Source organism: Lepidochelys kempii, chromosome 14 (genome assembly GCF_965140265.1).
Source record: "Lepidochelys kempii isolate rLepKem1 chromosome 14, rLepKem1.hap2, whole genome shotgun sequence".
In the NCBI taxonomy this organism is placed as follows: Eukaryota; Metazoa; Chordata; order Testudines; family Cheloniidae; genus Lepidochelys; species Lepidochelys kempii.
In genome coordinates this window covers 41,293,878-41,360,371 of record NC_133269.1, presented here as the reverse complement: position 1 = coordinate 41,360,371, position 66,494 = coordinate 41,293,878, and the positions used below count along the sequence as shown (strand labels likewise).

General features: G+C 57.3%; 5 protein-coding genes and 1 long non-coding RNA gene across 10 annotated transcripts in view; 3 read left to right on the top strand and 3 right to left on the bottom strand.

Moving 5' to 3' along the window:
- The window catches only part of LOC140897911 (uncharacterized), a 4,913-nt gene extending 82 nt beyond the window's left edge, over positions 1-4,831 (bottom strand). The window contains exons 1-2 of the mRNA XM_073311187.1: positions 4,715-4,831; positions 1-1,968 (exon numbers count right to left, since the gene is read on the bottom strand). The exon at positions 1-1,968 is cut by the window's left edge and continues 82 nt beyond it. Of these exons, the coding sequence (XP_073167288.1) occupies positions 764-1,968; positions 4,715-4,793 (1,284 nt within the window). The 5' untranslated portion in view covers positions 4,794-4,831 and the 3' untranslated portion in view covers positions 1-763. The remainder of the gene's footprint in view (positions 1,969-4,714) is intronic.
- A 1,557-nt stretch (positions 4,832-6,388) lies between these two features.
- LOC140897938 (uncharacterized) lies at positions 6,389-12,117 on the bottom strand. The gene is made up of 3 exons (XR_012154885.1): positions 11,624-12,117; positions 8,425-8,506; positions 6,389-7,841 (listed from the first exon to the last, which is right to left on the bottom strand). It is a non-coding gene; the product is annotated as an uncharacterized lncRNA (long non-coding RNA).
- A 1,744-nt stretch (positions 12,118-13,861) lies between these two features.
- On the top strand, positions 13,862-17,666 carry NRM (nurim). Its single transcript, XM_073311203.1, has 4 exons — positions 13,862-14,260; positions 15,229-15,431; positions 15,611-15,787; positions 16,034-17,666. The coding sequence occupies exons 1-4, from the start codon at positions 14,137-14,139 to the stop codon at positions 16,352-16,354; spliced, it is 825 nt and encodes a 274-aa protein (XP_073167304.1). The 5' UTR covers positions 13,862-14,136; the 3' UTR covers positions 16,355-17,666.
- A 3,484-nt stretch (positions 17,667-21,150) lies between these two features.
- On the top strand, positions 21,151-43,271 carry PPP1R18 (protein phosphatase 1 regulatory subunit 18). The gene is made up of 4 exons (XM_073311131.1): positions 21,151-21,816; positions 22,475-25,117; positions 41,514-41,721; positions 42,437-43,271. Exons 2-4 carry the CDS (start codon positions 23,063-23,065, stop codon positions 42,454-42,456), a joined length of 2,283 nt encoding a protein of 760 aa, XP_073167232.1. The 5' UTR covers positions 21,151-21,816; positions 22,475-23,062; the 3' UTR covers positions 42,457-43,271.
- Positions 43,272-46,562: 3,291 nt separating this feature from the next.
- Positions 46,563-60,596, top strand: DHX16 (DEAH-box helicase 16). 4 transcript variants are annotated; one of them, XM_073311116.1, is made up of 20 exons: positions 46,563-46,838; positions 47,509-47,750; positions 47,871-48,027; positions 48,620-48,676; positions 49,048-49,302; positions 50,192-50,416; positions 50,972-51,160; positions 51,584-51,694; positions 52,245-52,360; positions 52,513-52,723; positions 53,322-53,420; positions 53,512-53,664; positions 54,332-54,472; positions 54,841-55,003; positions 56,553-56,671; positions 56,967-57,034; positions 57,256-57,418; positions 57,852-58,013; positions 58,092-58,265; positions 58,810-60,596. In XM_073311116.1, exons 1-20 carry the CDS (start codon positions 46,638-46,640, stop codon positions 58,936-58,938), a joined length of 3,135 nt encoding a protein of 1,044 aa, XP_073167217.1. In that variant the 5' UTR covers positions 46,563-46,637; the 3' UTR covers positions 58,939-60,596. The 4 variants fall into 4 exon arrangements, 3 of the variants coding, with proteins under 3 accessions (XP_073167217.1, XP_073167218.1, XP_073167219.1); XR_012154856.1 differs by lacking the exons at positions 56,967-57,034; positions 58,092-58,265; positions 58,810-60,596 and having other exon boundaries at positions 57,852-57,939; XM_073311117.1 differs by lacking the exons at positions 56,967-57,034; positions 57,852-58,013; positions 58,092-58,265; positions 58,810-60,596 and having other exon boundaries at positions 57,256-57,424.
- On the bottom strand, positions 56,079-65,408 carry C14H6orf136 (chromosome 14 C6orf136 homolog). Of its 2 annotated transcripts, XM_073311154.1 has the most exons (6): positions 64,592-65,402; positions 62,968-63,477; positions 61,976-62,064; positions 61,349-61,549; positions 60,274-60,343; positions 56,079-60,141 (listed from the first exon to the last, which is right to left on the bottom strand). In XM_073311154.1, exons 1-6 carry the CDS (start codon positions 65,156-65,158, stop codon positions 59,941-59,943), a joined length of 1,638 nt encoding a protein of 545 aa, XP_073167255.1. In that variant the 5' UTR covers positions 65,159-65,402; the 3' UTR covers positions 56,079-59,940. The 2 variants fall into 2 exon arrangements, with proteins under 2 accessions (XP_073167255.1, XP_073167254.1); XM_073311153.1 differs by having other exon boundaries at positions 56,079-60,343; positions 64,592-65,408.
- Between the last annotated feature and the right edge of the window lie 1,086 nt (positions 65,409-66,494).

The window sequence follows — 66,494 nt, the reverse complement described above, 5'->3', positions numbered from 1 at the left end:
CCAGCAATACAAAGGCCTTGAGATCACTGACCATATGGGAAGGAGACGTGGTTGGGGGGTGGAGGGGTGAAGTGATCCAGGTTGGGTGGGGAGAGATCAGGGAAATGGTGGATGAGGGGATGGGGGTGGGGAATTTACACAGGGAGGGCAATAAGCGCTTACTCCCGTCCACAACTAAGCATTGAGCAAAAGGTCTTGGAACACAATGGGAGAAACTGAAGCACACAACAATGGAGTGGCCCAGTCAGGGGCATGACAGGAGAGTGGGGGATAGACCCCATGAGTACAGACTCCCAGCCACCCCCCACCCCAAACCACTAGACTCCACTCCCTTCACAGAGCTCGGCTAGTACCCAGGAGGCCTGGCCCGCATTCCCCCTCCCACTCTAACCACTAGACCCTACTCACAGAGCTGGGACAGAACCCAGGAGTCATCATCCCCATTCCCACCCTGCTCTAACCACTAGACCCCATTCCCCCCAGAGCTGGGATAAAAGCCCCCATTCTCTTGCTCTAATGGCTAGACCCCACTCCCCACCAAGAGCTGGGGATAGAACCCAGGAGTCCTGGCCCGCCCCAACTCTAACCCCTACACCCCACTCTTCTCCTACAGCTGGAGATAGAACCCAGGTGTCCTGAGTCCCATTCCCTTGCTCTCACTCCTAAACCATACCCCCCACAGCTGGGGACAGAACCCAGGCGTCCTGCCCTCCTCCTGCCTTAGCTGCTAAACCTCACCAGCTCGCTCCTCACGCCCTGTGGATTAAGGGCCGTTGGGCAGCATGGGATTGGAAGAGCTCGGCATTGACACATCTCCTGTTCCTGCTCCCCCTCCAACACCATTGTCAGCAGAGACCCTGGGCATGGACGACATCACGCGTCCTGCATGGTTGGGCAGCTCCGAGAGGCTCGGCACATAGGGGATGCTGGGGTCCTTATAGACTGGCCGGAAGTGCCCAGATGGCCTGCCTGAGCCAACCGCATAGCGAGCACCCGGCATCCCATGCTGTGTTGGGGAGCACCCCACTGATATAGCCGGCCTGGCTCCTTCATAGGTTCCGGGGCCATTTATTCCATATGATCCGGGCCCAGGTTGTTCCTGTGACCCAGTTCCGGCTGCTTCGTACGGTGCACATCCGGTTCCTCCATAGGATCCAGTCCCGGTTCCTCCATAGGCCCCGGGCCCATCTATCCCATACGATCCGGGCCCAGGTCCTTCATGTGATCCAGTCCCGGTTCCTCCGTAGGATCCAGTCCCGGCTCCTCCATAGGCCCCGGGCCCATCTATCCCATACGATCCGGGCCCAGGTCCTTCATGTGATCCAGTCCCGGTTCCTCCGTAGGATCCAGTCCCGGCTCCTCCATAGGCCCCGGGCCCATCTATCCCATACGATCCGGGCCCAGGTCCTTCATGTGATCCAGTCCCGGTTCCTCCGTAGGATCCAGTCCCGGCTCCTCCATAGGCCCCGGGCCCATCTATCCCATACGATCCAGGCCCAGGTCCTTCATGTGATCCAGTCCCGGTTCCTCCGTAGGATCCAGTCCCGGCTCCTCCATAGGCCCCGGGCCCATCTATCCCATACGATCCGGGCCTAGGTCCTTCATGTGATCCAGTCCCAGTTCCTCCGTAGGATCCAGTCCCGGCTCCTCCATAGGCCCCGGGCCCATCTATCCCATACGATCCGGGCCCAGGTCCTTCATGTGATCCAGTCCCGGTTCCTCCGTAGGATCCAGTCCCGGCTCCTCCATAGGCCCCGGGCCCATCTATCCCATACGATCCGGGCCCAGGTCCTCCATACGATCCAGAATCAGTTCCTCCATATACCCCAGGCTCGTTACCAACCCCCTGCCCCTGTGGGCGGACCTGGGGCTGCAGGATCCCCGCTGGCTGCATGTAGGGGTCCACGCCAGCTGGTAGCGGTTCCAGCGCTGGCTCCTCCAGCCGTGGGATGCACTTGGACGCCGAGCCTACAAGAGAGGCGGAGAGGTTATTCACTGGCACAACCCTTGATTAACACAGCACTCAGTCTGCCTGGGTGCCCTTCCACAAAGGCAAGTTCAGCCACACTAACGCTTCTTAAAATCAGGAAATACGGAGTTAAGATAAATACCCCCCACAACCTTAACTCTGCCCCCCCCCCCGGAGGTGGCAAGAGCCTCTGCATTCTGGTTATCGAATGGTGGAGGGATTTGATGGAGCAGATCGGCAGAGTTGTGATTGTGAAACGAGGAGATCGGTGGCGGGGGCTGCCGTGAGCCCCTTTCCCTGACTCTGGTCTGTGAGCAAAGGAAGAGGTGCACCAGCCCCCTTCAAGTCAGCACGGCATTGGGTAGTATTGTGTCAGCAGTAGGTGTGGCCTTAACAAACCCCCAGTGCCACCTGGGTTACACAAATAGCCTGATCTCGACATGTACATTCTGGTCCACCAAAGAACACCACCTGAGATCGTAAGTGACAGCTGGGATCATGCTGGTGATTAATATCGTTGTGAAATGTCTGTACAGCTCCTATGCGAGGAATTACATCTGTGTACTGAAAATCTGTTCCGACCATCTGTATCGAGGCAGGGATGACAAAGAGGTTTTCTGCCGGACAAATATCTCTGGGTCGGCATGTAAACGAAGCATTGTAAGCCAACCCAGTAGAAGCCTCATTTACATATCAACTCAGCTGAGGGGATGTGAAATCAACAGGCACGTAGCACACCGTAGAATAAGCTACAGGGAGGGTGTTCCTGACTCTAGGGACAGATGACAAACTTTAGGGGCTATAAAAGGAAGTGTGAAAGTAGAATGAATTATATTGAAATTATAATTCATTAAAGAAATGCTACTTGAAGGGTTTGTTGAAATATAGTTGTCAGGAAGAGAAACATTAAGGAGTGTGAGACAATGGGTCCTCAAACTGATTAACTTAGAGCTCCTACTGAGCTAGGAGATTGGTAAACGTTAGTATGCAAATGAGATATGCATGTATATTTGTCAGTTTCTGCTTTCTTTTGTCTCTTATGTTAAATTGGCTTTGGCTTAGCTGTACAAATAAGTTATCTTGAGCCTCAGAGAGGGGCTCACGTCTGGGTGCATTAGCGAAGCGCTTTGCTAATAAACAGAGTGGTCTGACAAATTATGTGAGTCCTGAATCTGACTTTGACAGAAGGCAAGGAAGACCCCCCTTTATCTGGCACCTAAGAAATCAGCAGGCAGTGCGGTTACATTCATGAAAACGGGATCGCAGCCAACTTTGGGTGACAGGCTGCGTTGTCTGGGGTGAGATCACTTTCAAAGTTAGCCGGCTAAGTGAAGGCTAGTCTCTAGAAAGCTGGTTATGTTTTATATGCACCCTGTTTTGTTTCCATTGTCTTTCCCCGCTATCACTTGTACCTTCGATAATAAAATTATTGCTGTCATCACTATAAATGTATCTCAGTGCCGTGGTATTATGCCAGGAGTTGAATCACATCAGCTTCCCTTGAGGGCAGAGGACCTGGTATGACAGTGAGTGTTCACCAGAGAAGACCCACCGAATTGCAAGGCAATCCACATAACCCTGCAGGTTTTAGAAGAGTCTGCCTTTAAAGGGAAAGTTGATCTCAACCTTAATTAGAGCAGGGTTGGTGCTCTGCTATAATATTGTCCATCTCCTGTTAATTGGTGCAGGGGATAGGGGACTACCACTAGGGGCAATGTAATAGGTGACTTCCCAGTCCACTGAAGTCAATGAGGAAGAGGATGTCTTTCCATTGACTTCAACAGACCCCATGCCCTTAGTGCAAAGGTAATCCCTATTGTGTGTCCCCACCTGGGCACCCTGTGACAGCACTGCACCTTTCATGGAAGAGGAGTAGGGTCTAGCAGTTAGAGCAGGAGGGCTGGGAGTGAGAACTCCTGGGTTCTAGTCCCAGCTCTGGGAGGGAAGTAAAGTCTAGTGGTTACAGCGGGGGGGGGGGGGGGCGGGGAGCTGGGAGTCAGGATTCCTGGGCTCTATTCCTAGTTTCTGTATCCTTGCTCATTAGGAGAGCCTGGCAGCAAGCGAAATTACCAGGCACGTACTGGGTGTGTGTGTGAGAGAGAGCTTTTGAAGTCACTGGGTGTTGAGGAGTTTCATGATTATTAGGCTGAAGATCAAAACAGTCATAAAAACTAGTCAACCTGGAATTAATAACCCCCAGCCGCCCCACCTGCTTCTTTCTGACTCACTCCCGCACTTTATAAACAAGCTAATGAGGACAGGCTGACTCCACCAGGAATTTCTGCTCAGGTCCAGGGCTGATCTATCCCCTCTGCTTCCAGGATCCTTCCCCGAGTCCCATAAGAGCTCCCCACCCCACGCACCTCCCCCTCTGCTGGGATGCCTCCTGCATCTGCCATCCCGGCCTACTCTCCCCACCCCATCCATCTCCCCCTCTACTGGGATACCTCTTCAAAAAAAACCCCTCTCCAGCCCGCGTTCCCGATACCACCCACCTCTGCTCTTTCTGGGTTCCCTACCCAATTCGCCCCCAGCCTGCACCCCCCACACTGCCCGCCTCTCCCTCTGCATTCTCCGCACCACCCCCATTGCAACCTCCCACCCGGCTTGTTCTCCCCAGCCGACACCACCCCACCACCCCATCGCAGCCGTCACTGACATCACAACCAGTGGCAGCCCCTCCGAGCCATGGAAGCCAAAGGCACAGCGGACGGCCTTTAACCCCCAGGGAGGCCCAGGACCTACCTGGGAGATGGAGACACAGAACCAGGAGAATCATGGGAGTCACGCCAAGGGGCGACTGTCCGCCGCCGCCGGAAACCATCCTGGAGGCCTTTGGGGGCAGCAGTGGCTGACCTCGTCTCTGCTGGCTGGGGTAAAGCGAGCTGCACCGTCCCGGCTCCAAGCTCTGGGATTTATACCGCCTGCTCCCAAACCCCGCCTCTCACCTGGGACTGGGGCTGGGCAGGGTCATCCCAGAGCTCCCAGACAGGATGCTCGCCCAGTGTCGTCACTGCAATTTTGTTAACCCTTGGGAAACCAGCCAGCTATGGGGTGCCCGGAGTTGGGAACCAGGTGTTGTGTGGCAGGGGTCAGGAAGGGATCCGGGCCACTGAGGAGGAGGGTGGCATAGGGAAGGGGAAGCTGGGAGGGGTCTCAGCAGTAGGGGAGGTGGGTGACATGGAGGGGGTTACAGGCTGGGAGGGGGTCAGGGCAGGGGTCCCTGCAGTGGAGGGACAGGCAGGGTGGGGAACACAGGCTGGGAAGGAAGGGATCACGGAGGGAATCTGGTAGGGGGGCAGATGGGTGGCAGGGGCTGTTTGGGGAACGAGGAGTGGAAACGGGTGGGTGCCGTGGAATGGGGGGATCAGAGGATTTTGGTAGTGGGGGTGACATGGGGAGCATGGAGGCAGAACTGAGGAGATCAGGAGCTGGGAGCCATCTGGGGCTTACATGAGGGGACGGGGGAGCTTGGAGGGGGGAGCACTGTGGAGTTAACCCCTTAAAGCCCGTGGAGCCACATTCTGAGTGGAGGATGGGATAGAAACTCCAGGGGAGATGGGGCTGAGGCAGGGTGAAACGTACCAGATCCCCTGGCTGCCCTTTATACCGCAAAGTCCCTTCAGCATCATTGTTTAATAGTGGTGTTGCTCCTTAATAAGTAGCAACGGCAAAATAATATCAGTCCTGTTATATCAGGGCCCCACGGTGCCGGGCACTTCACAGACACACAACGAGAGACAGTCCCTGCCCCAGCTGAGATCAGAGCCCCATTGTGGCAGACACACAGTCCCTGTCACAAAGACCCTTCAGTCTACGTAGACAAGAGAAGGATCATTATTACAGGTAGAAAACTGAGGCTCAGAAAGATGCAGTGACTTGCTCTAGGTCAGACCAGGGGGTCAGTAGCACAGCTGGGAATTGAACCCAGATCTCCTGAGTCCTAGCCCATTGGTTTAAGCTTAGGGACACCCAGTCAGGAATGAGGACCCCACTGTCCTAGGCACTGAACACCTAATGCTGAGCAATGACAGGGCCCCATCTCCAGGAGGGGGAATTCACAGTGTGGTAGATTAGCATGGAGAGGGGACAAACCAGCCCTCCTGGGGGCAGGGGAGGGAACATCAGGGGTGCCCCTCATACTGTGGGGAGGGGTGGTGGGAGGTGTGACCCAAGGACTTCCAGATGCCAACTGGCAGCAGGCATAGAGGTGCATAGGAGTGACCCGTCCATTCCACTTGAGAATATCACGTAATTCTCTAACGAAAGCCTGTGTCACACTGGCCATCCGAACCACCGTGGAGACGTACGTATGGAGAACAGGTGAGGACTTGTGTGTACATGCCGGAAATGACGCTCTCCAGGCCAGCGGCTCTCAACAAAAGTCTCACAGCCACTATTACTGAAAATTGGTGACTTTCTCATTTTTACCATAGGATTATAAAATAAATCGTTGGGAATATAAAGCTCGTACTTCCATTTCCGCGTATGGAGCGGTATAAACAAGCCAGTGTCTGGATGAAATTTTAGTTTGTACTGACCGTACTCATGCTTTTTATGTAGCCTGTTGTAAAATTAGGCAAATATCTAGATGAGTTGATATACCCAATGGAAGACCGCTGCGTACCCCCAGGGGACACGTACCCCTGATTGAGAACCACTCCAGAGACGACCTGTGTCTGCTGATAGTGGAAGGGCACAACCCCAGAACATACAGGATCAGGTCCCAAAAGCCCTTTATACATTTTCTTGACCACATGCAGTCCTTGGGTGAACAACAGTGTCTCTGAAGTACCCTCCTATTTCCTAAACATCATCAGTATTTAGCTCCATGGATTAACATAAGGCAATCGCCTGTCTCCCATCATTTGCAGGCGATTTGCTATATACTTCAAAGAGAAATCAAGACAATGCTATCACTTCATTTTCCACTTTATGCATCTGATGAAGTGAGCTGTAGCTCACGAAAGCTCATGCTCAAATAAATTGGTTAGTCTCTAAGGTGCCACGAGTCCCCCTTTTCTTTTTGCGAATACAACTACCTTCACAGTTCTAAATGTTAACATCCCCTTTTGATCTCTGAATGAACAGAATACAGTGATAGACAGGAACCATCTGGTTACACTGTTAATCCCTAACAATATATATGAAACCACACAAAAACACGAACATTATCTGTTAACGGTCTCTAATGAGGTTGAATCTGTGTCAATTAGCCTGCTAGTTGTTTCAGAGTAGCAGCCGTGTTAGTCTGTATTCGCAAAAAGAAAAGGAGGACTTGTGGCACCTTAGAGACTAACCAATTTATTTGAGCATGAGCTTTCTAGTTGTGTAACCCTTTCTGGCCCTGTGTCACAGTCACAAACAAACAAAAATAAAATACACTTTCTAATGGCTAAGGCGTAACTTAACAAGCTACAGGCTTGGTTCAAGGTAGATTTCTTACGACTCTTTTGTTCCCAGAAACTTCACACACACACCCCTTGGCTGAAGGACCCAACAGTATGCAAGAGCTCTGACCTCCGTCTAGGGATGGATAACTCTGGGGTTCTCTGCCTCTCCCATTGTACTCCTCTATAAAGCATCTCTCTCAAAGTTTATTGCTCCTGTTTCAAGAGGCGGGTGCCAGACTCCATCCCCAGTCGAGATCGTTAAGTGGTCACCTTTCCCCACGCGCTCTCCTGGATGGTTTCGCTGATCTGTTGTCTCTGCCTGGTGACCAGGCTGGTCAGACAAGCAAATACACCATTCCTGGTGATCTGGACAAGGTGAGTCCCCAGCTAGCGCTTGTGAGCTTTGATGCTTGTTTGCCACGTATGTACGTTGCAATTCCATTGTCACGGCTTCATTTGTATTCAAGACCTGGACAGACCTGTTGGTTCAAATGCAGACTTTAAAACATCTGTCACTCCTCACAGAGGGGACGCAGGGATCACATGCCCACCCACCCCCATATTTCTACTAGGGTGGGAGTGAGGTGAGGGGAACGCACCTGGGAAACACTCCCCTTGAGCCCCACTAGGTGACACCTAGAGCAGGGAAGCGAGACCAGGCTGGCAGCACTGGGAAGCCGGCTGAATCCGTCCCTTCCTCCCCGTTACCAGCTCAGGTACGAGTCTGAACTAGCCTGCCTGGGGTGCGCAGAAGGGCACTCAGGGAGTCAGTCGGGACAATGTGGGGGTGGCAGCAGGGCCCCGGGGTGCTGGGGATGGGGTGGGGAGTCCAGGGAGGCAGCAGAAGCCAGGAGCAATGGGTGGGGGAGGCAAGCGGGTGATGCCAATGAGTTGGGGTACACTGACCAAGCCAGCTGAAATCCACTGCTAGATACCAGGAAGCTCCTTGCCCTCCGGCCTTGGGAAATTCTTAGCATCACAGAGGTGTGACCCCCAGAACCCATTCAGGCCAGCTGGCCAGGGGCCTAATAACATCAGCCACACAATCAGAGGCTCGTATACCTGCACATCCACCAATGTGATATATGCCATCATGTGCCAGCAATGACCCTCTGCCATGTACATTGGTCAAACTGGACAGTCTCTACGTAAAAGAATAAATGGACACAAATCAGATGTCAAGAATTACAACATTCATAAGCCAGTCGGAGAACACTTCAATCTCTCTGGTCACGCAATCACAGACATGAAGGTCGCTATCTTAAAACAAAAAAACTTCAAATCCAGACTCCAGCGAGAAACTGCTGAATTGGAATTCATTTGCAAATTGGATACTATTAATTTAGGCTTAAATAGAGACTGGGAGTGGCTAAGTCATTATGCAAGGTAGCCTATTTCCTCTTGTTTTTTCCTACCCCCCCCCCCCAGATGTTCTGGTTTAACTTGGATTTAAACTTGGAGAGTGGTCAGTTTGGATGAGCTATTACCAGCAGGAGAGTGAGTTTGTGTGTGTATGGGGGTGGGGGGGATGTGAGAAAACCTGGATTTGTGCTGGAAATGGCCCACCTTAATTATGCACATTGTAGGGAGAATGGTCACTTTGGATGAGCTATTACCAGCAGGATAGTGAGTTTGTGTGTGTGGTTTTTGGGAGGGGGGTGAGGGGGTGAGAGAACCTGGATTTGTGCAGGAAATGGCCCAACTTTATTATCATGCACATTGTGTAAAGAGTTGTCACTTTGGATGGGCTATCACCAGCAGGAGAGTGAATTTGTGTGGGGGGATGGAGGGTGAGAAAACCTGGATTTGTGCTGGAAATGGCCCACCTGATGATCACTTTAGATAAGCTATTACCAGCAGGACAGTGGGGTGGGAGAAGGTATTGTTTCATATTCTCTGTGTATAAATAAAGTCTGCTGCAGTTTCCACAGTATGCATCTGATGAAGTGAGCTGTAGCTCACGAAAGCTCATGCTCAAATAAATTGGTTAGTCTCTAAGGTGCCACAAGTACTCCTTTTCTTTTTGCGAATACAGACTAACACGGCTGTTACTCTGAAACCAATTCTGATATGTCCATTCTGGATCACCAAAGAGTATCATGTGAGGTCTTCAGTGAAAGCTGGGGTCACCCTTGTCATGGTTATCAGTGGGAAATGCACATACAGGAACCATGAAAGGAGTTAGGTATGAATACACTGAACATATGGTTTTAAACTCTGCATCAACAAAGCAACCTGGCAGGGTTTCGTCTCTGGAAAGCATGGTATGGTATTGTTTGAGAGGCAACCATTTGTTTCCAATGGGCCCACGCATCCTCTCCAGTATCTCTAGACCAGGTCCCCAAACGGTGGGGCATGCCCCCTTAAGGGCGCATGGAGGAACATTGGGGGGGGGGGGGAGGGCGCAGCGGGGCCCGGGCCAGTCCCCATGAAGGGCGAGATGGGAGCACCACCCAGCCCCACTCCATCCCCAGCTCTGCTCTAGCTCAGTTCCACTCCCAACACCACCCCCGGCCTTGCCCCCAGCCTTGGCCTCTGATTGCAGCTTCGTTCCCAGCCCCAGCCTCTGCCCCCTTACCCCTGTCCGTGCCCCCGCCCCCGAACTGTGGCCCTGCTCCCAGGCCCAGCAGGGGAGTCTCATGGGGGAGAGGGGTGGAGGGACGCGGTCCATGATGGGGACCTCCAGCGATGGGGGGGGGTGGAGTGGAGGAGAGGAGAGGAGGGAGGGACTCACCAGGCAGCGGCGGGCGAGGGGACCTCGGGGAAGGGGCACAGCAGGGAGGGGAAGAGGCAGAACGCAGGTGGGGCCAATGGCACCGACTTTCTGATTTCCGCAGGGGTGCTCCACCCCCGCTCTGCCCCAGGCCTCACCCCCCTCCAGCCCTTCCTCCAAGGGCCCACCCTCACTCCACCCCTGCTCTGCCCCTCCCCCGAGCGCACCCCACCTTCACTCCGCCTCTTCAGCTGATCAGTGGCAGGCGGGAGGCGGTGGGGGGGGAGGGGGAGGAGCTGATTGACAGGGCCGCCAGCGGGCAGGAGGCACTGGAGGGAGTGGGGAGGAGATAACTATTTTTTTTCCATGGGTGCTCCAGCCCCGGAACACCCCCAGGGTCAGCACCTATGAGCAGGGCCACCAGGCGTCCAGCAGTGGGAGGTGGTTGCTGCACCAGGGGAGGCTTAGCCTCCCCTGGCCTATTGTACCCACCACCCATGACTGAGGAAATGAGACTTTTTGGTCGTGAAGCACGATAAGGTACAGGCGGACTGGTCCAAAAGGCTGGAGATAGCAGAGAAGGAAAAGGAAATCGAGCCAGAGGTCGGGAAGTGGGCAGCCCTAGAAGCCACACACCAGAGAGCCCTGGAGGCTGGGACGCAAAAGTTGGAAGCTGAGAAGCAGAAACAGGTGGCAGTAAACGCAACGCGTCGGAGAGCCAAGTACTCCGCCTATGCCAGGACTCATAGACTTTAAGGTCAGAAGGGACCATTAGAATCGTCTAGTCTGACCTCCTGCACAACGCAGGCCATGGAATCTCACCCACCCACTCCTGTGACAAACCCCTAACCTATGTCTGAGCTATTGAAGTCCTCAACTCGTGGTTTAAAGACTTCGAGGTGCAGAGAATCCTCCAGCAAGTGACCCATGTCTCACGCTGCAGAGGAAGGCAAAAAACCCCCAGGCCCTCTGCCAATCTGCCCTGGAGGAAATTTCCTTCCCAACCCCAAATATGGCGATCAGCTGAACCCTGAGCACATGGGCAAGACTCACCAGCCAGACACCCAGGAAAGAATTCTCTGTAGAAACTCAGATCCCACCCCATCTAACATCCCATCACAGGTCATTGGGCCTATTTACCGCTAATAATCAAAGATCAATTCATTGCCAAAATTAGGCTATCCCATCATACCATCCCCTCCATAAACTTATCAAGCTTAGTCTTGAAGCCAGATAGGTCTTTTGCCTCCACTGCTGCCCTTGGAAGGCTGTTCCAGAACTTCACTCCTCTCATGGGTAGGACCACATGGAGGGGACAAACCGTGACCTAGTTACAGAGCAAGTGATGGTGCTGACAACAATTTGACCACCTTTGAAAGGATCTGCAGCGTCCAGAACATCCCTGAGGGATGGAGCCTGGCTGTTTTGCTCTCCCAGCTGGTGACTAAAGCATTACAGGGGTGTAATGACATGGCTGTAAGTGAAACTGTGATAGGATGTTTTTAAATTCCCTGTTAAAGAGGTTTCACATTACACTGGGGACTATACCTCCTCAAATCCTTTGATGTCTGCATCGAAGAAGTGTGAGCCGCTGGGAGAAGGCTCCTAAAACAGCTGCAGATTGCTGACTTGTACGTGCAAGCCACGCTATGCAGGGAGTGCAAGCCAGAAAGAGAAGGGCAAAAACCTGGAGTAGGACCGGGTCCCTGGTTTGTGCCTGGAAATAAGGAACAGAGTGGGGGAGAACAGTCCACACCTCCCCAGTAAACCCTAATTATCAGGCCTGTAATGGGGTACCCTCGCCACTGGGGGACCTCCCTGCAGCTAGATCTGGGGAGTAGCTTTTGCCTAGTCTGGCATCCCCATACTGCTCTTTCCCTGGGCTTCGTTCTACTCTGCCTTCCTTCCACAGACTTTCTTGCTGGCAATGCCTCTGGGTGAACCGTTCCCACAGGCTGGGAGCCAAGGACTTTTCCTCCTACCTACCTCTCCGTACCTGGAGAGTGATTGTAGACTGTCCCTGCTGCCCCCTTCTGTTGCAAACTTCCTGGCTTTATACAAGCTCAGTCTGCTTCACCATCCATAAGCTTGTATCAGGCCCTGGCTCTCCCCCCTCCTCCCTCCCCCCCCCCGAATGTGGCCTATATGGTTAATAGGCCCAGTCTGAGCCACCTTAACCCCTTCAGGGCTAATGTGGGGTGAACACCTCATCCCAGGACCCCAGCCCAAGAGTGGGCCCCGGAAAGCATTACTCATGTGGTCCCCTTGATCACATGAAAAAGGCAGAGTATGAGGCTCCCACGTTCAATCCTCAGCCCGCCTAGGTTAATGTAACTACCCTGGATTCAAAGACTTTAGGGGCAGCAGAGGGAGCTGTGGCTAATTTTGCCAGCTCTGACCTCCGGGAGGGAGACAGAGAGTTTAATAAAAATGGGCTAGACATCTGTGCTCTCGGATCTCCCTAGGCAGAAGAGCTGTGATTCAGGAGAGCAGTGCCTCCCTGGAGAAGAGGTGAGCCTGTTAGCTTAAGACCTGGTTAAAATCACGGTGCCATTAGCCCAAATCAAACTGCAATGGGAAGGTTTAAATAGCTTCAAAGTGGGGATTCTTGAGACTTGGCCTGGCATGCGAGGGGTGGAAGGGAGCTTGGGGCCATGGGGAGGGGATGCAGCAGGGCCTGGGGGTGATGAGGGGGAGCCCAGGGATGCAGCGGGGCTGGGACAATATGGGGATGGATGGGAAGGCAGCCCTTCCTTGGACAGGGCTGTGTGGGTTGATCTGGGGGTGCATTGATCTGGGGTATCCCTGATATATCCCCATGGGTCAGGAGACGGTGGGGAATCTTTAAGGGAGTCCCAAGTAGTGGGGGACTTGGGGGTAATGCTCTGGAGGGATGAGCAGGCGGGTGGGCTTGATGGGGAATCTCTGGAGGGGGTCCCCAGTGCAAGGAGATCTCTGGGAAGAGGGGGCCCCATAAGAATCCCAGAGAGGGGCAGTGGGTGGGGCCTGGGGAGAGACGCCTGGCTCCCCCTAAAGGAGAGGGAAGGATGGAGAATGTCATGGGGGAGGGGCTTTTTTGGAGGGATCAAAAGGGAAACCTGCCTACTCGGGGTGGGGGAGCTCAGAAAGAGGCAAATTCCCAAGAGGAGGGAGATTCCCTTTGAGCCTTGGGAAGCCTAGGGAACAGGGATTCCTGGGGGAAGCCCTTCCCTGAGGGCAGGTCACTGACTCACTGGAGGTGGGATGGGGGAAATCCCAGGAAGCCCCTTCCCCCTAGAGGAGGGTCACTGGGGAGGGGATCCCTGGGGAAACTCTTCCCTCGCCCGGGGCGGGTCACTGGGGAGGCGGATCCCTGGGGAAACCCCCCCACCCCGAGCTGGGGCGGGGATCCCAGGGGAAACCCCTCCCCGGCCGGGGCGAGTCACTGGGGAGGGGATCCCAGGGGAAACCCCTCCCCCCGCCGGGGCGGGTCACTGGGGAGGCGGATCCCTGGGGAAACCCCCCACCCCGAGCCGGGGCGGATCACTGGGGAGGGGATCCCAGGGGAAACCCCTCCCCCCGCCGGGGCGGGTCACTGGGGCGGGGATCCCAGGGGAAACCCCCCACCCCGAGCCGGGGCGGGTCACTGGGGCGGGGATCCCAGGGGAAACCCCTCCCCCCGCCGGGGCGGGTCACTGGGGCGGGGATCCCAGGGGAAACCCCTCCCCCCGCCGGGGCGGGTCACTGGGGCGGGGATCCCAGGGGAAACCCCCCACCCCGAGCCGGGGCGGGTCACTGGGGCGGGGATCCCAGGGGAAACCCCCCACCCCGGGCCGGGGCACTGGGGCGGGGATCCCAGGGGAAACCCCTCCCCCCGCCGGGGCGGGTCACTGAGGCGGGGATCCCAGGGGAAACCCCTCCCCCGGCCGGGGCGGGTCATTGGGGAGGGGAATCCCGGGGAAGCCCCTCCGCTGCCTGGCGGGTCACTGGGGAGGTTCCCGGGGGAAGCCCCTCCCCGGGCCGGGGCGGGACTCACCGGGCGGCGGGAGAAGCGGAGGCCCCGCCCCGGCTCCCTGCTTGCCATGGCGGCCTCGCTGCTGCTGCTGGTCCCGGCCCTGGGCAGCTTCCTCTTCACCTTCGGCACCGGCGTGGAGCTGATCCGCTTCGCCTCGCTGCGCGCCGTGCTGCCCGGCGGGGGCCGGCCGGGTGCGTGGGGCCGGGGCCGGGGGGGGACCCGGGGCAGAAGGGAAGGGAAGGGGAGAGGAGGAGGAGGAAGAGGAGGGAGGTGCCGGGGGATGGAGCTGGGGGGAGAGATGGCGGGGGGGGGGTTGAGAGGAGAGACCTAGGGAGAAACTTGGGGGTAGGGGGTTGGGTGGGGGGAGACCAGACCTAGCGGGGACCCCGGAGGTTGGCAGGGGAGGGGGAATCCAGAGGAGACCCAGGGAGGGGGAGCCCTAGAGGAGGCCTTGGGGTGGAGGGGGTTGGTAAGAGAAACCTAGGGGGAGACCGGAGGGGGTTGGGAAGGGAGCGGGAGCCCGAGAGGAGGCCCGGGGGCAGAGGGGGTTGGTAGGAGAGACTGGGGGGAGGCAGATCCCTAGAGAAGACCCAGGGCGGGAGGGGGTTGGAAAGGGAGGGGGAGCCCTAGAGAAGACCCAGGGCAGGAGAGGGTTCAGAAGGGAGGGGGAGCCCTAGAGGAGGCCTTGGGGCAGAAGGGGTTGGTAGGAGAGACCTAGAGGGAGACTGGGGGGTCGGTAGGAGAGACTGGGGGGAGGCGGATCCCTAGAGTCGACCCAGGGCGGGAGAGGGTTAGGAGGGGAGACCCGGGGTGGGAGTGGATAAACAGAGGACACCCCGAGGGAAGCCCCTCAAGGTGGGGTGGATCCTGGGGGAAATCCATCCCAATCAGGGGGTTGGGAGGGGCCCAGTGAGAGGGGGAGTGAGTTTGGGGTGGGTAAGTGGAGAATGGTGACAAGACGGGATTGGGGGGAGCTATGAGGGGAGGGCGGTCAGGGTGGGACATGGGCCCTGCTGGGGATCAGGCCAAGGTTGGGAGCTGGGGAGCAAAGAGGGAACTGGGTGTGGGAGAGGGAGCAGAGCCCTATGCGGGAGCCAAATGGGTGACTCCTCGCTCGGTACGTTCTGCCCCCCATTAATCCCCATCTTCCCCTTTGCAGAGGCCACCCCCAGCGTGGAGTGGGGGGCTGCCCTGCGGGACCCCGGGGTGCTGTGGCCCCTAGCCATGGACCTGGGCCTGGTGGCACTCTTCGTGCTGCAGCATAGCCTCATGGCCACCGCGCTGGTCAAGCGCTGGACCACCAGCTGCTTCGGGGTGCTGCAGAGATCCTTCTACGTCTTCTGCACCGCCCTGGCCCTCCAGGTACCACCAGGGGCTGCGGGTCGGGCGTGAGGGGCACCGGCACAGCTGTGGGGGAGCCCACGGCTGAGATAGCAGGGGGCTGGGGGTAGCCCAGGGCTGGAATAGCAGGGGGCTGCAGGTTGGGGCTGGGGAGGAGAGGGGGCTTTTTCAGAACTATTTCTAATGGGACACCCCCACAGCTGCTGATGCGGTACTGGCAACCCGTCCGGCATGGCCCCCTGCTCTGGAACGCCTGCACGGAGCCCTGGGACACCTGGGTCCCGCTCATCTGCTTCATCCTGCACTTCATCGCCTGGTTGGTTATCTTCAGCGTCACCCTCATCTTCGACTATGCTGAGCTCATGGGAGTCAAACAGGTACCTCGGTCTCCTTGCAACCCGGGCAGGGGGATTGCCTGGCTCGGGGGATGAGGAATGGGACAGGGGCCTTTCCCCTCTAGGGGGCGCCGGCTCTGATCCAGCCCCAGGCTGGGGGACTGGCTGGCTCAGGGGATGGGGAATGGGACACGGGACCTTTTCCCTCTAGGGGGCGCCGGCTCCAATCCAGCCTCAGATCTGGGGGGTGTCTCAACTCTGCCCTTAACCTCTCCTCCTGCCCCCCAGGTTTATTACCACTGCCTGGGCATGGGGGACCCATTGGCGCTGAAGTCCGTGCGGGCCGTGCGGCTCTATTCCCACCTTCGCCACCCTGTCTACCTGGAGTTCTTGCTGGTGCTTTGGGCCGTGCCCTGCCTGTCTCTGGATCGCCTCCTGCTGGCTGGCCTCTTCACCACCTACCTGAGCTGCGGGCACAGCCTAGACCAGCAGGACTACCTCTACCTGCGTGCCCAGCTCGACAAGAAATTCCTGGTCTTCTCTCGCGAGGAGGCGGCCTATGGGGACCTGCTGGCCCACAATGGCCCTGCGACTGGCAAGGAGAGCTGAGGGGCCAGGGCCTGGGTCTCTGCCATGCACTGATGCCCTTAGGTCAAAAACCCTGCATTAGTTACTGTAGGATTATCACTTCTGAGTGCCTAACATGCGCAGCTGCTTGCAAACCAACCCAGTCCCTCCTCTAACCACGAGGCTCCACTCCCTCCCAGAGACAGGGGGTAGAGCCCAGGAGTCCTGGCTCCCTGCTCTAACCATTAGAGCCCAGTCTCCTCTCCTAGGGTCTTAAGTTCTATTCCCAGTTCTGGGATGGGAGTGGGGTCTAGTGGTTACAGCAGGGTGGAAGCTGAGAGTCAGGACTCCTGGGTTCGAGCCCCAGCTCTGGGAGGGGCATGTGATCTAGTGGGTTAGAACAGGGGAAGCTGGGAGTCAGGACTCCTAGGTTCTGTCCCTAGCTCTGAGAGGGAAGGGGAGTCTCATGGTCAGAGGGCTGGGTTGGGGCTTGGAGTCAGGACCCCTGGCTTTTACCCGGCTGCTTTACCCAGTGTGTTTTGTTTCAATCCGCAGTTGTGGCTGCAAAAAGATTCTCTGAAAATGTTTTTTTTTTTTTAAACAAAATGATGATAAATCTGTGCTTAATTTAGTAACACACTGGGACAGATGCTTTATCGGGGAGCGGCCAGTTCAGGGGTGTGGTAAATGGGACATGGGCCCTTTCCCCTCTAGGGGGCGCCAGCTCCAATCCAGCCAGGGCAGGGAAACTGGCTGGCTCAGGGGATTGAGGCATGGGATACCGGGCCTTTCTCCTCTTGGGACACCGGTTCCGGTTCCGTTCGCTAGTAACCAAAAGCCATTCCCATCTACCTGCGCCCTATGAATCAAACTGATGGGGATCCTGGCCCCAACCATTCACTTTAGGCACCTCTGCGCCCCCTTGCGGCGGCCTCAGTAATTATCAGAGGTCTGAATTGAGGCACATTAGGGATGGGGGCTGAGGGAGCGGCTTCTTCTGTCCCCAGAACCCCAGTCTTTGTGTCTCAGCAGGGGGAGATTTTAACTGGACTTAGAGCTGGATCTAAAGCCCATGGGAGTCAATGGGAAGATCTGGCTGGGCTTTGGATCAGACCTGAGACACTTGGTCTCCAAGTCTCGTGTTTTATGGTTTCTCTGTTCTGATGCAGGAGGCTGCGACCGCTCTGGGCTGGGCATGAAACTGGGAGTCAGGACTCCTGGGTTCTATTCCTGGCTCTGGGAGGGGACCCCAGCCTTACACCAATGCCTTAACCAGGAACCTTTATTTTTAAGTGCTGGGTTTTTTTAATGTGTTGATCTTAACCCGAAGCTGATAAAGTATTTTTGTATCTTTGATTTTTGTGCTATCTGAGAAAACAATTTTTTTTTAAATACAAGTTGTTGCTTCTTTTACACACTTGTCTGCCTCCCGGGTTCTCCCCCCAGCTCTGGGAGGGGAATGGGGTCTAGTGGTTAGAGCAAGGAGCGGGCTGGGAGCCGGGGCTCCCGGGTTCTATCCCCAGTTCAGCCACTCTCCACTTGACACGGCGAGTCACTTGTCTTTGCCGCTGTGTCCCTAGCTGTGAAACAGACGGTGCTGTAACAAGTCTGGGGTGCCCTATGCATGCTTCTCGTCTTGGCTGTTGGGAGCTCGGCAGTGCTGGGAAGAGAACTGCTCCGCCCACTCCAGAAACACCATCCTGCAGCTAAGGGAAAATAATCGCTGCTCTGCAGATGGACAAGAGCCCCTGACCGACAAGCAAGCAGTTATGATGCTCCCTGCTAGGGAGTGATGTTGGTACATGCGCCCTTGCCATGGCATTGCATTACATTTCCCCAGCAGGGGGCAGTGTGCTGGGTGCACCCTCGTCATTGCATTATACCACATCTCTCCAGTCGGGAGCCGTGTTGGTACAAGCACGCGGGCCGTAGCATTTCATTCTCTCCCCACTAGGGGGCAGCGTTGGTGCCGGCACACGAGCCATAGCATTTCACTGTCTCACCACCAGGGGGTGGTGTTGGTGCAGGCGCACTGGCCATTGCATTGCATCTCTGCATGAGAGACGCAGAGTTGCTATATAACAGCGGTTTTCAACGGACCCCTGGGGTTCTGCAGACTATGTTTAAGATTTCCGGGGAGGGTCCACACTGCCATTTGAAATTTTTTTGGGGGGGTCGCAAATGGGGGGAAAAAAAAAGTTGAAATCCACTGCTCTATGGCAATGCTTCCGTTCCCCCCCCTCCCAGGAGCGAGGTGGGGTTTGACATCTGCACCCCAAGGTTGCTCTTAGCGAGACAGGCAGGGGGCTGAATGCTGGGCTGGCTGGGGAGAATCCAGGCCCTGTTCCAAGGGCCGATGCAGGGGACTGTGGCTATGACATAGATCTACCGGCATGTGTGCGTCATGCATTCCTGCTGGATTAGACGGAGCAGACAGCTGGGGGCCGCCTCAGCTAAGGCTCTTGTCTGATCTGAAGGGTCAGGCGGGGTTAGCACCGGAACAAGGTGCTGCAGGGAGCCGGGGGGGGGGGTGGTCTTGAAAAGGGGCACTGTCCCCTGGCACTCACCACTGATACCAATGCCCTAGTGCAGCACTAGGGGGTGCTGTGCTGGAGGAAGTTGGTAAACGTCCCTTGATCCCTTTTCCCAAGAGGTGGGGTGGTAACCCCATTGTCCTGGCCTAATTCCCACGTATCTTATTCTAGTCCTTAGGCCTAAACCCCGCTGCGCTTTGCAACTTTAACTGGCCACAGAAGTCCCCTCCTAAAGTGTTGTACAGCTCCGCTGGGTGCTGTTCCCCAGCTGCCCCTCCCCAGAGGTGGCTGCATCTCAAGGCTGGGGGAGTGAGCCCCATGCAATGTCGCTGCGAGGCTGTTCCCCAGCTGCCCCTCCCCAGAGGTGGCTGCATCCCAGCGGAAGGGCTTGGCGCTATTTATTTTACCCTGCAGCTAGGTTTACAGAACTGACTTGCTTTTGGTGGGCTCTCTTGAAAGAGGCACCCTTCGCCTCACCTAGAGAGGTTGGCTCCTGCCTCTTGTCCCAGTTAAGCCGACGAGACCTTGGGGCTGTCTCTGTAGGAACCCAGGGAAGGGAACCAGAAGGTGCAGTCTCTCGAACAGACCACCAGGGGGTGGTGGTGTATTAAAAATCACTCCAGGTGTTGAAAGAACAGGAGGACTTCTGGCACCTTAAAGACTAACAAATTTATTTGAGCATAAGCTTTCGTGAGCTACAGCTCACTCCATCGGAAGCATGCTCAAATAAATTTGTTAGTCTCTAAGGTGCCACAAGTCCTCCTTTTCTTTTTGGGGATACAGACTAACACGGCTGCTACTCTGAAACCTGTCCAGGTGATGAGAGACCCTACCAAAACAAACTAGTGTCCTTCCCAGGGCTACTGGGTGAGCCTAGAATAATGAGCAACCCCCAGTACGCCTGAGAGACCCTACAATAACAAACTGGTCGGCCCAGCAGCACCAGTGTTTGTTAGTTACCCTACAACAACAAATCAGCAAACACCCACAGGAAGCCCTACAATAACCAACCTTCCTGCACTGCCCTTGTGAATGCAAGGGGCTCCACAATCACACACTGCTGTGTGTTGTCCCCGTGCTCGCCAGCTGCCCTGCAATAACAAACTGGCCCACCCAGCCCCAGAGGGGAGGAGACCCTACAATAATAACCGCCTGGGAACTCAGGTTGGGAGAGCCTAGTTCTGGAGGGGGATTGGAGAGGGATTAAGTGGTGCTGGGTGGGTCAGGGCTGGGAGTGTCGGGGGGAGCCCAGACTGGAGCCAGCATCTTGACCTGAACAAGGATGCACCCCCAATCTTCTGCAATCCTGCACCCCCCAAGCCCTGACAACCCAAATTCTGCCCCCCAAAAGCCCCTATCTGGTGGGGAGGGATAGCTCAGTGGTTTGAGCATTGGCCTGCTAAATCCAGGGTTGTGAGTTCAATCCTTGAGGGGGTCATTTAGGGATCTGGGGCAACTATGGGGGATTGGTCCTGCTCTGAGCAGGGGGTTGGACTAGATGACCTCCTGAGGTCCCTTCCAACCCTGATATTCTATGATTCTATTATTCTAATCTGTACCCCTAGATCCACAGAGAAATTGCTTGAAATCCCCTGGGTGCTTAGAGGTTCTGGGGATCAAGCCAAAATCCTCAAATCATTGTGCCCCCCCATAGCCCCATGCAAATAGGGGGACATTCCCAGATCAAAAACTGCCCCCTGTGCCTCTAGAGAACCTAGGAGCTCCTCACAAAGAACACCCCCATCCCAGCCCCACCCCCTGATCCCCCCAATCCACACAACCTCCCCATCCCAGCCCCACCCCCTGATCCCCCCAACCCATACACCCTCCCCACCCCAGACCCACCCCCTGATCCCCCCGCCTCACACACCCTCTCCCATCCCAGCCCCACCCCCGATCCTCCACCCACACACCCTCCCCCAGCCCCACCCCCTGATCCCCCCATCTCACAGACCCTGACCCCTCCATCGCACACACCCTTCCCCATCCCAGACCCACCCCCTGTTCCCCCCACTCCACACACCCTCCCCTCCCCGAAAGCCCCCTCCTCATTGACCCCACCCCTTCCCCCAGACTCCCTCAATGCCCCCCTCTCCTGAGAGCCCGCCCCCAACCCCATAACCTCCCCCTTCCCCCATCTGTCCAGATCCGACCCTCCCCCCAACACACACACTCCAACCCCCCCCAACTCTGCTACCAAAGCCCCTCCCCTCGCATTGTGTCCTCGTCCCCTTCTGTTTATACACAAAGACACCCCCCACAGCTTCCCCCCCTGCCCCTCCTCCACCCCCCCCCACCGCATCTCGCTCCTCTCCCAGGCTTTGGGGGGATGAGCCAGGCGGGGATTACGGCTCTGCGGGCGGCTCAGCGGCTGGGCCAGCAGCGATTTCTCCCTAGGGCCCCGCTGCCTCCTGCCAGCGCTTCCCCCGCCCCGGCCCCCCAAGCGGGGCTGCGGATCGGCCCCCCACCCCCCAAGGGAAGGCTCGGAGGAGGGCGCCACCAGACTGGGGGAGGGGAGCCGCATGGGGCCGTGAGAAGCCGCCGCTGAGAGCCGGGAAATTCCCCCGGACGCCTGGGTCCCTCCGAGGTGTCGATCTCATACACCCCCCCCACACACACACATTGTGATCCTTGCCCGAATGCCGGGGTCCCACTGATCCCCCCCACCCCTCCAATACGCTGACAATAGGAGCCTGCGAGCTCCTTGCCTGGACGCCTGGGTCCTACCGAGATTTCTACCCGCAATCTGACGCTGACAATAGGAGTCTGAGATCTCTTTGCCCGGACGCCTGGGTCCCCACTGCGCTGGATCGTCGCTGACAAAAGGAGGTTTGGAACCTTCCCCTCCCCCGCACGCCTCGCCCGGACGCCTGGGTTCTGAGGAGCCCGCAGAGAATTAGAACCCTCCCGCGCCGAAAGGAGCCGCCTTTTCGCCGCCCGGACGCCTGGGTTCCGCTACTTTCCTCCGGGGTAATTATTCTACCCCTTCTCTCTCTCCCTCTCCATGCTGATTGACAGGCTTCATTCCAGCTCCCTCCCCCATCCGGACGCCTGGGTCCCATTGCCCAGCTTGCCTGAGCCATCGAGGTTTGGAGTCCAGGGTAATTTCCACCCACCCCCACCAAAAAGTTCCCCCCTCCCCCGACACACCCGTCTGTGCCCGGACACCTGGGTTCCTCTGAGCCATCAAGATTTGAGCTCTCTGTGGGGTAATATATATCTCTTCCCTCCAAGATTTACACTCCCTTGCTCGGACCCCTGGGTTCCATTGTCCACCAAACCTAAGCCATCCTCCCGGACTCCTGGGTTTCCCCCCGGACTCCTGGGTTCCACCCTCCACCCGGTTTGAGCCATCCCCCCACCGCCCCCCATCCCCTGGACTCCTGGGTTCCCTCCCCCACACCCGGACGCCTGGGTTCCATTGCCCACCCAGGTTGTCCCTTCCCCCTCCCCGGACTCCTGGGTTCCATGGGGGGCCAGGATTCCCAGCCGCGTGCGGGGCTGTCAGCCCGGCGGGTGGGGCGAGCAGTGCCCGCCCCCTCCGGAAATCGCCAGGCTGACACAGGCGGAACTTTGGGGATTTTTTTCATCTTTTCCTTTTTTTTTTTCTTTCTTTCTCTTCCTCCAGAGCAGGGGCGGGGGAGAGCAGGGAGCCCCTTGATTCCTCTGCCGGCTCCGCTATCCCTCCTTCCCTGCCTCTCTCTCTCTATCCCTCCTTTCTCCCACTTCCTCGTTTCTTCTTTCCTCAGACCCCTCTATCCTTCTTCCATTCTTTCTCTATCCTTGCTTCCCACTAGTCCTCGTTCCCTGACTCTCTATCCCTCCCTTCCTCCGGCCTTACCTTCCTCCTCGTAAACTATTCCTTCATTTCTGCCCCTTTTTCTCTCTCCTCCTCCTCTTAAACTCTCCTTCCTTCCCTGACACTCTCTCTATCCTTCCCTTTCATCCTCTTAAACTCTCCCTCCATTCCCCCTCTTCTTCCATCCCTCCTTCCCTGACCTTCACTCTATCCCTCCCTTTCATCCTCTTAAACTCTCCCTCCATTCCCCCTCTTCTTCCATCCCTCCTTCCCTGACACTTTCTCTATCCCTCCCTTTCATCCTCTCAAACTATCATCTATTCCACCTCTCCCTCCATCTCTCCTTCCCTGCCCCCCTCTCTCTCCCTTCCCCCCATCCCCACTTCCCTCCCTGCCCCCCACAGCCCCGGGGCAAGGATGGCGTCGGCTCAGGCACCAGCCCTGCCGGAGTGGAAGCTGCAGCTGCTGGAGAGGAAGCGGAAGGAAGAGGAAGAGGCGCGACGTAGAGAGCGGGAGCAGCAGGACCGCATGGCCAAGATGCCAGCCTGGAAGCGGGAGATCATCGAACGCCGCCGCGCCAAGCAGGGCTCCGGCGCCTCTTTCTCGGACCCGGAGGGCGGTGGCGGCGGAGCAGGGCCCCCCTCAGCTGTGGTGGGGCTGCCCAGCTCCGGGATGGGCCAGGAGGAGAGCGCCGTGCTGCAGGAGAAGATTGGCCCGGTGCACCAGAATCCCTTCATCCAGCTGGAGAAGCGGCGCAAAGAGACGGCGGCGCCGGAGGCCGAGCCGGCTGGTGCCAAGGCCAAGCAGTTGATGGAGCTGTACAGCCAGCGCCCCGGGGTGAGGACCCTACGGGCCGACAACGTCATCATCATCGAGTCGGTGCCGGGAGCGGCGCCGCCGGGGGCCGAGCGGCGGGCCGAGGCCAAATCCGGCAGCGTGGAGTCCCTGAACGAGCTGCTGGCCCGGCGCGGCGGGAGCGTGACCGAGATCCGGGCCGGCGAAGTCTTCATTGTCAAATCGGCCCTCAGCCGCAGCGTGGAAGACCTCAACTCCTTCGGCCAAAGCCACGGCGAGGCCGATTGCCAGCTGGGGGTCCCGGAGCAACGCCGCGGGCGTGTCAGCAAGTTGCTAAGCCGCTTCGGCCAGGAGGACCCACCCCCTCACCCACTCAGGTCCCTCAGCACCGAGAACCTCGCCGATGGCTCCTACGAACGCCCCCTGGCGGCAAGGAAACCACCCGGCTCGGCCCAGCGCCGTAGTGGCACACCCAGCCCTCCCCGCGACCTGCCAGGCCTGGCCCCCTCGCCACCTCCCTTCACCGTGGCTTCCTACCGCAGCCAATTTGAAGCCAGGTCCGAGGCCTGGCCAGAGAGCCCTCCGAGGCGCTCCCCCACCAGCAAAGCGTGGGGCAGGGAGGCCGCCTCACCAGAGAGGGGAGCCAGGCTTGACGGTGGCAGCCCTGGCCTGGTGGTGCCGGGCCCTCGGAGCAGGGAGGCTAATTCACCGGACAGGGGAGCCTGGCACTGTGGAAACACATTGGCCATGGTGCCAGGGCCTCAAGGCACGGAGGCCGCCTCACCAGAAAGGGGAACTAGGGGTGATGGCAATGTCATGGCACCAGGACCGCGAGGCAGAGAAGCCGCCTCACCGGAGAGGGGAGCCAGGCTTGGCGGCGGTGCGTTGGCCATGGGATCGGGCCTACAAGCCAGAGAAGCCGCCTCACCGGAGAGGGGAGCCAGGCTTGGCAGCGGTGCGTTGGCGGTGGGATCGGGCCTACAAGCCAGAGAAGCCGCCTCACCGGAGAGGCGTGACGGTGCTGGCATTGGCTCGGGTGCGGTGATACCGGGCCCACCGGGCAGAGAGGTCGCCTCTCCAGTCAGTGGGGGTAGAGCAGACAACGGAGACGCCTCATCCTCAGGCCCGCCTGCCGACACCATCTTGGATGCCGAGGCCCAGGCCAAAGCCGTGGCCAGCCTGCGTCTGCACTCGCGCAACTCCTTCGTGGTGGTGCCGCGCCGGGCGGCCGCCTCCCCTCCCCCAGACCCCGGTGAGGCTCGGCAGGAAACCAGCACTTCTCCTCCAAAGGCTGCCGCTGCTCCGGCCTCCACTTCCTCCTCCTCCTCCCCTAGCCGCGAGCAGCTTCCCCTCCCGGCCAGCACCGAGGAGCCGGCCGAGGGGGAGGCTATGAGGCGCGGGGGCCGGGGGCCCCGGGAGCTGGGGGGCCCCTCTGCCCTGCCCCACCCGGCCGTGCAGCGCCGGAGTGGCAACACCATCACCATCAATCCCCGCAAGGCGCCGGCGCCGGCCGTGGAGAACGGCGTGGAGGGCGAGGGGGGCCCCGCGGCGCCCGAGAAGGCGGCTGGCGCGCCACTGAAGAAGCGCTACCCGACGGCGGAGGAGATCCAGGTGATCGGGGGCTACCTGTCCCTGTCGAAATCCTGCCTGGCCAAGAATGACCCCCACCGCAAAAAGGTACCAGCGCACTCCTCACTCCCTCCTTCGCTCGCTCTCTGGCGTTCCTCCTTTCCCCCGCTCTCTTTTGTTTTCTCTGCTTCGTGCTCTCGCTTTTCACTCTCCCGCCTCTCAGCGTTTTTATCCGTTCTTTCGCTCTTTCTTTCCTTCCCTCCCTTTCGTTCGCTCCCGCTCTCGGCTGTTTCATTCTTTCCCGGCCTCAGCGTCTCTCACTCTTTCCCTTTTTACTCTTTCTTTGTTTTGCTCTCCTTCATTCCTCCTCTTTCTTTCTCCCTCCTCTGCTCAGTCCTTCACCCTTGTCCACATTCTCTCTTCCTTTTGCTTCTCTCCCGCTTTTCCCTCCCTCTTTTCATCCCTCCTTCTCTCCTCCCCTCATTCCTTCTCCTCCTCCTTCAGGTGCCTAACACAGGGCTCAACGTGGGGACGCCAACCCCAGCCGTGGGGCTGTTAGCCATGGTTGACCTCTGCCCTCCCGCCCGGGCCCAGCTCCCATTGGGCAGCGTCTCTGGCCCTCGTGGGCCAGGGATATAGGGCACGTGGTGGAGGCCGGGGTTGTCATGGGAGCCACAAGGATGTGGTCCAGGAACATCCCCACCCTGTTCTCATGGTGCTAGAGCAGGAAAGGCGGGGGACGGACTGTGGAAATAGGGTGGTTGATTCCAATTCCTCCAGGTTTGGCTGGGAGCCGGCGCCCCCTAGAGGGGAAAGGCCCCATATCCCATTCCCCACCCCTCTGAGCCAGCCAGTTCCTTTTGGAGTAACCTGGCTTGAGTTTGTAGCTGGTTTATGGGGGGTGGAGGGGCAGGATATGGGACCGTTCCCCTATAGGGGATGCCAGTTTCAATCTGGCCCCAGGGCAGGGGCACTGGCTGGCTTGGGGAGGGAGTGTAATGGGATATGGGGCCCTTCCCATCTCGTGGGGCACTGGCTCTGATCTGGCCTCAGCGGGGGATTGGCTGGCTCAGGGGTATGGGGAATGGCTCACAGGGCCTCTCCCCTCTAGAGACGCCGATCCAGCCCCACTCTGTCACTCCCATTCCACAGCCCCAATGTGAAATGAGTTTGTTCGGCCCCAGGCCACTTCCCTGTTGGCCCAAAGTCTCTGGCAGCCTCAGTAGAGAGGCTGAGGGCTGGATGGGCCTCGAAGCCCCCTCTTTCCCTCTCACCGGGGATCCCTGCCAGTGCCAGGCTAGGGACACAGTGGCAGGGGCCAGGTGGGGAGGGGGCACCGGGAGGGAATGGGGTGATCCACAAAAGCCTTTTCACACATGTGACCCGTGCCGGGGTCTGGGGTTGCCCCTGGCCAGATGCACACAGTGGCTGGTCTGTTCTTTGCCTCATAAGGGGATCATTTAGCAGGGACAGTCGCTAGGCAAGAGGCATCCCTGGCTAAACTTTGTGGCTGAACGTCAACAGCATGCAGCCAGAGTCTCTCTGCCCAGCCTCCTGGCACTAAAAATGCCCCCAGTGATATGAATGTGTGCCTGGGGGGCAGACCCACTAGCACTGGCTACAGAGCCCAAGGAGGCAGCTGGAAAAATCTTTCTACCGTGTAATGTTCATTAAAGAAAAAAACTTGAGGATCCTGGAGTAACTGCTTTGAAATACTAGAGTATTTGAGAGGAACCGATCACAATACCATCTTGAACTGGTATTATATAGTAAATAAATATAGTATGTGAGTAATATGGGGTCTAGTGTAATAGTATCATACAGTAAAAATACTAGAGTAATGGGCCATAATACCATTAGACTGCTCAAAATTACTACAGACTATAGTGTACTTGAGCGTAACAGGGAACTACTTTTAAATTGCTCTAGTATTATATAGTAAATATGGTATCATTTTAGAGTAAGAGGCTATAGCACTGTTGGATTAGCAGCTCAAACATACTGCAGACTATTAGAGTACTCGAGAGTAACGGATCAAAATACGATTACATTACTCTGGTATTCTATAGTGAATACGTTAAATACCAAAGCAAGGGGCTATAATAACGTTAGATGCACCATTGCGCAAAGACACTGCAAACTACTAGACTGCTCGAGAATAATAACATCACACTACTCTTAAATTGCTGCAGCATTGCTCAAAATTACTTCAAAAACACTGGAGTACTTTGGAGTAACAGGTTGCTAAATCACCATATTATATAGTAAATACAATAAAGGGCAAGAGTATTCTACAGTGCTAAGCTGTATGACTCTTCAATGGCTGCAGTATTGCTCAAATTACTACAGAGTGCTAGAGTAACATCACAGTGTTGTTAAATTGCTGTGGAGTTACTCAACATTACTGCAAAGTACTAGCGTATTCCAGAGTAACAGATGACAATACCGCTAAATTATTCATAGATTCATAGATTCATAGATATTTAGGTCAGAAGGGACCATTATGATCATCTAGTCTGACCTCCTGCACAATGCAGGCCACAGAACTTCACCCACCACTCCTAAAAAAGACCTCACACCTATATCTGTGCTATTGAAGTCCTCAAATTGTAGTTTGAAGACCTCAAGGAGCAGAGAATCCTCCAGCAAGTGACCCATGCCCCATGCTACAGAGGAAGGCGAAAAACCTCCAGGGCCTTCCAATCTGCCCTGGAGGAAAATTCCTTCCCGACCCCAAATATGGCGATCAGCTAAACCCTGAGCATATGGGCAAGATTCATCAGCCAGATACTACAGAAAATTCTTTCCCGGGTAACTTGGATCTTACCCCATCTAAAAACCCATCACAGGCCATTGGGCCTATTTACCATGAATATTTAATTACCAAAACCATGTTATCCCATCATACCATCTCCTCCATAAACTTATCGAGTTTAATCTTAAAGCAAGATAGATCTTTTGCCCCCACCACTTCCCTCGGAAGGCTATTCCAAAACTTCACTCCTCTGATGGTTAGAAACCTTCGTCTAATTTCTAATCTAAATTTCCTAGTGGCCAGTTTATATCCATTTGTTCTTGTGTCCACATTGGTACTGAGTTTAAATAATTCCTCTCCCTCTCTGGTATTTATCCCTCTGATATATTTATAGAGAGCAATCATATCTCCCCTCAACCTTCTTTTAGTTAGGCTAAACAAGCCAAGCTCCCTGAGTCTCCTTTCATAAGACAAGTTTTCCATTCCTCGGATCATCCTAGTAGCCCTTCTCTGTACCTGTTCCAGTTTGAATTCATCCTTCTTAAACATGGGAGACCAGAACTGCACACAGTATTCCAGGTGAGGTCTCACCAGTGCCTTATATAACGGTACTAAAACCTCCTTATCCCTACTGGAAATACCTCTCCTGATGCATCCCAAGACGACATTAGCTTTTTTCACAGCCATATCACATTGGCAGCTCATAGTCAACCTATGATCAACCAATACTCCAAGGTCCTTTTCCTCCTCCGTTACTTCTAGTTGATGCGTCCCTAGCTTATAACTAAAATTCTTGTTATTAATCCCTAAATGCATGACCTTACACTTCTCACTATTAAATTTCATCCTATTCCTATTACTCCAGTTTACAAGGTCATCCAGATCCTCCTGTAGGGTATCCCTGTCCTTCTCTAAATTAGCAATACCTCCCAGCTTTGTATCATCTGCAAACTTTATTAGCACACTCCCACTTTTTGTGCCCAGGTCAGTAATAAAAAGATTAAATAAGATTGGTCCCAAAACTGATCCTTGAGGAACTCCACTGGTAACCTCCCTCCAACTTGACAGTTCACCTTTCAGTAGGACCCGTTGTAGTCTCCCCTTTAACCAATTCCCTATCCACCTTTCAATTTTCCTATTGATGCCCATCTTATCCAATTTAACTAATAATTCCCCATGTGGCACAGTATCAAACGCCTTACTAAAATCTAAATAAATTAGATCCACTGCGTTTCCTTTATCTAAAAAATCTGTTACTCTCTCAAAGAAGGAAATCAAGTTGGTTTGGCACGATCTACCTTTTGTAAAACCATGTTGTATTTTGTCCCATTTACCATTGACTTCAATGTCCTTAACTACCTTCTCCTTCAAAATTTTTTCCAAGACCTTGCATACTACAGATGTCAAACTAACAGGCCTATAATTACTTGGATCACTTTTTTTCCCTTTCTTAAAAATAGGAACTATGTTAGCAATTCTCCAATCATATGGTACAACCCCTGAATTTACAGATTCATTAAAAATTCTTGCTAATGGGCTTGCAATTTCTTGTGCCAATTCTTTTAATATTCTTGGATGAAGATTATCTGGGCCCCCCGATTTAGCCCCATTAAGCTGTTTGAGTTTCGCTTCTACCTCAGATATGGTGATGTCTACCTCCATATCCTCATTCCCATTTATCATGCTACCATTATCCCTAAGATCCTCTTTAGTCTTATTAAAGACTGAGGCAAAGTATTTGTTTAGATATTGGGCCATGCCTAGATTATCCTTGACCTCCACTCCATCCTCAGTTTTTAGCGGTCCCACTTCTTCTTTCTTTGTTTTCTTCCTATTTATATGACTATAGAACCTTTTACTATTGGTTTTAATTCCCTTTGCAAGGTCCAACTCTACTTGACTTTTAGCCTGTCTCACTTTATCCCTACATATTCTGACCTCAATAAGGTAGCTTTCCTTACTGATCCCTCCCTTCTTCCACTCCCTATATGCTTTCTGCTTTTTCTTAATTACCTCTCTCAAATTACTTTGATGTTCCATAGTAAATACAGTAAAATACTAGAGTAATAATGGTACTGTTAAATTACTATAGCATTACATTAAATCACTTGTAAAAGCAACAGTGTCATTGTAGCCAGGTCAGTCCCAGGATATTAGAGGGACAAGGTGGATGAGGTAATATCTGGTATTGGACTAATTTGTCTCTCTCACCAACAGAAGTTGGTCCAATAAAATATATTACCTCCCCCACCTTACCTCTGTAAAGCACCAGGGTATTCTAGATTAACAGACGGTTAAATTACTGCAGTAATGTCCCAAATTACTGCAAAGAGCTAGCATATCCTACAGGGCTATGTCAAGATACTGTTAAAATACTGCAGTATTCTATAGTAAGTGATTTCGAATTTTATGGTGTCCCAGTGAATAGATCAAAATACTGTTACATTTTTTCAGTGTTGCATAGCAATTACTTTAAAAAATACTTTGAAGTACTGAAAGGGTGGGAAAGTAATGGATCTCAATACTGTTAAAATACTACAGTGTTGTATGGTAAGTACTCATAAATACTGAGACTAATTTTAGTGTAGTCTACAGTATCAGATCACAGTAGTATTAAACTACTACAGTACTCTCTATGGTAATGCTTGCCAGATAAATACAGCTTTGCTCTAAAGTAGTCAATATACTTTTTAAAAATAGGATCCTATTTTAGCTAGTCAGTCTGTATATCATCCATCTGCCTGTGCTCATGTCTCTCACTTTCTCTGTCTTTCTCTCTCTTGAATCCACATACACAACTGTCTATCCATCTAATCACCATATGCATCTGTCTATCCATCTCTCTAATGCATCCATCCATCCCCTATGGGCATCATCCAATCCCCATAAATCCCCCTCCATCCATCCAGTCCCTATACACCCCCCCCCCCGCCCATCCAGTCCCCATGTCACCCATCTCTCTACCTCATCCCATATGTGTTTGTTTCTTTATCTAACTCCCGATCTTTCCCCTTTTAGGAGCAATGGCAAAGACTCATTGCACAAACCTACATGCTCTAGGGGTAGGTGCCCCCATGGTGACCCAGCCAAGATAACCCCCTCCTACCTGCTCACTCCCATGCCACCATTTGCCTTGGCCCTTTAATGCTCTAGTCTAGCGCCCCCTGATGCTGGTCTGCTCTAGAATCCTGGGCTCCATTTCCTATGCTGACTTCGACAGAGCGACCTCCATTTACAGGGGCTGGGCCTCATTGTTTATGGCTCCAGCATCCTGTCGTGCTGCAGCAGGGACTGTTACTCCAGAATACAAGTGGGGAGTGTTACTCTAGAATGCTGTCGTGGTTTTCACTCCAGACTATTGTGATCAGCCATGACCCTGCAATGGAGCCCAGTGCTGGCACTTGCAGCACCAGGGCCTTATCTGTAGCTCTAGAATACTCTGGCGACAGTTGTTCTAGAACACTCTGGCGCTTAATATTACTCTAGAAGTGTGTGGCGACTGACGCTCCAGAATACCCAGTGGCTAATTACTCGACAAAACAGGGCTGGAACACAGCGATGATCGCTACTCCAGCAGTAACAACTGTTCTTGAACACAGGCTGTGATGTTCCAGAAGACAGCTGCGCGTGCCGCTCTAGAATGCATTGGCGGTAATTGTTGGTCTAGAATGCAGGGCCTGTTGCACTGGAATGCATGGGGGGGCCTGTTGCTCTAAATCAGAGTGGAAGCTCTAGAACATGGGACAAGGCAGCTGAGCACTCGAGAACGCACTATGTGTCAGCCTGGTGTGCAGCGGAGGAGGGGGGTTGCTCTAGAATGCATTGAACAGACAGCAAGTTGCATCTTCAGAGCGTGTGGTGGGGTCAGGCTGCCTCTCTAGAAGATGTGGAGAGGGCTCTATAACGTAGTGGCTGTTGCTCTAGAAAGCTTTGGAGGTGTCTGGTCCTGTACAACACACGGGAAGGATGGCAGCCTGCATGAGAGGGGCGGGCTGTTGCTCTGGAATATAGTGGAGGGCACTATTTCTCTGCCATGCGGTGATTGGGCAGAGAGTTGAAGCTCTGGAACAGGGGGTTGTGGGGGCCTGTTGCTCTAAAATGCAGAGAAGGGAGGTGAGCTGAAGCTCTACAACATGGGGGGGGGGTTGTCTCTCTGGGTTACAGGACCTGGCACACGGGAGTGCAGTGAGAAGGCTTGTTGCTCTGACAGGCAGTGAAAGGGAGGTGTTGAAGCTCTGGAAGATGAGGTTGGGGATGGCACTCTAGAACACGGGCATTAGAACTCGGAGACAGCGGAGAGGCCTGTCACTCTGAAAGGGTGTGGAGGGAGGTGAGCTGAAGATCTAGAACACGGGGCCGGGGGGAGGGGGGGCTGTCGCTCTAGAACGCAGAGGTGGGGGTGTGAGCTGAAGCTCTAAAACATGGGGTTGTGGAGAGGCCTGTGGCTCTAGCATGCAGCAAAGGGGGTTAGTTGCAGCTCCAGAACATGGGGCTGCGGGGGGCCCTGCCACTCTAGAACGCAGCAGGGGCGCCTGTTGCTCTAGGACCTTCCAACATCTGTACCGAGTCGGGTCAGTTCGCCTTCCCCAGGACAAGCACCCTCTGCCCCAGGCCCGGCGCCGTCCTTCTGCGCGGTCCTTTCGTGACCCCCTCGAGGGCAGATTCCTGCTCCGGTTTTTCATCACAAACGGACCTTTCACCACAAACAGCTCTTTATCTTCCAGAGGGTCTGGAGCAGCCGGGTGGCTGGGATCTCCGCCCGGCTTATCCCTCCCACGCAGGCAGCGGCCCTTCTGCCCGGAGAGATGGGGCCAGCTTGCTTGCTTGCTTTGTCCCTCCCTCCTTCACGCTCTACCCTGGGGCTGAGCCCTCACTCCACCCAGCAGAGGAAGCCCTGCTGACCTCAGCTGCTGAGGGCCATGCACTCAGCTTCTGCCTCCCTTTACCCTGACCTGTGGAGACCTGGGGTGGGGGCAGGGTGACCACTAGGGCTAGCAGCTCAGAGACTGGCCATGGGGCTCCCTCGAGCCGCGAGAGAGAAAGACTAAGTCCAACCAGCTTAGCTAGGCTAAGGGGAGATGTGGTGATACATCTCTGATGGGGGAGAGGGCAGGCTTAGAGGGTTGTGATGGGGAGGATTGGGGGGTATCCCCAGCTCTGAGAGGGGCATGGGGTCTAGTGGGTTACAGCAGGGGGGGCTGGGAGCCAGGACTCCTGGGTTCTGTCCCCAGTCCTGAGAAGGGAGGGGTGGGTCTAGTGGATTGAGGTGGGTGGGGCTGGGAGCCAGGACTCCTGGGTTCTGTCTGCAGCTCTGGGAGAGCAATGGGGTCTAGTGGGTTACAGCAGCAGGGGCTGGGAGCCAGGACTCCTGGGTTCTGACCCCAGTTCTGAGAGGGGAGGGGGGGTGTCTAGTGTATTGAGGTGGGGTGGGGCTGGGAGCCAGGACTCCTGGGTTCTGTTTCTGGCTGTGGGAGGGGAGTGGGGTCTAGTGGGTGGAGCTGAACTGAAGGACAGTAAGAGATTTCAATTCATTGTATATAAATCAGACATAAATCTATCTATCTGTTTATCTATCTATCCAACCCCTTCTCTCCCACAATTTTCCTCTCTCCATCCAACTGGGCTTGCTATCTGTGCTCTCTTTCTTCCCTGGACTGCACCTCCCCCATCCCCAATAGCTCATTCAGGACCATAGCTCCTGCCACCCCCTGTTCCCCATTCTCATGGAGGCCCATAGCCCTGGTGGTCCACTGGTCAATGACTGGGCTCAGGCCTGGTGACATGAGCCTTGTTCCTCACCCCACGCTGGGGAGTCTGGGGTGGCTCTTGTCTAGGCCCCAGGGCCTTGCCTGCCTCTCCGAATCCCTTTGTCCTTCCCCGGCGTGCTCCTGCAAACTGCCGAGAGCCGGGAGCAGGGGCATGGGGTGAGTGTGCAGGGGATGCCAGGGCTGGGATCCCTCCCTACTGAGCTCAGAACTGGAGAGTCACTCAGACAGGGCTCCGGGGCACATTCTCATTTGGGCATCATCTCCCTGCCCTCCTACAGCCTCTTCTGCCTGCTGAAATGCAGCTGCCTCTGGTGAGGGAGGGACGCTTCCCGAGCAGTTAAAGCAGGGGGAGGATGGCAAGCAGGACTCCTGGGTTCTATCCCCAGCCCTGGGAGGGGAGCGGGGTCTAGAGGGTTAGAACACTAGGATCTGGGATGTCAGGACCTCCTGGGTTTGATCCCTGGCTCTGGGAGGGGAGTAGGAGTTGAGTGGGTTAGAGCAGGGGGGCTGGGAGTCAGGACTCCTGGGTTTGATCCCTGGCTCTGGGAGGGGAGTAGGAGTTGAGTGGGTTAGAGCAGGGGGGCTGGGAGTCAGGACTCCTGGGTTTGATCCCTGGCTCTGGGAGGGGAGTAGGAGTTGAGTGGGTTAGAGCAGGGGGGCTGGGAGTCAGGACTCCTGGGTTTGATCCCTGGCTCTGGGAGGGGAGTAGGAGTTGAGTGGGTTAGAGCAGGGGGGCTGGGAGTCAGGACTCCTGGGTTCTAGCCCCGGCTCTGGGAGAGGAGCGCAAGACACAAAGAGAGAGAGAAAGAAAAAGCGAGCGGGAGCCTGAGAGGAAGACATAGGCCCCCAGAGGCTGTGCACGTGAGAGAGACAGCCGCAGACAGACTATCTGTGTCTTTGGGGGAAAGGGGAAGCCGCTGTCGGTGCAGAAGGACCCAGGGAGCAGGTCTGTGCTGGGTCTCAGACCAGCCCTACAGCCCTAGGCTCACCCCTGCAGCCTCCAGGACGCTGGATCACGGGTGGCGGGTTAGGGAAAGGAATGGGTGTGGAGGGGTAAAAGTGGGAGAAGGAAGGAGTATGAATGGGCAAGGGATGGCGTGGGGAAGGAAGGGGTGTAATGGGGTGGGGTGAAAGGGGGCAGGCAGGGTGTGGGGGGGAGGGGTGAAAGGGGCAAGCAGGGTGTGATGGGGGAGGGGGCCGGCTCCCATTGGCAGAAGCCACCCGGCAGGTTTTTCCAGAGGAAGTCATTAAAAGCACTGAGGTCAGCGTTGACGAGGTTGCCATGGTCACTGTAGATGTGGGGGGGGGCACTTTAACCCTTCATCTCCCCCAGAGCCGATGCGCCTATAATCCCACCCCAAGGCTTCCCAGGAGCGGGCCGCTGGTGCCCTCACACCCCTAGCCTCAGCTCCTGGCCCAGAGCCACACGCCCTGCATGGATCTTGGCTTCATTTCGCCCTCGTAATCATGGACGTCTGGCTCCAGGGAAAAAGAAAAGGGGGACTTGTGGCCCCTTAGAGACTAACCAATTTATCTGAGCATCAGCTTTCGTGAGCTGCAGCTCACTTCATCGGATGCATCAAATAAATTGGTTAGTCTCCAAGGTGCCACAAGTCCCCCTTTTCTTTTTGCGAATACAGACTAACACGGCTGTTCCTCTGAAATCTGGCTCCAGGGACTGAGGCATGGGGCCTTTCCCCTCTAGGGGGCGCCGGCTCCCATCTGGCCCCAGGGGGCGGGCACTGACCCAGGGGGCCTTTCCCCCCCTCTAGGGGGCGCTGGTTCTGGAGTTGATCATTCCTGTCTGGATGCAGGAAATATTTCGATCTCAGCCCAGCCCCCAGCACGGCATGCGCCCCCCATCCCAACCTGCCCCTCCCCAGTGCTGGCAGCCTCAGCAGGGAAACCGAGGGCTGAACGGGCCCCAGAGCCCCAACTCCCCTCTGCCCCCTAGAGAGGATCCCTGCAGGGGCAGGGCTGCGGCCCATGGGCAGGGAACAAGGTGTGTTTGCATGGTGGGAGCTTAACTGGGCTGCCCCGCACTCGCTGTGGGCATTACCCAGAGGCCCCTGGGGCTGCCAGTCCTGCCCCGTCTTCCCGCAGTGCTGCAGCCTTGTCGAAAACAGGAAGTGGGGAACGTGTGGGAACGTGTGGGACGGAAAAGGGCGGGGAGATTGAGGCCTGTGTCAGCCAAAGCCTCGGGCAGCTTGCACCCGCTCAGGAAGTGGTTAGTGCTGTGCAGAGCGAAAGCAGCAGCTGGTGGGGGCAGGGCTGGGTTGGAGTCAGGACTCCTGGGTCCCATCCCCCGTTTTGGGAGGAGAGTGGGGTCTAGTGGTTAGAGCTCGGTGCGGGGGGCGGGGAGCTGGGAGTCAGGACTCCTGGGTCCCATCCCCAGTTTTGGGAGGAGAGTGGGGTCTAGTGGTTAGAGCTCGGTGCGGGGGGCGGGGAGCTGGGAGTCAGGACTCCTGGGTCCCATCCCCAGCTTTGCCATCAACCCTTTCTTGTGCCTGAGTCGTCCCACCTCCCCACCCACCAAACACATGTGATTAACCCTTTCCCACCCACTTTGACACCTTATGAACCAGGCCAGGACAGGATAAAGGGCACTCGGTGGATATTATGGGATAAGCAAAGAACTGTGGAGCCGCAAATCCAGCCCTTCAGGCCGCCCCACAGTGCCGTGAGCCCGGCCTGCGTTAATGCCATTTGGTATAAGAGCTTTAGAGGCGATTCCCCAAATAGCCCCTCTCTTATCTGAGCTAATTCCGATCTGGCCAGGGCCCAAAGGTCCTGCCTGGGCTATTGAGGGACAGAAACAGCGCCCAGCCTGCCTCTCCAATTGGAACCGGTGCCCCCTAGAGGGGGAAGGCCCCATTGCCTGTTCCCCATGCCCCTGAGCCAGCCAGATGCCCCAAATCAGGGCCAGCTCCCCTTAGCGGGTTGGGAGCTGTCAGCAGAGAAGCGGAGAATGGCTTGAGGACTCCTGGATTTAGGGGACTATCACCAAGGGAGACAAGAGGGACTCCTACACACCCCACCCACTCAATAGAGATTGGGGTGGGGGTGATTGGAACGGATGATGAAGGGGTAAATATGGCTCCCCCACGTGGGAATAACAGGGGGTGGGAATCCAGTCAGGGATCCCTACCCACAATCACTCCAGCGCCACCTAAGGCAGGCTGGGGTTGCTTAGCCCTTCGTTTACTGCAGGTCTCTGAGCGGGACAGGTCTGCAGGCTAGACTGGGGCTCTGGCCGGGGCGGGTTGGGGGGGGAGTTCTGTTTCTAGTGGATAGAGCCCTGAAGTGGGACTTGGGGCCCCTGGTTTCTATTCCTCGCTTGGCCACTGGCCTGGCGGGTTGCACTCAGCTAGTCCTTCGTTTCTCTGTGTCTTGGGTACAGCTGGGGATGGATAGATAGAGAGATCTATAGATAGATCTCGTGATGGGTGGATGGAGCCAAGGATAGGGAAATAGAGAGAGATATGAGAATGGATAGATGAGTGGATGGGTTGAGCTGAGAATAGATAGATAGATAGATCTGAGGATGGATGCAGAGGTAGATCTGGTGATGAAGGGATGGATATGTATATGCAGCTGAGGATGGAGAGATAGAAAGAGCTTGCCATGGATGGATGGATAAAGCCGAAGATGATCTGACAATGGATAGATGGATATCGCTAATGATGGAAGGATGGACAGAACTATGGATGCATAGAGGGACGCTTGGATATAGATAGTGTGGCCAGGCATCTAGCTGGTGTGTTTTGCCATCTATTCTCCCCAGCAGGCCAGACAGTCTCTCTCTGGCAAGGCAGTCCCTGGGCTGTCGTCTGTGCTCCACAGAGACATTGAGGGATCTGGTCAGGGAAAGGATACCGGACCTTCTCCAACACTGCAGTTCACAGAGTCCGGAGCTCAGGAGAGCCCCTGGGATAGTGCCCTGGGCTTCAGGCTACAGCTCCAAGGGGCCACCAAGAGTCCAGCCTATCCATCTATCCTTCCTCAGCTCTCAGGCAGAGAGAAAGGGCTGTGAGGAAAACAACAGGGAGGTCTGGATGGTAGGGGATGGGGGCAGCCAGGGGTGAAGGTTCCTCCAGACAAGTGATCTGGAGAAAGCATTGGAGATGCCACTGGATCTAGAGCGTTGGTGGCCTGGAGGGTCGGTGGGCCATATCTGGATATTCATGGCCATTTCTGGAAGGTTGTTGGCCCAGGCTGGAGATAGATTGCCATTTCTGGAGGGCTGTGTGATCCAGTCTGGAGGGACGTGGGCCAAGTCTAGAGGGTCTTGGGTCATGTCTGGAGATTCATGGCTGTTTCTGGAGGGCCGTGGACCCAGTCTGGAGGATCATGGCTCTTTCTGGAAGGCTGTGGGATCCAGTCAGCAGGGACAGGGGCCATGTCCAAAGGCTCTTGGGTCCTGTCTGGAGATTCATGGCCATTTCTGGAGGGCCGTGGGCCCAGTCTGAAAGGTTGTGAGCCCGGTGTGGAGATTTGAGGCCATTTCTGGAGGGTCATAGCTCAGCCTGGAGGGCCGTGGCCTTGGGTGGGGGTCTGTAGATATGGGGTTCGGTTTCTGCTCCCCCCTTCAGGGCTCTGGGGGCAGGGGGGAGAGCAGGCACGCTGATGGAGGTAGTCCTGGACGCCGGAGCGGAGTTGGGAGGCTCTTGGCACAGCTGTGCAGAGTTGGGACGGCAGCTGGATTCCCGGCCTCCCCTCCCCCTCCTGGCCAAACCAGGCCTGTTCACTCCTTATTTAGGAGCCAGGCAGCGGAGCGAGTGACTCAGGCACATTCCAGAGCTGGGGGGGACGGGGACGGGAGGGGTGGGGCCCGGCAGCTGTGGGGGGTGGGGCAGGGAGAGAGAATGGGGGAGCGTGAGAGAGACTAAGGAGGAGAGATGAAGCCAGAGAGTGGGGAGGGAAAGGGCGGGATGTGAGAGTCACAAGGGAGGAGCCGCAGAAAGATGCAGAGAGACATATTTCATTTCTCCTTTTTCTCACTCCCTTCTTCCTCCTCTCTTTCTCTCGCTGACTGTCTTTTTCATTCCATCGCCCAGTCTCTCCCCTCTCTTTCCCTTCATTTCTCCTCCTCCTCCTCGACCTCTTCCATCTTGTCAGTCTCTGTAGGACTCTGGCATGTTCCCCTCCCTCCTCTATTCTCTCATTCTGTTCTTTCTTGGACCTGTCCCGTTCATCCACTCCTCACCCCTGTTTCCTCTCTCCTTTTTCCTGTTTCATTCCCCTGTTCCTTCCTCTCACAGATTTTCTCCTTCTGTTCTTTTCTTGGATCCTGCCTGTTCTGTCCTTCATTCCTCTTTTCCTCCTGTCTCATTCCCCTCTTCCTTTCTCTACCTCCCTCCCTGACTTCCTCCTTCTCTTTTCTTTGCCCTTCCACCCCCTTTAGTCACACATTCCCTCTCTCCCCCTCCTCTGCTTCTCTCTCTTCCACTCCCCAGTTTTCTCCTTCTGTTCTTCTTCTCTGTCAGGACTTTCCTCTCCTCCCCTCCGCCATGGTCTCACTCCCTCTTTTCCTCCCATGCCACTGTCACTCCCTTCCTGGATTTCCAGGTGCCTGTCTTTCCCATGCAATCTTTCATCTCCCCTCTCACATTGCCTTCTTTTCCATGCTGGTGTTTCCCCTCTCAGCCTGGCCCTGGCCTTCCACTTGCCTCTCTACCTCTCCTCTGGCCCTTCTTCCATCCCTCACTACCTCCAATGAGCATCCATGAAGCTATTATGGCCCTGATCCTCACCCTCAATTTCCCCAGACCGGCCTCGTGACCCCTCTTCCCCCTCCCCCGCAGCTCGTTAATAGACTTCAGTTAATTGCGATTAGCGGGGGATTAATTCCCATGGGAACCAATTCGGGAACAGATAAGATCAAAGATACACCCCCCCCCAAGTCACCAAACGGAGTGGGGGAGGGGCTAAAACTAGAATCATGCTAAGCAGGAGGGGTTGGGGCTGGGCTGGACTGGGACACTACTGGAAGTTGGGATGGGGCTGTCGGTGCTGCCCCCAATACCCCAGTGCGGCCCTAGGGGGCGCTGTCCTGCGGGGAGCAGGATGAGGGCTCGGTAGGTGGCACTGTCCCGTCACAGTCGGTGCTGCCCCCAATACCCCAGTGCAGCCCTAGGGGGCGCTGTCCTGCGGGGAGCAGGATGAGGGCTCAGTAGGTGGCACTGTTGCTGGTGCTCACCCCAATACCCGAGGGCGGCACTAGGGGGCGCTGTGCCACTTCTGGATTGCATAGAACATGGCAGCCCTGATCAGGCCCAGTCATTAAATCTCCCCTGGCACTTTCCTCCCGAGTTGGGGCATGAACCCCAGTGTCCTGGCCAGATCCCCCCACAACCCATGTCCAGTCTGCCTTCCTGAAATCCCCTGCCCCGTGGTTACAACTGGACACAGGATTCCCCTTCGCCTCCCCCTCTATGCCGCTGTGTGGCTGTTCCCCTGCTGCCCCACCCCAGAGGTGGCTGCATCCCACTGTTGTACGCAGGGCTCCCCCTCCCATCTCTGCCTGGCCCCTGCTCCTTCCTCTGCGCTATTTGTGGCCCAGCCTAGCTGCAGGTCAAGGTAGATGCTCTTGCCCTTGGGGAATCATCTTTCTCTGCAGGAGGGATATCTAATCTCATTTCCTGCAGGGTTTATCTCCTGCCAGGGCTTCTGCTTTGTGCCCAGCTGGGGTGCGGGCGGGGGCAGATTCCTGGCTGCCCTCCACCAGAGGCTTAGCCAAAGTGGGACTGCCATGGCCACACTGTCCTCAGAGGGTCCCCAGAGAGCTTCTGCCTGGCAGGACTGTTGTTATTATAGGGTCTCTTGGCATTATTTGGACTGCGTGCTGTGGTATGTTATTGTAGAGCTTCTTGGCATTACCTGCCTGGGCTGCGTGCTGTGGTTTGTTATTGTAGGGTCTCTTGGCATTATTTGGACTGCGTGCTGTGGTTTGTTATTGTAGGGTCTCTTGGCATTATTTGGACTGCGTGCTGTGGTTTGTTATTGTAGGGCTTCTTGGCATTACCTGCCTGGGCTGCATGCTGTGGTTTGTTATTGTAGGGTCTCTTGGCGTTACTTGGACTGCATGCTGTGGTTTGTTATTGTAGGGCTTCTTGGCATTACCTGCCTGGGCTGCGTGCTGTGGTTTGTTATTGTAGGGTCTCTTGGCGTTACTTGGACTGCGTGCTGTGGTTTGTTATTGTAGGGTCTCTTGGCGTTACTTGGACTGCGTGCTGTGGTTTGTTATTGTAGGGTCTCTTGGCAGTGGGGATATGTGCACGTTGGTTTGTTATTTTAGGGCCTCTAGTAAGTAGTGGGGGTGCATGCAGTGGTTTATTATTGTAGAGTCTCTTGTAGTTGCTAAGACTGTGTGTGGAGGTTTATTATTGCAAGGTCTTTTAGCACTGGGGATATGAACACAGATTTGTTATCGTAAGGCATCGAGTCAGCAGTGGGAATCTGCATGCAGTGTTGTTACAGGGTCTCTCGTCAGGGTTCAGGCTATGTGTCGCTGGTTGTTATTATAGGTTCTTTTGGTATGGAAGATGCACATACTGTTTTGTTATTGTAGGGTCTCAGGTCAGCACTGGGGATGCAGACAGTGGTTTGACATTGCAGAGTCTCAGCTGTAGGGCTGAGTGCCACGGTTTCTTATTGTAGGGTCTTTCAGCCCTGGGGATAGGCACAGGGGTTACTGAAGAGTTTTTGAGTGGGCGCTGGGACCCAGCACACTAATCATGATTTTAGGGTCTCTCATGTGCTCTGGGGAGCCATCCACTGGTTTGTTATTGTAGGGTCTCTTTGTGCTGTGGACTCATCCACTGGTGCAGGATCTAAGACCCTGGGCACTGATAAGTTATTGTAGAGTCACGCTTAAATGGGGGGCGGGGATGTAAAGCTAATCCAGTGTGGCAGGGGGCGGAGGCGGGATACAGGGCTAGATGGGCCCATTGGTCTGATCCTTCTGCCCCTTCCCCTGCAGTTGAAGATCTCGTTCAGTGAGAGCCAGCTGGAGCGCACCTTCCAGTACCCATCCGAGGGGTCCCTGCTGGAGGAGTTTGGGCCCCCTGAGGAGTCGGACGTGCTGGCCTCTGCCAGCCCCCACGGGGAGGATGATGAGGAAGAGGAGGAGCTGCTGCTTCTCCATCGCGGCCTGCCGGGTGTGCTCAGGACCAAATCCCTCATCGTGGGTGAGTCTCGGCGAGCAGTAGGGGGCGCTGGGCTTCAGGAAGCGGGGTGTGGGTCTCAGTAGAGGGTGCGCTCCCCTGGCAGTCAGCACTGGCCCCAATACCCCACTGCAGCACTAGAGGGCGCTGTGCTGCAGGGAGCAGGGTTGGAGGTTCAGCAGGGGGTGCTCTCCCCTGGCAGTCAGTGCTGGCCCCAATGCCCCGGTGCAGCACTAGGGGGCGCTGTGCTGCAGGGAGCGGCTTGGGTGGTGATGAAACATTCTGGGAAAGTGATTATGAAACAGCTGCTGCCAGGTCCCCACCCGTGGGAAAACCTCTTGCTTTGCCAGCCATGGGCATTGGGGCTCCATCTAGTGGCCAGATGGGGGAAGCTCAAGGGTGTCGGCCCACTGGCCTCCAGCAAGCCCTGGCGCAGATGCATCCTGCCCTTTCCAATTGAGACGGCTCTTGCCAATTGCTCCCTACCCCGGCCCCCACTGTCCCCCCCGCCCCCCGCAGGAAGGCCAGGCACATGCCCTTCCCCCTCCTCCAACATCCATCAGGCACTGCTGCTATGCTTACAACACCCAGCTCGGGGGGTGGGTGTTGGGGGGGTCTAGTGGGTTAGAGCAGGGGGCCTGGGAGCCAGGACTGCTGGGTTCTGTTCCCCTGTATGTCCCTGCTGGGTTTCCCCCTCTCCCGTTCCCTACTCATTTTCCCCTTCTCTTTCTTCTGGCAGATGAATCCTGCAGGCGGTAACCCCGCAGAACCCCCACTCATGGTGGGGAGACGGGGCGGGTGCAGAAGGTGCCCTGCCATGACTGGGTCCCGACTGGCCCCTTCTGTTTCGTCTTCCAGTAAAATCCCAGCAAGAACAAGGACTGGAGGGAGCTCGGCTGCAGTTTCCCTGGCTGTGCCTAGGCTAGAGCAGCCACCCTCCCATTTGACTGCTCCCCTAAGGTCCAGAGAGCCTTCAGGAACAAACCCACTGCAGCCAGCAGGGGGCGCTCTGCACCACCTGGACTGTGCTGGGAGAGCCCATTCCCACTGCAGCCAGCAGGGGATGCTCTGCACCACCTGGACTGTGCTGGGAGAGCCCATTCCCACTGCAGCCAGCAGGGGATGCTCTGCACCACATGGACTTTGCTGGGAGAGCCCATTTCCACTGGGGGCGCTCTGCACCAGGTGGACTTTGCTGGGAGAGCCCATTCTCACCGCAGCCAGCGGGGGGTCTCTCTGAACCATGTGGACTGTGCTGGGAGAGCCCATTCCCACTGCAGCCAGCGAGGGGCGCTCTAAACCCCATGGACTTTATTGCCACCAAGAGGTCACCTGGTCTACCTTCAGCCAAAGGTTAAAGGTCACATCCCCTCCCGAAGATGGGTATGAATGGGATAATTATGGGTGGGAGGTGGCAAAGAAAACCAACCCCCCACCATACACACATGCATTTTTTGTAACTCTTGAATCCTTTTTCTAGGGGGCATCATCCAGAAGGGAGAACTTTTGTTTTCCAATTTTTACTTCCTAATAATGCTGCCAGGGTGGTCAGAGTTAAGGGGATTGTAGTTTAGGAGGGGGTGGGGGTGGGGTTTATTGGGGAAGAGAGGGGAGGGGTCACTTTGTTACTTGATAGGGTCCAGTCATAATTGCAGAGGAGCGGATCACTATCGGAGGGCGGGGCAATCTGTGACTGGGGTGGAGCCAGTTGAGAATGGGGCAAAGCCAGTCAGTATTTGGAGAGTGGGGCAAATTGCTACTTTGCAGGGGTGGGTGGGCCATTTGCAAGTGTTCTGGAGCTAGTTACAGATGGGACCATTTTTATGTACTTCAGGCAGGACTAGTTGTGTTTGGTGGGGAGTGGGGCAGTAGGCGGTTTGGGGGTGGGAGGTGGGAGGTGGAGCCAATCAGGAATTGGGGAGGGACCAGCTGTGACTGGAGATGGGGGGAGGAGGTGACTGAAGTGGAGGGCGGGTCAACGGTGTGACTTCCTGTTTTAGCCATCCCACTTCCTGTGTAGGTGGAGCAATCTCACCATCTTTTATGGGTGGGGGAGGGGGGTCGTGACATTCAGAGCCTCTGATGGGCAGGCGTGGGAATGGAGGGACAGTGGAATTGGATGTGTGGGGACAAGAATGAGGATGGAGGGAACGAGGAATGGGATGAGTGCGGAGGGTGGGGCACGGATGGATGGATGAGCTCCTCCTCTGTGAGTTTAGTTCGTTCTCGTTATTATTAATTCATTTTCCTTTGCACTGGGAGGAGCAGCCGCATCCTCACCCGGGACCAAGGGTGCGAGTGAATGAACAAGTGCGGCAGGCTCCTCCCCCTGCCCAGGGAGCAGGGGCAGACGTGTGGTCACAGGGGAGTGGGGTTCAATGAGGCATCAGCCCCCCCCCCCACACGCCCATTTAACTCCCACCCTGCTCTGAGCAGGAGGCACTGATGTTGCGTCTGAGCTCTGGCAGGGGGAGGGAGGCTGCATCCGGCCAGTTCCAATAGTGTTTTTTTATATATATATTATAATAATAAAACAGATGTTGCACGTGAAGCCGCCCTCCTGTCGTCTATGGCCCACGCAGTCTGGGAGGGGTGGGTGCTGCCAGGACCTGGCTCCCACGCACCCCCTGGGAATGAGCTGTGGGCACTGCCAGGACCTCCCATGCACCCCTTGGGGATGAGGGTTGGCACTGTCAGGTCCTGTGTGTCCCCTGGTGGTGGCAGCTCTGCCCTGTGGGTGCCCTAACTCCCATTCCCCATCTTGCTCCCCCTAGTGGTGAGGCATTGAGGATGCAGGAGCCCCCGCTCTTGTCTTGCCTGCTCACCCTCAGCGGTCAGAGCTCTGAACTATGGAAGACGATGTATCCCCCACACCCCCAGGGATGTGGGTGTTGCTCTGCCTCCCATTCCATGTCTCCCTGACTCCCAGCTGTCAGAGCTCTGCACTGCAGTGCTGCAGCCCCAGGGCTGAAATCCCTGCTAGTGTTGCAAAGATCAAATCCTCCAAGGCCAGTCAACCCTTCCACCCTCTCTACAGCGACCCATCAAAGAACAGCACCGAGACGGGCCTATGGTGAGAATGAATGTTCGCTGGCCGCCGGGGTTAAGCTGGAGACAATGAAACAACAGGTGGGAAATTAACTCATACGCCTGGAAATACAGATATGAGCCAGGTCTGTAAAAACTGTGAAGATCCTACTTTGGAAGGCAACTCACACACTGTTAAATAGGGTACGGAGCCAGTTAGGGAGACAGGTTGTATGCCTGGAAACATGGTAAAGTGCCTACTAAAGAATGTGACTAACAGAACCCTAGAAATAGGGTTGACTCATGGCCGGAAATAAGGTAAAGAATCAGATAGGAAGCTGATTTGTCTGTATATCTGGTAAAAAGCCTAGTCAGGAAGTTGATTCATATGCTAGTAAATACAGTACAATATCAGCTGAGGAGCCAGCTCATAGGTTTGTAACTGCAGTAACAGTAAGGAGGGAAGCAGGAAACTGACTCATACGCAGTTAATTATGTTAAAGAGCCGAATCATGGATGTGGCGGATACACATCTAGTTATAGTAAGGAACCAAAATAGGGCAGCAGCTCATAATTGTAATAATGTTGGCTTGTGCAAGGGTGGTTGGTTGGGGTAAAGAGCTTAATGAGAGGTGGCACGTCTGTAGGTATAATTACAGTGAGGGCCTGAGTACAGCTGCAGCTCATAAAACAATTAAGAAGGAAAACAGAACCAGGGCTGCTGCTCTTGTACAGGTTATATGGTGCAGACCATAGACTGGAGTTGTGGCTCATAAGCTGGCGGTTATAGTGAAGAGCCAAGGTGAGGGTGCAGCCTACACCAGAATTATGGTACAGGTCCCAATAGGAGCTGAGGCTCATAAACCAGTAATTATGGTAGAGGATTGACTCAAAGCCCTTGGTGCTGTTGCATGGACCCTGGTGCAAACCCCATTCTGGATGTAATCTGTTCTTTGTTAATTATGGTACAGATCCATGCTAGAGCCCATACATTGTTACTTATGGTACAGACCTGAATTGGTGCTGCAGCTTATATTACAGTAATTACAGTGAAGACCAAAATTGCACCTGTGGATCATAGATTGCTAATTATAGTACCTTCCTAGCTTGGGTTTGTGACTCATATACCTGCACTTATGGTAAAGACCTGGATTCTCTGTGCAGTGCCTCCCCACCAAATTACTATGAGGACCCAAATTGGGCTGTGCTCATGGCTGCAGCTGGTATGATGGTAATTACGGTAAAATGCCCAACCCTGGGGTGGGGTGCGTATATCCACAGTGACAGTGCAAGTTGAAAACGGGGGTGGGACACAAGCTCCTGTAATTACTGTCAACAGACAGGTGGCGGGGTGCATCTCACGTGGTGCGATTACTAGGGAGCCCGGTTTCAGAGTAGCAGCCGTGTTAGGCTGTATCCGCACAAAGAACAGGAGGACTTGTGGCACCTTAGAGACTAACCAATTTATTTAAGAATAAGCTTTCGTGAGCTGCAGCTCACTTCATCGGCTCCTATTCATGTAATTACAGTAGCGAAACCAGCTAGAGAATGAGCAATTGGTATTCCTGTAATTACGGTAAGGAGCCCGCCCTAAGAAGGAGAGGCTCATATTTCCGTCATTACGGTAAGGTGTCGGCCGCAAAAGGGGAGGCTCATGTTCCTGTAATTACGACCAGAGCTCTTCCCTTGCGGTTGCTATTCTGTTAATTACGGTAGCCGCCAGGGCTTGGGTATAGCTGTCAACCGTCCGTATATTGGTCATTACGGTAAAGGGCGGAGCGCAGGTGCCTCATTCCGGCTCGGCGCCGGCGCACTGTATCGGCCCCTTCGCCCCGGAAGTGTTTGGTCACGTGGCCCGGAAGCGGCCGGCGGGGGGGGTACGGCGGCCCGGCTGGGTAGGCAGGCGGAGGAGGATGGCGGGGCTGGAGCGCTGGGTGTCGGGGGAGCTGCACGCGCTGCTGGGGCTGAGCGAGCGGCACGTGGTCGGGTTCCTGCTCGGCCTGGCCCGGCGCAGCCGCAGCCCCGACGAGCTGCTGAACCGCCTGGAGGAGACCGAGACCCTGCGCGTGAGCGAGCCGGCCGTGCGCGCCTTCGCCCAGCGCCTGTGGGAACAGGTGGGCGGGGCTGGGGGGGAGGAGGGGGCGGGTCCAACCGGAGTGGGAGGGGCTGGTGGACCGAGGAGGAGGGACAACCATGGAGGGGGCGGGGCTAATGGGGCTGAGGGGGGAGGGGACACACTGATTGGGGAGGGGTTGAGCGACAGGGGCCAAACTGGAGGGCAGGTGCCAGTGGGGCTGAGTGGGGAGGGTCCACAATGGGGGGGGGGAGCCAAACTTGGAGGGGGCGGGGCCAGTGGGGCTGAGGGGGTGGAGCCAAACTGGAGGGGGAAGGGCCGGGAAGGGGGCCTCAGGCGAGGGGCTAAAGGCACTGGGGAGAGGAGGGACACATGGAGGCTGCCTAGGGGAGGGAGTGGGGTTAGTGGGGCTGCAGGCAAAGGGCCTGTGAACAAAGGGAGCAGGAGCAGAGGAGTGAGGCCTCTGCGTGGAGGTGGAGGGAGGAAGAGGAGGATGTAGGGAGGGGTTACTGGAGTGGGGACCATGTGGGAAGGGGAAGGATTAGCAGGGAAGGGGTGAAAGTGGGAAGAGCCTTTGTGAAGGGGGAGGAGCTAGTTGCAGGGGCGGGACCTGTGCTCTAAAGGGAGGAGCTTATGGAGAGGGCTCAGGGCCGTTGAGGGTGCTCTGACTGTGCAGTGTTTCTAATCCCCATCTCTCCTCTCACTCTCAGATCCCACGTTCGGCCCCCCAGGAGCGTCCGGCCCGGGTGGCCGAGCGAGAGGCCCTGGCCATGCAGCAGAAGAACCGCTCGTACCAGCTGCTGGAGGACAGCGAGGAGGAGGAGGGGGATGGGGGGGCTGCCCCGGGCTCCAAGCGCCGGCCCGAGCAGAGGAAGCACAAGAAGCGACGCAAACACCTACGCCGGAAGCAGGAGGAGGCGTCGGAGGAGGAGAACGAAGCAGAGCGGGAGCCGTGAGTGTAGCCTCCACAGGGGATCCCAGGGGGTGGTGCGGGGGGTCAGTCCCCTGCGCTGGGGGGCCCTGGAGCTGGCTAATGCCCTGACTGTGGTGTCTTACCCTTCCCCGGATGCAGGGAGCCATCCCTGGAGGGGAAGGACTCAGAGGATGAATGGGACCGCAGTGAGCGAGAGCGTCTGCAGGACCTGGAGGAGCGCGACGCCTTTGCCGAACGGGTCAAGCGCAAGGACAAGGAGAAGACCAGGAACATCCTGGAGCGTTCGGACAAGAAGGTCAGAGCCTGTCTCTGCGGCCAGCATCTGTCCCCCACCCCTCCCCTGCAGCTGGGTCCCTTCCTGAGCCCACCCCATATGTCCTACAACTGGGATCCCTCTCTAGCCCCCTACCTCCCTCTGCCAGGATGCGTCCCCACCCGCTGCCGGGATTCCTCTCTGCTCTGAAGCTCCCCCTGCATTGCCACAGTCTTAGGATCCCACTTCTGACCCACCCCACCCACTTCCAGGATCCTATCCCAGGATTTCACCCCCCCCCCCCAATTGCTAGGATCCTTTCCTGAGTCCCCGATGCCACCTGCCTCTCCCGTGTTGTGCTCTGACCGCTAGATTTCTTCCCTGAAGGGGTGATGGTGAACCCCACAAGCGCTGGAGGGAGCAGAGCCGGAGGGCAGGGATTTGTGGGGAGGAGGAGAAGATTCCAAGTTTATCAGCAAGCTGGGGAGCCCCTCCTGGAAATTCCTGGGCCCTTTCCGCTAGGGAGTCTGTCTGTAGCCTGGCCTGCTCCAGAGAGGGGCCAGCTGTGGGGGAGGGGAAAGACTGTCCACACAACCTGATCAGTGTCTCTCCCCCCTCCTGATGCTGGGCGCAGGCCTACGAAGAGGCGCAGAAGCGACTGAAGATGGCGGAAGAGGACAAGAAAACCATGGTGAGGGGCTTTGTATTTCTCCTACTGTATCTCTGTCTCGTCTTCTGGCTGATCGGAGCTGTACAGACCCATCTAGCTCAGCATTCCTCTGAGCTTGCCACGCCCGCCAGATCAGATCGGTAGGGCCCATCTGGCCCAGGCCCTTACTCCCTGCTGGGGATAGAACCTGGGAGTCCTGGCTCCCAGCCACCCTGCTCTGACCCACTTGACCCTCATCTTCTCCCAGAGCTGGGGATAGAACCCAGGAGCCCTGGCTCCCAGCCCCCCCCTGCTTTACCCATTAGACCCCAGTCCCTTCCCAGAGCTGGGGCTGGAACCCAGGGGTGCTGGCTTCCCAGCTGGTGCCCTTAGCCCCTCTCCATCCCCCCCAGATCCCAGAGCTGCGGAAGAAGTCGCGCTGGGAGTACCTGGCCAAGCGGGAGCGGGACAAGCTGGAGGACCTGGAGGCGGAGATTGTGGATGAGGAGCACCTGTTCTCGGAGCTGGAGCTGACGGCGGCCGAGCGGCGAGAGCTGGAGTACAAACGCCGGGTGCGCGACCTGGCCAAGGACTACAAGCGGGCGGGCGAGCAGGAGAAGCTGGAGAAGAGCAGCCGTTACTACATGCCTGAGGAAAGCCGCGGCAAGGTACCCACTGCAGGGAGAGAGGAGGAGCTGTGGGAAGGTACCCAACGCGGGGGGCACTCTCTGAGGGAGAGCATGGCAGGGGAGCACTCTGGGGGAGCTGTGGCAAGGTACCTAGTGTGGGGGGGGAGCCAGCACAAGGTGCCCATCTTGGGGTGAGGGGAGCAGCAGCAAAGTACCTGTCCATGGGGCTGGGGAATTGGTGGTTGGGGGTGGTTGGCCATGCTACCAGAGAGGGGTCTTCCTGGTAGTACCCTGCATAGGGGCCAGTGAGGCATGTGATCTGCAGGGGGTAGCCCCGTAGAAAGATGGCGGCGGAGGGAGGGAGAGGGGCAGGTGTCCTTGCCCAGAGGCTGGGGAGATGGAAGGAGGGGGATAGCGGGCGCATGGCAGCCCCTGCAGCAGGACATGGGAGCACGACCCACTTGAGAATGTCCCCTGGGGGTGAAGGAAGGGGGTTAGGACCTGGCAGGGTGAGGGGTCCGTGCCCTGTGGGCATTCTCTGGGGTGGTCCCCTTGTTGGGAGGAGGGAGGGTTGGCCTTAGCAGCATGGCTGGCTGGGCCAGCATCATGCTAGGGTGGGAAACATCTCCCCCTTGGGGCTGGTTGTACTGAACTGGTGGGGGGGTTCCCCAAGGAAGGGCCAGTTTCAGGCTGTTGCAAGGGGAAGGATTGTGGTGGGGACTCAAATCTGGACCCCCTGCAGCTTGGGCTGTGACCCCTCCTGCCCTGCCCCGCCCCAGTCTCGGGGTGACCCTTGAATGCTGACCCCCAGACCACGCACGGATGTCAGATTTTCCCCAGAGATGGGCTCTCCCTGGCCCTGCCCCCGCAGTTGTCCCCTGTGCCATGACTCAACCCCTGCCTCTCCCGCCCACCCCTCCCCCGGCAGAAGATCCCCGACCGCTACGAGGAGCCGGTGGCAGATGAGCGCGCCACACCGCGGGACGAGCAGCGGCGCTGGGAGGAGGAGCACATCGGGGCGGCTGCCCTGCGCTTCGGGGCCCGTGACGCCAGCCAGCGCCACCCCTGCAAGGACTACGAGTTTGTGCTGGAGGAGGATGAGATGATCCACTTCGTCAGCGCTGTGCACATGCAGGGCACGGCCCAGGGCAAGGTGAGAGATGGGGGCTGGGCCTTCCCCTGTAGGGGGCGCCAACTCTGATCCAGCCCTAGGGCAGGGGACTGGCTGGCTCGGGGGGGGGGGGAATTGGACATGGGGCATTTCCCCTCTAGGGATTGCTGGCTCTGATCCAGCCCCACGCTGGGGGCCTTGGAATGGGACATGGGGCCCTTCCCATCTAGGGGGAGTCCCCTCCAATCCAGCCCCAGCTGGGGGGATTGGCTGGTTTGGGGGGTGAGGCATAGAAGGATCATTCCCATCTAGATGTAACAAGTCACCAGGTCTCAGCCCAGCCCCGCAGCAAGGCAGGCATCCCCATCCCAAACCCCTTCCCTCCACCCACTGTCTGAACAAGGGAGGCTGAGAGCTGAACATGGCACGGTGCTTAGCTCCCTTCTGCCCCCAAGAGGGTGTCTCCTGGTCCTCTCTGGCACCGGGAGGACCGAGAACTCTATGGGTTTGTCTCCCATCTGGAGATCCAGCAGCTGTCCCCCAGCCCGGGTGGAGGGACGGGTGGCTGAGCTGACGGTGTCCCGGCCCCTTGCTCAGGAGGAGAAGTCGGAGCTGTCGGAGGCGGCGCGGCGGAAGCTGTCCATGCAGGAGGTGCGGCGCAGCCTGCCCGTCTACCCCTACCGCCAGGACCTGCTGGCGGCCATCGCCGAGCACCAGATCCTCATCATCGAGGGGGAGACGGGCTCCGGAAAGACCACACAGATCCCCCAGTACCTGTACGAGGAGGTAACCGCGTGGCAGGATGGGAGCTGGGAGTGGGGGGGAGCTCTCCTCTCCTAGTTAGTGCTAACCCCAGTGCTAGGGGGCGCTGTGCTGCAGGGAGCAGGCTGGGAGGTTCAGTAGGGGGCGCTGTTTCCCCATGATCAGTGCTGACTGCAGTGCAGTGGGGAGGCACTAGGTGGCGCTGTGCCACTGAGGGGGATGGGAGGTTCAGCAGGGGATGTTCTCCCCTCACAGTCAGTGCTGACCCCAGCTGCACCCTTCCCCAGAGGTAGCTGCATCTCCACACCAGGTGAGCAATCCCTGTGCAGCGTGACGGTGAGGCTGTTATCCGTCTGCCCCACCCCAGAAGCAGCTGCATTTCTGCTGCGGCAGCTGCTCCCGGGGAATTTCCATCCAGTCCCTGGACCTTCTCGTTTCCTTTGTCAGGGTTATACGGAGAAGGGGATGAAGATTGGCTGCACTCAACCCAGACGAGTGGCAGCCATGAGCGTCGCGGCCAGAGTGTCCCAGGAAATGGGAGTTAAGCTTGGTAACGAGGTATGTGACTGGTGGGTTCGTTATCCCCTTCCCCGCCTGCCTGAGCCGGAGGCAGCCCCCTTAGAGAGGACAGGCCCCGTGTCCTTTTCCCCACAACCTTGGCCAGCCAGCCAGTCCCCTTGCCCTGGGGCTGGATCAGGGAAAGGTCCTGTGTCCCATTTCTCACTCCCCTGAGCCAGCTAGTCCCCGTGCCCTTGGACCAGCTGGGAGCTGATGCCCCATGGAGGGGAAAGGCCCTTGTCCCTTTCCTTGCGACTACAATTAACTGAGTCCATTCCTCTGACCCCTCCCACACCAGACCAGCAGGGAGCCCCACACGCGCACACACCCCCCCCCAAGATGCGGGCGGTCTCCTTGTCTCTCTTCGGTTCTCCATGCGGTCAAAGCCGGGCCTCCCTTGGAGCTGACTGCGGCAGAAGAAGCTCACTGTAAAACAGTGCCCCGAGCGGGACCATGGAGCGCTCTCATTGGCCGACAGGTGCCAGCCACCCTGCGTTGGTGTTGGCCAGTGGTTTTGCGGGAGCTCGGGCTAATCCCTCCCGCCTGGCAGGTGGGCTACAGCATCCGCTTTGAGGACTGCACGTCGGAGCGCACGCTGCTCAAGTACATGACGGATGGCATGCTGCTGCGGGAGTTCCTGACCGAGCCCGACCTCTCCAGCTACAGGTGAGCCTTGCTGGGGGGCGACGGGGGGGCAGGGCTGGGACGCTTTCCTCCGGCAGTCAGTACTGGCTGCAGTGCGGCGCTAGGGGGGCGCTGTGCTACGGGGAGCAGGGCCGTTTCTCACGCACTCACACCCCCCTCTCCTTCTCCCGCAGCGTGATCATCATAGACGAGGCCCACGAGCGCACCCTCCACACCGACATCCTGTTCGGCCTGATCAAGGACATCGCACGGTTCCGCCCGGCGCTCAAGGTGCTGATCGCCAGCGCCACCCTGGACACCGAGCGCTTCTCCACCTTCTTCGACGACGCGCCCATCTTCCGCATCCCCGGGCGCCGTTTCCCCGTGGACATCTTCTACACCAAGGTCTGGGTGTGGGGGAGGATGGGGGACCCCTCGGGGGCAGCATGGCGCGATCGCTGGCCGCGCGAAGGCCCTAAGGGATGGGGGTGTTTTGGCGGGATCGTTGTGGGTGGAGGGGTTCTGGGGAAGAATAGAGAAGATTGTGGCCAGGAGCGGGAGGGATGGGGGGAGTACTGTGGGGAGGGGAAGCATGACCTAGCGGGGAGGCGTGGCCAGGAGAGGGCGATGGGGAATGGGACCCTGGAGGTGAGGCTGGGAGGAGGGGAGGCGTGACCCAAGGGAAGGCATGGGGGGGACTGTTAAGGGGATGCTGGGGGTGGAAGGTGTGGCTAGGAGGGGGCAGCATGGCCAGGAGGAGGTGGGTCAGGAGCATGGCAGCATGGTCTGCAGGGGGCGGTACGGAGAGATCTGGATGTGGGGCATACATGAGGCAGGCAGGCAGCCAGGGGGCCAATCAGACCCAGAGAGGAGGGCTCCAGGTGCCGGCTGGAGGGTGGGGCCTGGGGAGCAGTGTCCGAATGTTGAGGGAGTGGGGTGAGAAAGGCTCCAGTCGTGCCGTGGGGCAGGAAGTGGCGGGAGCTGAGCTCTGACCCCTCTCTAGGCCCCCGAGGCTGATTACCTGGAGGCCTGCGTGGTGTCGGTGCTGCAGATCCATGTCACCCAGGCCCCCGGTGACATCCTGGTCTTCCTCACTGGCCAGGTAAGTGCCTCACCCCGCCCCCCTACAGGGCCTGACCTGACCCCTGCAGTGTCTGAACCCCCCCCCCCAACTTTGGCTCCGCCCCCTGCAGGAGGAGATTGAGGCCTGCTGCGAGATGCTGCAGGAACGCTGCCGCCGTCTGGGGTCCAAGATCTCCGAGCTGCTGGTGCTGCCCATCTACGCCAACCTGCCCTCCGACATGCAGGCCAAGATCTTCGAGCCCACCCCGCCCGGGGCCCGGAAGGTGAGGTGGGGGGGGGCTTGGAGCTCTAGGGTTGGGGCTTGGGAGTGTAGGGATGCAGGGGAGGTGCTTACACCCCTGGGGCAGGGCTTCAGGGGGACAGATGGGCTTGGGCGTGGCCTATGGGGAGGGGCTGTGAGCTCTGGGGCATGGCTTCAGGAGTAGCTGATTTAGTGGTCTGGGAGCATGGCTTTTGGGGCAGATGAGCTTGTGGGAGGAGCTTAGAGGCCTGGGGGTGTGGTTTTGTGGGTAGATTGCTTAGGGGATGGGATTTAGCTCTTTGGGGGCGTGACTTCAAGGGTAGCTGGGTTTATAGGAGGGGCTTAGTGCTTCGTGGGCATGGCTACATGGGGTAGATGGCTGAGTGGGTGGGGCTTACAGCTCTGGACATGTGGCTTCAGGGGTTGGGGCAGCAAGGGAGGAGCTTAGTAGTTTAGGGAGGAGTTTTTGAAAGGGCAGGACTATAAAGAGGAAGAGTTCTGGAGGGGGCGGTGCTTGGGTGCATACGCTCCTCCCCCACAATCGCTGCTCAGCCGCTGTGACTGACTGACAGGCCCAGGGGCCCAGCCTGCTGCAAGGGGGGACCCTAGGGTGTCTCCTGTAGGCCTGGCCTGCCTGACCCCTTCTCCCACCCGCCCCAGCTGATGAGGTGTCTCTCCACCCCTCAAAGGTCGTCGTGGCAACTAACATCGCAGAGACCTCGCTGACTATTGACGGGATCATCTACGTCATCGACCCAGGGTTCTGCAAACAGAAGAGCTACAATGCCCGCACCGGCATGGAGTCCCTGATCGTCACGCCCTGCTCCCGGGTATGGGACCCCCCCGCCCCGCTAACCGCCCCCCTCGGGGTACAGTGCCCGCCCCAGCCTGGAGTCCCTGATCGTCACGCCCTGCTCCTGGGTATGGGACCCCCCTGTCCTGCTAACCGCACCCCTCGGGGTACAGCGCCAACCCCAGCCTGGAGTCCCTGATTGTCACGCCCTGCTCCCGGGTATGGGGACTTCTCCACAGCCCCAACACCTGCTCCAGATACAGGCCATCCCTCTCTCCTCCCCATTTCCCATGTTATGATGATAGGGCCTGGCTGAGCCCCAGGTTACAGGGTTTCACATGGGGTCAGAGGGTCCTGTATCTTCCCGCACATGCTCTCATCTCACACCTGTCTCCCCCTCCCCAGGCCTCCGCCAACCAGCGAGCTGGGCGGGCCGGGCGCGTGGCTGCCGGGAAATGCTTCCGCCTCTACACTGCCTGGGCCTACAAGAACGAGATGGAGGAGACCACGGTGCCTGAGATCCAGAGGACCAACCTGGGCAACGTGGTGCTGCTGCTTAAGAGTCTGGGTGAGGAGAGGACCTGTTGGGGGGGGGGGGGGGGGGCGGGAAGGTCCCAGGGAGGTGGGGCCTGCTAGGGGTGAGTAGGTCCCAGAGGGGTGGAGCTTGCCCCAAGAAGGATAAAAATCATGTTTGTTTTTGTTTGAATCTGTTCCATTTCATTTAAATGAAATGCTGGTTGATTTTCAGAAATCACCTATTTAACATTAAATCTGCAGGGTTGACAGCCTGGGTTAAGGCCTCAGCTTCATCTCATCCGCTGCTTTGCTGAGCGTAAATTATGTTAACAGCCAAGCAGCGCACACTGGCTGAATTTTTAAAAGCAGTTACACCGCTGCATTCGTGGCCGTCTCTGGCTGAGCACCTGAGAGCGCTGACGTGCTAAGCCGGCTCTAGCATCTTTTGCAGGGGCAGAGAGAATATTGTCGTCATTTCACCTTGTTCATGGGATTCAGTCTAATGACTAGGCCGTTCCAAGTTAAATATTTAGGTCAGCGGACCCAAACTTTTGCGGGTCGTGCGCCCCCCAATCCCCCAAGGAGCTGGGACGCGGACAGGGAAAAGGGGGCTGGGGCTGCACTTGGGGTGGGTCTGGGGCTAGGAGTGGGGCTGCAGATGGGCCAAGGCTGAGGCGGGCCAAGGCTGAGGTTGGGGGCAGGAGCGGAGCCGAGCCGTAGCCGGGCTGCAGTGGGAGCTGGCAGCCCGGCCCGGTGCCAGGAGCAGAGCTGTGCTGAGGCTAGGAATGAGGCCAGAGACACAGCTGGGGGTGGGACCAGAGAAGAGCTGGGGGAGGGGAGGGGCTGGGTGAAGCTCCCTCCCTATGCCCTGTGGGGGCTGGCCTGGGCCCCGCTGCACCCGGCCAATGTTCCTTCACATCCCCCTCGCGGGGCATGCCCCACAGTTTGGTGGCCTCTGGGTGAGGTGGTGGTTTCCTCTTCCCATCCATGGATTAAAATCCAGGTGTGTGAGGATGAGATCTATTAGTTCTAAAGTCGTGACGCCTACGGGCACCGGAAACAATCAGTTCAATTCACTAACACAGTACTTCCTTTTAGTTAACAAATCGGTTAGTTCTAAGTGCAAATAACATTTAAATAAACATTTATTTCTTACGGCTCCAGCACATTTCAGACAGCTTTACAATGCTGGTTTTTATACCAAAATTCAATTCCAATTTCCATCCCAAAATGCTGCTTGACACACATCACAGGTAAACAGTTCATCAACTGGAGATGCGTCCTTTGCCATTTTCTAACATCATAAATAATGTAAAAATGAAGAATCCTAATGGAAGTGAAGCTTCTAATTGCTTAGATAAAGGTGTATCAATCTAGTGTGTCCTGGCTTGCAAAAAGAAGCGCCCCCTTACTGTGAGGGCCAGCTGGGGATGCAAACCGGCATGTTCTAACAGTTCTCAACCAGTGAGGATCAGCCTGGCTTTAGGCAAATAACTACAAAGTACCAATGCAAAACAAGAGGCAGAGCGGTGATTTCAATTGAGGTTTCCTGCTTGCTGATTTAAATCCAGCCCACCTGCCTGCCCCCTCTCCCCCCACAGGCATCAATGACCTCATCCACTTTGACTTCATGGACCCACCACCCCATGAGACCCTGGTGCTGGCTCTGGAGCAGCTGTATGCCCTGGGCGCGCTCAACCACCTCGGGGAGCTCACCAAGGTAAGGGGGGTGGGGGGATCCTCCCACGGCTGGGGCACCTTTGCATGTTGGGACCTAGGACACCCCCATGCTCCAGGGCAGGATCTGAGCCTCATGCCTGGGGGTCAGGAAGGAATAATCACACACATCCGTCCCTCTGGGATAATGCTGACCAGTGAGCTGCAGCATGGGGACGTCTTGGCTGTCTTGGGGAGAGAAAGGCAGAGCTAGATGGGTCCCTGGGTCTGATCCAGGGTGGCCAGCAGATGGGACAGCGGGTGGGGGAACCAGTCTCTAATGGCCGTCTCTCTCCCAGCTGGGCCGGAAGATGGCAGAGCTGCCTGTGGACCCCATGCTGTCCAAGATGATCCTGGCCTCGGAGCAGTGAGTCCCCCTTTCCTCTTCTCCAAAATCTCTAGTGTCCCCCATCCCCAGCTCCTCACTCACCTCAACCCAGGCTCAGGTGCTGGGCCGCAACCCGCCCCGGGCTCACCAGCTGCCTTAGGACCCTGAAGGGCCACGTTTCCCAAGCCCCATTCTAGTCAGCTCTCTGGGGGTAGGGCCACCCTGCTCTCTAACGCTGCCTCCCCCACGGGGCTCTGTAGGTACAAGTGCTCAGAGCAGATCCTCTCCATCGCGGCCATGCTGTCTGTCAACAACTCCATCTTCTACCGGCCCAAGGACAAGGTGGTGCATGCTGACAACGCCCGCATGAACTTCTTCCTGCCCGGCGGGGACCACCTGGTGTTGCTTAACGTCTACACCCAGGTGAGGGGGCAGGGAATGAACACGAGGGACTGGGGGACAGACCCTTTTCCCCCTAGGTGGTACCAACTCCGATCCAGCCCCAGGGTGGGAGACTGGCTGGCCCGGGGATGGGGAATGGGAGATGGGTCTTCCCCCCTCCCCCGTAGGGGGCACTGGCTCCCCTCGTGGTCCAGGGGACTGGCTGGCACAGGGGTAGGGAATGCGACACAGGGCCTTCTCCTCCTCTACCCATTCACTGGGTGTGCTGGCTCCAATCCAGCCCCAGCCTGGAGGGGAATGTGATATGGGCCCCCTCTCCCTGTGGGGGCACTGGTTCCAATCCAGTCCCTGTCCTGGGTTACGGTACAGGGTCTCTGAGCTGCCCTAGCCAGCGGGGTACACCCTGCAGGGAGCCCAGGCTCACAGCTGCCTCTGACCCCCACCCCACCCCCAGTGGGTGGAGAGCGCTTTCTCCATGCAGTGGTGCTACGAGAACTTCATCCAGTTCCGCTCCATGAGGCGGGCGCGGGACGTGCGGGAGCAGCTGGAGGGGCTGATGGAGCGCATCGAGGTGGACCTCACCTCCAGCGAGGGAGACTATGTTCCCATCCGCAAGGTAGCCCCCACCCTCACCTTCCCTGCCCCACCTTCACCTTCCCTGACCCTCGCTGACCCTCCCTGCTCTCCTTCCCAGGCCATCACCGCTGGCTTCTTCTACCACACGGCCCGCCTGACCCGCACCGGCTACAAGACGGTCAAGCACCAGCAGACTGTCTTTGTCCACCCCAACAGCTGCCTCTTCGAGGAGCAGCCCCGCTGGCTCATCTACCACGAACTGGTCTTCACCACCAAAGAGTTCATGAGACAGGTACACCTGCTGGCCGCAGTGGGACATGCTGGGCCTCCCGTCTCCGGGGCAGGAGCCTGGAGTGGGGTAGCCCAAAACATTGTGGGATGCTTCCCCAGCCTGGGCCTAGAGGGGAGGGGCTTATAGCCCTGGTACGATGGTGCCAAGGAGAGACCATGGGCAGCAGGGCTTGGGTAGAGCTTACTCCAGCTGGGGCCATACAGGATGGCTGGGGAAGCCAGCCCTATACTTAGTATTGCTGCACCCTACCCTCCAGCCACCAGAGGGTCCCCTTCCTGTTCTGTCCTCTGGGGAGGGGACACACTGAAGAGGGGTAGCCCCTGCTGTGGGACCTCTGATCAGTGTTAGCCCCTTCCACTTCCTGCTGAGGGCAGAGTTGGGCTAAAAGCTCCACCTCTTTTACGCTAATGAAGTCTCAGATTTATTTAAAGGGCTAGTCCTGGCATTTTGGACTACTGCCCAGCTCCCTCTGGTTGTACCCTCGTCCACTAGGGGGCGCTGCACCAAAGGGGGCACTTGCTGACCCCTTGTCTCCCTCCTGCAGGTCATAGAGATTGACAGCACATGGCTGCTGGAGGTGGCCCCTCATTACTATAAGGCGAAGGAGTTGGAGGATGCCTCTGCTAAGAAGCTGCCCAAGAAAATGGGCAAGACACGGGAGGAGCTGGGCTAGAGGCCCTGGAGGCCAAAGCTGGCCCCCCAGGACTGGGTTATTTGGGGGGAAACTATCCCCTTTCTATGGACTCTGTACAGCTGTATAGCATTTTCTGCCCAAGGAGGGCAGCAGAAACAAAGTGATTTTTTAATTAAGCCAGACCTGGTCGTCTCCCCTCCTCACGCTCAGAGCTGGGCCACCCTTGGGAGACCACCTGGCTCCCTGGTGCGGTGTAAGTTTAAGGCAAGAGGACTTCCAGCTTTTAATGGACACCCTACCCAGGCTGCCCGTCACAAGTGACAGCTGAGCCCTGTGCTTGCCTGTGAGTTTCCTGCTGCCTCATTGCCCCACTGGTGGGTTCTCTCTCCCCATGGCCCTGGAATTCACCTGAGGGCAGCTGTTGTCAGCCCCCCAGGCTCTATCGTTGCCAGGAGGTTGCTCTCTGCAGAGGTTTGAGCTTGTTTGTAATTTTCCAGTGGGGGGTGGGAATCAGGACTCCTGGGCCCTGAGGGGAGTGGGGTCAAGGAGTTTACAGCGGTGTTGGGGCTACTGTAAGAGGCACCCAGCAGGGGGTTGCCATGTGCTCTCAGCAGTCAACCCTTTTCTCCCACCCATGTGGGAAGATCCCACCAGGGGAGGGGTAGCCCTAGGGGCAAGGAAGTTGCCTTGTCTCTGGGGTCAGCAGGGAGCATTGCTTTGTATTGGGATTAAACAGGCCCCATTCTCACCCCCAGGTGCTTCCTCAGCCATGAGCCCTCCCTATGTGTTGAATTCCAGCTCCCCCATTCACTACCGAGATGCTGGTGTCCCACAGCTTCCCTATGACTCCACAGCACCTGCTCTCTCAAGGCCTAGACACCCCCCCCAGCTGGCCCCATCCCAGCCATCTCTCCACAGGGCTTTATTATGTACAGTTTAAGTTACAAGTGGTTCTTTACAGTGCTTGGCAAGGAGGGAGCAGGGCACAGACCATGCAGTGGGCTGGGCTTTGTGCCTCGAGGCAACATCAGCTCACAAGAGTCACAACATCCAGGCTGAGCCTGGCTTCCTCTGGGGCTGGCTCAGCTGTCCCTGTAGCCCGCTGGCACCCCCCTGCTGTTTGCCAGCCAGGGCAGATAAGAGCAGCTGCAGGGAAGGTCTGTGCTCCAACAGGCCCAAGCCAACCAGGGCGGCCACCAGCAGCTTCTTCACCTTGGCCACAGGCGGCTGGGATGGCATCAGCTGCATGGAGGGGAGATGGGCAGGCATTAAACACTGGGGCAGCTGTTTTTGTGGGTCATCTGCCAGGACCCTGCGCAGTAGTGCCCTGGCTCTGCTCCCAGAGACAGCAAAGCCACCTGCCCCGGCACTCACCTTGTCTATCCGGTGACAGCGGATCAGCCCTCTGGAGTCCAAGAAGAAAGTGGAATAGGCGTCATAGGTCCTGGAAGTGGAGTAGAATAAAGGACAGTCAGCTCTAGTGCAAGGCTTACGGGGGAGGTTCTGGGCCTGGTTGGATGGGGGGCACTGCATCTCTAAGGCAGCTGTTCTCAAAACTTTTGTGATCACGCCTTGTCACTTGAGGTTTTTGTATCTGTTGCACAAATGAGCCAACGATCCATTGTAATAAGAGCAAATGCAAACCTGCGATTGTGGCCCATGCTGACAATTAAACGTGCATGCCACCTTGTAGCAAACGAGTTAACATACAGATGGCAGCGAGCTGAACAGAAATCTGTCACAATGCACAGCGCCAGCTGAGGGCCTGATATGTCTGGAGCAGTGGTTCTCAACCTATTTACCAGTGTGGGCCGCATCCAGTACTACCTCTATGGCCCTAAGGATGTCATGTGGGCCGCAAGTGGGCCACAACTTGAGAACCACTGAATCAGCTTTGCTAGTTACTCACTGCTGTGGATAAAACATGTGCAGTAAGGCCTTTTTCCCCCACCTATAACTCCCCCCCCAAAAGGGCCTGCCCTCCGGTTTGAGAACCTCTGCTCTATGGGCCATGGGGGGGGGGGGGGGGGGTAGGAGAGGAGGATGCTGGGACTTAGTCCATGGGAATACCAAATCCTAGGGCTTCAAGCAGCTCAGAGGCAGTGGCTCTGGGAGGCAGAGAGAATACCCCACACACACTGGGAGCAGCCGGGGAAGACCCCATTAGCCAGGGGAGCAGTCCTTGGGGTTGGGAAGTTCCCCCATCTCTGAGGTCAGCAGGGGCATTGCTTTGTGCTGAGGTTAAACAGGCCCTAGCCCTGGCTCAGGGAGGTCATGGCCCTGCAAAGCCCAGCAGGGAAGGAGAAAGGGCAGTTCCCAGGAGTGGCTGCACAGCTCATGAGAACTGAGAGAGGAGCAGGGCGCACTGTACAACAGCCCCCCCAGCCAAGCCATGCCCACCACACCCACTGAGGGAGGCTGGGGGCAGAGTCCCAAGCCGGGCTCTCACCTGTACAGCTCTCTCTTGTCCCTCTTGTAGAAGCGCAGCATGAGGACGTGGAAGGGGAGCCCCGTGATGCGCCAGCGGGCCTGGATGCTCCAGTTCTCGGGGTGCTGCGTCAGCTTCAGCACCTCCAGCCGCATGTTGGCGAAGTAGTTCCAGGCCACGAGGCGGCACAGGGTCAGTGCCAGCTGGTACATGGCTCGGCCCCTGGTGGGGGGGGAGGGGGAGGGCCGTCAGGCTAAGGCTGGGGCCTCCGGATTGAGGGGATCCCAATGTGGCACCCACCCCTGGGCCAAGTGAAACATGGGCCAGTCCAAGCCCTCCCAGCCCGTGGGAAGAATGGGCCGGTCCCACCCGCCCCCAGGACAAGAGTGGGACAGGCCTAACCCTTCTCAGAGGGCCATAGTCTCGTCTCCCTGCCACCCCAACATCCTTCCTCCGTGGGAGGAACTGAGTCAATCCTCCCTCCCAAGGGAAAGTGGGACGGTCCCACCACTCCCCCACGGCAAGGGTGGTAGCACAGCCCCTAACCTCCACTCCCCCCCCATGGGAAAAAATGGGCTGATCCCACCTGCCACCCAACCCCCAAGACGAGAGGCTTGGTCCACAGCCCACCCCCAACTTGGCACTGACCGAGTTCTCAAGTGCAGGATCTCGTTGACAAACTCCACGTCCTGGGAGTAGATCCCGTAGTCAGGTACCTTCAGGAAGAAATGCGGCAGCTGCGGGAGGACGAGGGGGAGAGTGAAGGTGGGCCACGGGAAGGCACCAGGCGGGGAGCCAGGAGAGCCAGGTTCGAGTCCCAGCTCAACCACCGACTCATTGTGCTGTTGGGCAAGACACGAATCTCTGGGCATCGGTTCCCCGGACCATGGGGAGAATAATCCTCCCTTTGATCGGGTGGGCCTTCTAGGTGTTACTGTAATACAAGTGATCATGCCATACTCCTACCCTGGCAAGATGCCCCCTACTGGCTGGTTCAGGGGATGCTCTGACAGAGTTAAGATCCCACAGTGGCACATGGGGCCTGTGTATAGGAAAGCCGCCCTAGCCGACCCCCTCTAGCAGCCTCAGCAGACAGGCCAGGGACTGATGTGCGCTCTCCTCTGCCCCCTAAAGGGCACATGTTGAAGTGCAGGGCTGAAGCAGATTGGCAGGGGGTGCTGCATGGGGAGGGGTTACCCTGCCAGGAATGCCTTCTCTGCCCCAACAATGGATTCCCTTTGCCCCCAGGAGGGAAGGGGTCTCCCTAGCCTGGAGTGCAAGGCTCCTGCCAGTTCCTCATTCAGGCTGAGCTCAGAGGACCCTTGCAGCTGTGTGACCCCTCAAAGCAGCCGGCAGGTCACATGGTGCTGCTATGGAGAGCCCAGATGGCTGGAAGGTTCAGCTGTGTAAGGAGGAACAGAAATAGGAGCCGCCCTACAGGCCTGGGGCTGGCAAATGCTAGCAGGAAAAGTGTCCAGCAGAGATGGGAAGAAAACCCAGGCATCCGGGCAGCAGGCAGGGGAAACGAGGGACGGAGAAGCCAGGCACGCAGGCAGGGGAGAACAGGGAATGAGGGGTGGAGGATCCAGGCAGCCCACCCACCGGAAAGGCAGGGGACAGGCATCCGGGCCGTGGCGTACCTCATGCTGCAGCTTCTCATACATGACAGCCAGGTGCTCCTCCATGCTGGGGTCATGGTTCCCAGGTGAGCCAGAGGTGGCATTGTTGGCTGTGCCAGCAGTGGCCTGGAAGGGGGCGAGGGCCTGGCAGGGCATCCAGCAGGGCTTGCCGTAAAACAGGCTGTACAGAGAGTCCAGGGAGGAGCTGTCCAAGCCAGTGCCCTCCTGCACAGTGATATCGTCCTCCCGCTGCCCATCCACTGTGGTGACAGAGGCCTCCATGCCCTCCAGAGGGGAGAGGGCAGCAGGCCGGCAGGGGAGCCCCTGCTCCAGACCCTGCAGCAGCTCGTGCAGGCTCAGCTTCTGCTCCGATGCACTCGGGAAAGTACCACCCACCAGGTCGGCCCCTGGCGGGGGCAACAGCAAAGTCCTGGCAGCTTCCACCTGCTGCTCCACCAGTGTCAAGTGGAACTTCAGGGCCATGGGTGGGCCCAGCGCCTGGGGGGCCTTCTCACAGCAGGAGACCAGGTCCTGGAAGGGAGAAGGGATTAGAGGGACTGACACCACTCAGAGATTCTGTTGGGACCTTTCCCTTGTAAGGACCCCATCTCCCAGTGCCCCTGACCTGGGGGCAGATTGGAGCCAGCGCTTCCAAGAGGGAAAAGGCTCCACATCCCCTTTCCCTACCCCCAAGATAGACAATCTCCCTCTCTTCCAGTGTGATCCCCTACTGAACAATCTCACGTGCACCCCCAAACCCTCCCCAAAATCCTGGGGTGGGGCCAACACATAACCAGGGGGGAAAGAGTGAAAACATTTATACCTTTAGCTCTCTCTAGAGCTCTAGCTCTAATCTAGAGAGGAATGGATTTCACACCCCTGCTTCCCACATTCCCAGCCAAACCACAGACCTTACCCTTGTATCCTCAACACTCAAAGTCACCACCACTGCCCCTCCACTCCTCTGGCCCCCACCCCAACCCCCAGGTCTTATGCCCCTCCACATCACCCTACAGTCCCAGCCCCTGCACCCACCACAGCCCTGCATCCCCTAAAGTCTGCAGTTCTCTGCACCCCCAGGCCCCAACCATGCATTCTGCATCCCTCACCACATGCAATGACTAACCTCAGCCTCTGCACCCTGCCCCCCACCCAGGTCCCAGCTTCTGCACTCTGCAGTCCTCAACCTCTGCATCCCTCAGCCCACGCACAAACCCCAGACCCTCCACCTCTCCAAGCCCACGCAACCCCCCCAGTCCCCTACAGCCCCACAGACCAAGCATCCTCCAAACCCCCAGCCTTGGCACCCCCCCCAGCCCCCAACTTCTGCACTCTGCTCTCCCCTGCACTCCCCAGCCTATGCACTCCCAGTTCCCAGTTATGCATCCTGTATCCCACAGCCCACGCACCCCTCCGCCCAATCATCCTCCACAGACACAGCGCCCAGCCAATGCGTCCTATATAGACCCAGCCCCCAGCCCATGTACCCTCCGTCGCCCCAGCCTAGGCCGCCCCAGCCCTGCCCTGCGCCCCCTCCTCACCCCAGCATCGCAGCCCCGCCCCCTGACCTCAGGCCGTCCCTAGCCCCGCCCCCCCGCCTTTGGCCCCGCCCCCCGCCTTTGGCCCCGCCCCGTCCGTCACTCACTTGCTGCCGCGCCCGGTAGCCGCAGCGCGGGGACTCGCCCTGTCCCCACCGGGCCCCGCCCCAGCGGCAGCCCGGCCCCCAGCAGCGGGCGGCGGGGCCCAGGCGCCCGGCCACGGCTCGGCTCCGCTGGTACATGGCGGACACGCGGGGCGGCCCCGGCTGCTCCCTCGCTCCGCTCAGCCGGCGAGACCACTGCGCACGCGCCGCCGCCACCAACGGGCGCGGCGCACAGGCGCACAGAAAAGCCCGAGCGTCCGGAAAGGCGCCATGCGCACGCGCCGCCCCGCCCACGCAGCGGTCTCTCCGCACTACGCACGCGCCGGGGCAGGAGAGCGGTTCTTCCTCGCGCCGGGAAGGTGACCGTCCGGCGACCAGATAGCGCATGCGCACGGAGGGGGGGCTGATTAAAAAAAAACAAAACCCGTTGGCTGTCCTGCTGGCGCCTGCGCATGAGCAGATCAGCACATGCGCACGAAGGAAGCTGGGCGTCCAAAAGATTTGCGCGTCCGCACTGACACCTCCCAGGCGGAAAAGGGGAGGAAAGTGCGGGCTTTTACGCATGCGCATTAGAGACAGTGGTCACCGCAAGGCGCCTCAGCTAGGAGGAGGGATTTAATCCATGCAGGGGGGAAGATTAGCCATAATAGGGGAGGGGACATATTGGTGGGAGGGGCTTAACTGGCTCAGTGGGCGGGGCCACATCGGCGGGCAGTCTTACCTCCCAAAGGGGGAGGGGCTCATTTGGGGCAGGGCATGGGCCACTCAGAGGTGGAGCCTCATTGGAGTGAGGGGCTTAAAACACACAAAGGGAGGGGCCACATTAGAGGGTGGGGCTTACCTCCCAAAGAGGGAGGGGCTTAGTTGGGGCAGGACCACTCAGAGGTGGGGCCTCATTGGAGGGAGGGGCTTAGCCCATGGGGTGGAGCTTAACTCATGGTGGGCGGGACTTCATTGGAGGGGGAGGGAGGAGCCTCAACTGGCTGCTGCTGTAGATCTCATTCCATCCTTCCCCCAGGTCTCCCTATGGGTGGCCTGGGAGTTGAATCCCACCCATGTGTGGTCCCCCTCCCTGAGGAGGGGCCTGTGGCAGCATAGGGAGTATTATCCTGATAATGTTGCACGGGAGTTTTATTAGTTTACCGTCTGCATTAATACTAGATGGTGATGGGAGATAAGGGTGTGACTTCACTGAGGGATGATACTGGAGGGCCAGCCCGTAAAGGCTGGCCCTTCGTAACCTGAGCTCAGGAGGGGGTTGGGGCCAGGTGATACCTTCTGCCCAGGAAACTGGACAAAGGCTGGAGGAGGAGCCGGGGCGTGAGACTGCTGGAGGGAGTTTCAGTTTGGAGCTGGCTGGGGAGACAGGGGGAGGCCCAGAACTTGGGTCTGGCCTCCCTACCCCCGAAGATGGACCTGACTGAGGGGGCCTGTTTTCTGTACCTACAAGCTCTGTTTTGACTGTGTTCCTATCATCTAATAAACCTTCTGTTTTATTAGCTGGCTGAGAAGTAAGCCAGGAAGTGGTGGGTGCAGGGCCCTGACTCCCCCACACTCCGTGACCGGGCCCCCTCTGGGAACGAGACTCCCACTCATCATTATAATAATTAATGTAGTCTTCATATATTGTGGCAGCATCCTGGGTTTCCTTTCATAACCCATGACTTGCCTGTGCCAGGCGCTGTACAAACACATGGCCTTAAACCCCCACCAAGGAGGAGGATTAAAATAATTGCAGGATGCGGCCCTAACAGTAGCTTCTCTCTGTCCGCAGACCACAGACAGAACCCCCAGCACCACAGCTCACGCTCCTACCCCTCCACCCTGCCATCCTCCCCCTCAACTCCCTGCAGAGCCATGGGAACAGCCAAGTGCCTTCTGTGTTGTGACAGCTGCCTGTATCAGA

What these genes read in the sequence shown, in the direction of transcription:
- C14H6orf136 (XM_073311153.1), bottom strand. Translation starts at nt 65,158, where the DNA reads ATGCGCATGCGTAAAAGCCCGCACTTTCCTCCCCTTTTCCGCCTGGGA. An exon ending in GCTACCGGGCGCGGCAGCAA is followed by an intron (nt 63,478 to 64,591) that starts GTGAGTGACGGA and finishes TCTCCCTTCCAG; the next exon opens with GACCTGGTCTCCTGCTGTGA. An exon ending in ATGAGAAGCTGCAGCATGAG is followed by an intron (nt 62,065 to 62,967) that starts GTACGCCACGGC and finishes GTCCTCCCGCAG; the next exon opens with CTGCCGCATTTCTTCCTGAA.
- NRM (XM_073311203.1), top strand. Translation starts at nt 14,137, where the DNA reads ATGGCGGCCTCGCTGCTGCTGCTGGTCCCGGCCCTGGGCAGCTTCCTC. An exon ending in GCACCGCCCTGGCCCTCCAG is followed by an intron (nt 15,432 to 15,610) that starts GTACCACCAGGG and finishes ACACCCCCACAG; the next exon opens with CTGCTGATGCGGTACTGGCA. An exon ending in AGCTCATGGGAGTCAAACAG is followed by an intron (nt 15,788 to 16,033) that starts GTACCTCGGTCT and finishes CCTGCCCCCCAG; the next exon opens with GTTTATTACCACTGCCTGGG.
- PPP1R18 (XM_073311131.1), top strand. Translation starts at nt 23,063, where the DNA reads ATGGCGTCGGCTCAGGCACCAGCCCTGCCGGAGTGGAAGCTGCAGCTG. An exon ending in ATGACCCCCACCGCAAAAAG is followed by an intron (nt 25,118 to 41,513) that starts GTACCAGCGCAC and finishes CTTCCCCTGCAG; the next exon opens with TTGAAGATCTCGTTCAGTGA. An exon ending in GACCAAATCCCTCATCGTGG is followed by an intron (nt 41,722 to 42,436) that starts GTGAGTCTCGGC and finishes TTCTTCTGGCAG; the next exon opens with ATGAATCCTGCAGGCGGTAA.
- DHX16 (XM_073311116.1), top strand. Translation starts at nt 46,638, where the DNA reads ATGGCGGGGCTGGAGCGCTGGGTGTCGGGGGAGCTGCACGCGCTGCTG. An exon ending in CTGAGGAAAGCCGCGGCAAG is followed by an intron (nt 49,303 to 50,191) that starts GTACCCACTGCA and finishes CTCCCCCGGCAG; the next exon opens with AAGATCCCCGACCGCTACGA. An exon ending in ATGATCCTGGCCTCGGAGCA is followed by an intron (nt 57,035 to 57,255) that starts GTGAGTCCCCCT and finishes GGGGCTCTGTAG; the next exon opens with GTACAAGTGCTCAGAGCAGA.